Source organism: Staurois parvus, unplaced genomic scaffold, assembly GCF_062004578.1.
Source record: "Staurois parvus isolate SC_StPar_1 unplaced genomic scaffold, SC_StPar_1.0 ptg002269l, whole genome shotgun sequence".
Lineage (NCBI taxonomy): Eukaryota > Metazoa > Chordata > Amphibia > Anura > Ranidae > Staurois > Staurois parvus.
Genome location: NW_028320065.1, coordinates 134,540 through 204,676, shown reverse-complemented (window position 1 = coordinate 204,676; position 70,137 = coordinate 134,540). Strand labels below are relative to the sequence as shown.

At 47.2% G+C, this 70,137-nt stretch overlaps 1 protein-coding gene and 1 long non-coding RNA gene across 2 annotated transcripts; both read left to right on the top strand.

Annotated features, from left to right (window-relative positions):
* The first annotated feature begins 15,772 nt into the window (after positions 1-15,772).
* LOC149431423 (uncharacterized) lies at positions 15,773-17,130 on the top strand. The gene has a single exon (XM_089665618.1). The coding sequence runs from the start codon at positions 15,773-15,775 to the stop codon at positions 17,096-17,098; it is 1,326 nt and encodes a 441-aa protein (XP_089521744.1). The 3' UTR covers positions 17,099-17,130.
* A 7,340-nt stretch (positions 17,131-24,470) lies between these two features.
* Positions 24,471-34,877, top strand: LOC149431422 (uncharacterized). Its single transcript, XR_016309272.1, has 2 exons — positions 24,471-24,563; positions 34,658-34,877. It is a non-coding gene; the product is annotated as an uncharacterized LOC149431422 (long non-coding RNA).
* The last annotated feature ends 35,260 nt before the right edge of the window (positions 34,878-70,137 follow it).

The window sequence follows — 70,137 nt, the reverse complement described above, 5'->3', positions numbered from 1 at the left end:
TTGCTATACCAGGGGTCTCAGGGATCTCCTTCTCCATAGAGTCTCTGATGTTAAGTCCGCAAAAATTTTGAATAGTCAAATCTCCATACTTAATTAATGATCTTCCCTTGATCTTCTTCCATATCTCATTTTTGACCCCAAAATTCTGGAACTGGACAACTATATCTCTCGATCTTTCCCTCTCAGTAGCTTGTTTGAACTTTCCTATTCTGAACACTCCATCCAGTTCAATCATGTCTATTTCAGGTCTGTCTCTTATGGAGTTTAAGATTTTAATAACTAGTTCATGTAATGTTTCCCCTTTTGTTTTTTTCCTTAGATTATCTATGGTTTGGGCCTGGGTTTTAAATTTCTCCTCTGTTTCTTCCATTCTCGGTAGCAAATGCCCTAAATCGTTTCGAATAACTGTTATTTCATGTTTTATCGTTTTCCCCAAACTTTGAAACATTTCTATCATCTCCTTCTTATTCGGTACTTGTAGTTCACCATCAAGTTCTTTTTTTCCCAAGCCATCCGCTATTTGTTGACTACAACTGCTGTTCATACCCAGTGATAATCTAGGACTATTTCCTGAGCTAGTGTCCATTTCCCCTTTAGCACTTGCGCCTTGGGCCCTTTCTGGTGTAATATTTCCATATGATGTAAATTTCTTTATCGTGCCTGATTGAGACCCTTTGAGCCCTGCTCCCTTAGGACCTTTATTCTTCATATCCTCTATATGTCTTTTGTCTTCTATATTCTCTAGATGGGGTTGTATCTCTCCTTTATGGTTTGTGATCCAGACAGGTTTGCTGATTTTCCTTATATTTTGCTCTCCTAGGGCACCTGGGACTCTTCTCTTCTAAACCCAGGGAATCCTCCCTCTCCTCCTTGACCCCTTGGTCCCCAATGTCACTCAGGAGTCCACTATACAATAGTCCCCCAACAGCTCTCACGCACCCTTCTTCTCTTCCCAGGACGGTGGCTCCGAGCTTGGGTGGAGGGCCTTCACAGCAGCTCTGTCCTGGGGGGGATTCCTCTGGGCTTCCGACGCTGTGCCTCGTTTTTTTTCTCTCTGGGCTTCGTCCCAGGGATGCAGGGTGGGTCTCCTAGCCCTCTCGGGTCTCCCTGACTCAGGATCGAACAGTCAACTGGCCGGGGGCCACAGGCAGCAGCAAACCAGGGGCTACAGACAATAGCAAGCCGGGGGTTGTAGGCAGCAATAAGCCGGGGGTTCTGGGCAACAGAGAGCCGGTAATAATAAGCCGGCGTCTCCCTGTCTCATCAGGCGGCCGGCCGGCTTCCTCTTCCCCCAGAGATCCTCCGCGGCTGGTCACATGCCCCCGCTACGTCACCTCGCCTCCCAGCCGTCCGGATCCCTCACTCACGAAGCGCCGGAGGGGCCGGCGCGTCACTGCAGCCTACGTCCAGCTCCCATCTCCGGCTCTCCGGGCTCCATTCCACGGCCCTCCAGACTCCGGTGAGTCGGTTCCTGAGGGTCACTAGGGAGGTTGGGAAGCGGGACCTAGCCGAAAGCTAGTGCCGCTTGCTCCCCACAGCCGCCATGTTCAGGCTCCTCCCGCTCCCAGCATCTCTCGACCGCCCCTGTTCATTCCTAATCGCCCCTTGGAAATGATTGCAATGGACTTTATTGTGGACTTGCTGCCCTCTGAGGGGTTTACTACCATCCTGGTGGTGATCGATCAGCTATCAAAAATGGCCCACTTTTTGCCAATGATAGGTACTTCATCTGCGCCTGAGACAGCACATGCCTTTATCAAGGAAATTGTTAGGCTACACGGACTGCCCAGCAATATTGTTTCAGACTAAGGGGTGCAGTTTACCTCCTGGTTTTGGAGAGCCCTATACAAAACCCTGAAAGTGGAACTCTGTCTATCATCTGCTTACCACCCTCAAAGTAATGGCCAAACTGAACGAACGAACCAAACGTTAGTGCAATATCTACGATGTTTCTCCACCTTTTCCCAGGATGACTGGACATCTCTATTCCCAATAGCAGAATTTGCTTACAACAATTCTGTCCATTCAGCTATAAATCAGTCACCATTTTGGGCTAATTACGGATTCCACCCTTCCTGCCTGCCAGGTACTATACTCGAAACCTCGGTACCCACAGTACAGGACAGACTTATCAAAATACAGGACAACTATTGGGCTCTCCAAGAGTCCGTACAAAGATCGCAAACAGACTATAAAAAAATACTGTGACAAGAAACGGAGGGAAATCCTTTTCTGAAGGCCGGAGACAAAGTTTGGTTGTCTACAGCCAACCTGAAACTTCCTTGCCCATCACGGAAGCTGGCACCAAGATACATTGACCCCTTAAAATGAGAAATCAATCCAGTAGCATATGAGCTATCTCTTCCCGAATCATATAGGATTCATCCAGTCTTCCATGTCTCTCTGTTCAAGCCAGTGGTTCATGACCCGAGTCCAGGAAGAGTGGAACCACCTCCGCCGCCAGTAACAGTTGGGGAGGAGGCAGAATACGAGGTAGAATCAATCCTGGACTGCAGGAAATGGAGAAGGCAAATCCAATTCTTGATCAAATGGAAAGGGTATCCTCCTGAAGAATGCTCCTGAGAACCAAAGGACAACGTACATGCCCACAGACTTCTCCAAGAGTTTTACTCCAAATATCCAGACAAGATGGCCCAAGTAGGCATTTGGAGGATGCCCTTTAGGGGGGGGATTGTCAGGGCTCCATCCTCGGCAGAGGTGTTAGGAGACCTGGACCCCTGCCAGTACCTTGCATGGCCGCAGAAGTTCACATCGGCTCAAATTTGGCTTCAAACGGCCTTTATAAGGAAGCCCTGCCCTACTCTCAGGTGCTGGTTGATCTCTTACTTCCCAGTACCTTTGTCATGTACCTGATGAGAGACTGAATTGACGAGATCGGCCTCACTTGTGTCACTAGCTCTGACCCCGCTGAAGTTGGAACAGAGGGAGTCTAGGGACCAGGGGGACAAGAGCGCCAGTGGTTGTTGCTTGCGGCTCTTGTAGGTGATGACCTTGGTAGGCAGAGTATCCTCTGATTTGGGCACCGTAGAAATTGACCAGGTACGTAGGTTCTGTGGATTGCCAGATGTGCAGCAGAGCAAGGTAGGTAGCTAGGACACAGGACTGGAGCAGGGTCAAGGATAGCCGGGGTCATAAACAGTTGGGCAGCGCGGTACAGAATCAGAAGGAGAAGCCAAAGTCAGGAGCAGAGCCGAAGTCAGGAACCAGGAGCAGGAGAGTAATCGGAGTCGGGTCAGGAACAAGCCAAGTCAGCAAGAAAGGAATCGTACGGAACTAGTAGGACACGGGGGGAGCTGAAGACCAGTCAGCACTGAACCTGAGCAGAGGCACTCCTTAAATGGGCCGTCTGGCGCCAATCTTCGCCGTGCGTGTGCACATGCGCGCAACCGGCAATTCTCTTGCGGGAATGCCTGTGCGCATGCGCGTTCCCGATCGTGACTCTCCTTGCAGGAAATCTTACAACCTTGTTCCTGTGCTATTGTGATCTGTGATTAACTGATACCAACTCGGCTTGCTCCTGGACCTTTCTTCTCTGCTTAACCCCTGATCTGACCTCGGCTTGGCTAACGGATATTCCTTCTTCACTCCTCTGTGTATGACCTCGGCTATCCCATCTGACTACGTCTGCTCTGATTCCCACCTGGCACCTGACCTCGGCTTTGAACTGGCTATCCTGTGATCCTCTGTTTCCCGGAAGGGCTTGCATACCTTGCACAGGCACCACCTGTCTGCAGATCCCATCTCAGTGCATCAGCTGTGCTCCTGGGTGGACCACCAAGGAGCACTCCTACAGGTGACCTGTGCCACTTTGGGCCTGTCTCCTGCTGTCCCACTCTCAGGGGAGTCTGGAACTTAGCCGCAAGGGAAGCCCTCTCTCCATTGGCCTCTAACACAGGTACATGATAACTGGTATGGTGGTGATACGGACACTGGTGTAGTGGTGATCAGGACACTGGTGTGGTGTTAATCAGGACACTTGTATGGTGGTGATCAGGACACTGGTGTGATGTTAATCAGGACACTGGTATGGTGGTGATCAGGACACTGGTGTGTTTTTAATCAGGACACTGGTGTGGTGGTGATCAGGACACTGGCGTGGTGGTGGATCAGGACACTGGCGTGGTGGTGGATCAGGACACTGGCGTGGTGGTGGATCAGGACACTGGCGTGGTGGTGGATCAGGACACTGGCGTGGTGGTGGATCAGGACACTGGCGTGGTGGTGGATCAGGACACTGGCGTGGTGGTGGATCAGGACACTGGCGTGGTGGTGATCAGGACCAATCAGGACATTGTTTTTTTTTCAAAATTTTTGGTCTTTTTTCATTTATATAATAAAAAAAATCTAGTCAAATATCATGCAAACCAATTAATATACACTTAGTGCATTTTTTTTACCAAAGACATGTAGCAAAATACATTTTGGCCAACATTTATGAAGAAATTAGATTTTTAATTTTAATTAGATATGTTTTATAGCAAAAAGTTAAAAAAAATGTTTTTTTTTTCAGAATTTTTGGACTTTTTTAATTTATATAATAAAAAAAAATCTAGTGGTGATCAAATACCACGCAAACCAATTAATATACACTTATTGGGTTTTTATTTACCAGACTTGTACTTAAATATATTTTGGCCAACACTTATGACGAAATTGATTTTTTTTTAATTGCATATATTTTGTAGCAGAAAGTAAAAAATATTTTTTTTTCTGAATTTTTGGTATTTTTTCATTTATATAATAAAAAAATCTAATGGTGATCAAGTACCAAGCAAACCAAATAATATACGCTTATTGTGTTTTTATTTACCAAAGAGATGTAGCAAAATACATTTTGGCCAACATTTATGAAGGAATTCAATTTTTTTTTTTTATTGGATATGTTTTATAGCAAAAAGTAAAAAATATTCTTTTTTTCCAAATTTTTGGTCTATTTCCATTTACAGTATAAAATAAAAAATCTACTAGTGGTCAAATACCACGCAAACCAATTAATATACACTTATTGCGTTTTTATTTACCAAAGACATGTAGCAAAATACATTTTGGCCAACACTTATGACGAAATTAGATTTTTTTTTAATTGCAGATATTTTGTAGCAAAAAAGTAAAAAATATTGTTTTTTTTTTTAATGTTTGTATTTTTTATTACATAAAAGAAAAAAGACTAAATTCCAGTGGTGATCAAATACCAACAAAAGAAAGCTGTATTTGTGTGAAAATTTGGGTACAGCATTAGCATGACCACACAAATGTCAATTAAAGTAGTGCAGTGCTGAATAGCAAAAAAATGGCCCGGACTTGAAGGGGGTAAATCTTCTGGAGGGCAAGGGGTTAACAGCAGTTCTCATGAAAGTTTCACATCCTTCTCAATATCACATAGTTCTCATCTCATGTATTTGCTGAAATATTTACCTGACAAATATCCCCACATGAGGAGTCTGATTATATTCTGATCTGCAGACTGAATCATTTCAATCTAAATGTTTGTGGGAATTTAAACCAACACTTTTATTCTGGTTTTGTTTTTTCACTGTCCGGGTCAGTGAGGGCCATGTCCACTGTGGTCTCTGTGTCCAGGTATTGTTAGACTTTTTAATTTTTTTAATTACATTTTTTTTAATGTTCTCTGGAGGGACCAATCACGTTTGTCTGTCTGGCAATCCGATGGACGTGTCTGGGTTTGGCAGTTGCCAGGAGAACGATACTTGCCTGACTGCATTTTGCCAAGTGTAAAGTTTGGTGGAGGGGGGATTATGGTGTGGGTTTTTTTTTGGTTTTGTTTTTTTTTTTAATTGTGTTCCTGTTGAGGAGATTCCCTTATAATTCCTGTTCCATTAATATAAACATGTATTTAGAAAATCAGACCCACCATAGAGATGGGTGTCAGTGCAAATTTTTACGTTTCACTGGAATACACCTTAAAAACCTGAAAAAAAATCTTACAAATACTTATTTGTCCTCACGCAGAGACCATGAGAACCTCCCAAAAAAAAAAAATACAGGCGTTCCTCGGTTTACGAATTTAATTTGTTCTGCGGGACTTTTTGTATTGCAAACAATTCATAAACTGAAACGAGGTTTCCCATAGGAATGCATTGAAAACCAATTAATCCGTTCCGGAGGTCAGAAAAAATAAAAAAAAGTCTTTTATCTGTTCAAAACTCTTTATAAAGTGCACTTTAAAGGTATAAAGGGACATGATTAAAAAATAAAAATTGTAAATGCATTGAAGACCAATTAATCCATTCCGAGGGTCAGAAAAAAGTAAAAAAAAGAAAAGTCTTTTATACTCTATATATACTCTTTATAAAGTGCACTTTAAACAATTAATCCATTCTGGAGGTCAGAAAAAAGTAAAAAAAAAAGTTATATCTGTTCAAAACTCTTTATAAGGTGCACTTTAAAGGCATAAATACTGTACAGGGACACGATTGAAAAAAAATTTGTAAATGCAATGAAAACCAATTAATCCTTTCCGAAGGTCAGAAAAAAAAATTAGTAAACTGAGGCATTATTTTCATTCGTAAACCGAAAATAATGTTAACCGAGGCATTTGTACACCGAGGTACGCCTGGATTAACCGGGATTTCTTCAGGGATCCTTGGGCTCTGAGAATATTTTGAAGAAAGATAAAATGACTAATTTGACTCGTAGATGTGGTCCTAAGAAGATTATCAGAAATAAAAAAACCTCAACAAAATCCAATAGTGGAGGAGCCCAAATGTTAGGCACACATGAAATGGTTGTTCCGGAACAATGAAACATCTAGCATTTGGATGCTCACCAGAACCATCACTGAAGATCATGTAGACACTGAACCCTAGTACAGGCAAATTATGATTTTTTTATTACATGTATTTGCTAGATGAATTTTAGATATTGATACATATATATATATACTAACATTTATAGGTAAAGTTGATCCAGGTAATATACGATTGCCTCTCGGGGGATCAGGAAGGAATTTTTTCCCCTGCAGGAGCAAATTGGATCATGCTTTGCTGGGTTTTTTTGCCTTCCTCTGGATCAACTGTGGGTATAGGATTATAACTTTTTTTATTATGGTTGAACTGGATGGATTTTTGTCTTTTTTTTCAGCCAGACTAACTATGTAACTATATGTAACTATGTATGTAACAAGATATAATAAATCTCATTTCACAAGAACCATATTAATGCAGAATTGGCTCCAACCACTGGGCGGAGTTACCTGACTGTCCTTATTGCTGCTGTCCTGCCACTGGCCAGTTTATTTCAAAATTAGGAACTAAGACCATAAATGATACACACACACTGCATGTTGAAATGCGCTTTTATTACAAAATATATGAAAAGTCTTTTAAAAAATAAATTTCAAATATACTATATGTCTAAAAATACAAATCTACATTTTTGGAATGCATTTACAAATATATGTAAAAATTTATGTGAAAATTACTTTTTTATATGTTAAAAAAAATCTGAAGAATATATTTAAGAAAATATATATTTTTAAAAATATATCTATTTTAAATATATTCTTAAGATTTTTGTTTAAGGCATACAGTATATTTGAAATGTATTATTAAAAATATTTTTCATATATTTTGTAATAACGCATTTCAACATGCAGTATATATATAATATGCTATATATATATATATATATATATATATATATATATATATATATATAATTGAAATATATTGAATATAGTCAAAATTGTAGCATTTCAAATATATGTCAATATATTTGGGAAGAATATTTTTAAAATATATTTCAAATATTTTTTTCTTCCATATAGGTAGGCTTGCTTCACCAGCAGACCAAACAGAAAAGAGACACAAGGCCGCTGGAGCCCAAGGGAGAAAGGGCTCAGGGCAGCCATGGTGGTGTTTTTGAGAGCCTGGGGAGAGGGGACTCAAGACTGATGAAACAAGATTTTTCCCAACACACACACAAAATTTCCCTTAAAAACAAAAGTTTCAGGTAGCCTGCTTGGGAAAAGAGTGGGTAAGGATCAAGGATCAAGATTTTATGAATGTCCTTCTGGATGTGGACCATCTTGTTGTCTTCTCTTGGGTGAGGAGGAAAGCCTGTTCCAGCCCACATGGAAGAAAAATATATTTAAAATACATTTTAAAAATACACTCTTTGAAATATATGTCAATATATTTGGGAAAAATACTCTAATACTACAATTTTAGCCATATTCAATATATTTCAAAAATATATTTCAACATATTTGTGAATATATTATTAAAAATATATTCAGAACACAAGTATATTTCTAAATCTATGTTTAAATGCATTTTTTTAGATGTTCAAAAATATCTGGAAAATATATTTTGAAAAATATATTTTTAAATATATGCCTTTGGAAAATATATTTTAATTTATGTTTTTGGAATACATGTTCAAATATATTCATGTAGGCCAATATATTGTAAAATATATGTCGCATGTATAATTTTATTTTCTAAATATATTGAAAATTTCTCTTCCATATGGGAATGAAAACCTTTACATATATTTATGCTGGGGAGATCTTGCTTTCCATGGAGGACATCCACCACTTTGAGTTCTTACTCAATTCTGTAAGCTCTCAGTTGGGGCCCCCCATTTTGGGAATCTTGGGTCTGGAACTATAAGTTAGTGGTGAGGGCCACAATTTTACGAAGCCACTGAAGACCAATATAACATCATCGTAGATCTGAGAGGTAAGGCTGGGTCTCAAACTCTGGGTAACCATGATTAACATGTCCTCCAAATGTATGGTGGACATAGCAACATGCCCTCCATGTGGATTTATTACAGAACAATATAGGTGATAGAGGTGAATCTGTTGTCTTTCAAGACTACAGTCACCCCTGGATGGTTGGGTTCACAAATATAGGAAGAGGCACCAATAAAATTTTAATGTGGCTGGCCTAAATTTCACTTTGAGTTGCAAATGTTTCTACTCCTTCTACTCTTCTGAGGAAGTGTCTGTATGTCCAGGAAAAGCATACCCATACGGAAGAAAAATATATTTTCAATATATTTAGAAAAAAAAATTATACATGTGACATATATTTACAATATATTGGCCTACGCAAATATATTTTAACATGTATTTCAAAAATGTAAATTAAAATATATTTTCCAAAGGCATATATTTAAAAAAAATATATTTTTTAAATATATTTTCCAGATATTTTTGAACATCTAAAAAAAATGCATTTAAACATATATTTTTAAATATACTTGTAAATGCATTCCAAAATACACTTTGATATATTGAAATATATTGAATATGGCCAGAATTGTAGTATTTAAAATATATTAAGAATGTATTTTTTAAATATATTTAAAATATATTTTTCTTCCATGTGGGTAGGGATGTCCAGTTATTTATTTATTTCAGGTAATTATATAGTGCTGTCAATTTACACAGCGCTTTACATTTATATTGTGCATTCACATCAGTCCCCAACCCTCCAGGGGTGTACAATCTATGGTCTCTAACTCACATTCATACTAGGGCAAATTTAGACAGGAGCCAATTAACCTAGCAGCATGTCTTTGGAGTGTGGGAGGAAACTGGAGTACCTGGAGGAAACCCACGCAGGCCCAGGGAGAACATGCAAACTCCAGGCAGGTGGTGCTGTGGTTGGGATTCGAACCAACAACCCCTAGGCAGAAGGGCTAACCATTTAGCCACTGTGCTGCCCACTTGGTGTCACCCTTCCCATATATAGTTAGTCTGGCTGAAAAGAGACAAAAGTCCATACAGTTCAACCATAGGAAAAAAAAAAAGTTATAATCCTACACCCACAGTTGATCCAGAGGAAGGCAAAAAAAAACCCAGCAAACCATGATCCAATTTGCTCCTGCAGGGAAAAAATTCCTTCCTGATCCCCCGAGAGGCAATCGGATATTCCCTGGATCAACTTTATCTATAAATGTTATATCCAGTTATATTCTGTGAATCCGAGAAAGAATCCAAGACTTTCCTACAGCAATCCACTGAGCTGGCTAGAACCAACTCTTGAGGGAGTCTATTCCACATTTTCACAGCTCTTACTGTGAAAAAACCTTTCCGTGTTTGGAGATTACATTTCTTTTCCTCCAGACGTAAAGAGCGCCCCCTTGTCCTCTCTCTTGACCTCAGGGTGAATAGCTCTACACCGAGTTCACTATATGAACCACTGATGTATTTATACATGGAGATCACATCCCCCTTATGTATTATACATGGAGACCATATCCCCCCTTATGTATTTATACATGGAGACCATATCCCCCCTTATGTATTCATACATGGAGATCATATCCCCCCCCTTATGTATTATACATGGAGATCATATCCTCCCCTTATGTATTATACATGGAAATCATATCCCCCCGTATGTATTATACATGGAGATCAATCCTCCCCTTATGTATTATACATGTAAATCATATCCCCCCTTATGTATTATACATGGAGATCAATCCTCCCCTTATGTATTATACATGGAGATCATATCCCCCCTTATGTATTATACATGGAGATCATATCCCCCCTTATGTATTATACATGGAAATCATATCCCCCCCTTATGTATTATACATGGAGATCATATCCCCCCTTATGTATTATACATGGAGATCATATCCTCTCTTATGTATTTATACATGGAGATCATATCCCCCCCTTATGTATTATACATGGAGATCATATCCCCCCTTAATCTCCTCTTCGGAAGAGAGAATAAATTCAGTTCCTCTAATCTTTCCTCATAGCTGAGTTCCTCCATGCCTCGTATCAGCTTGGTTGCCCTTCCCTGAACTTTCTCCAGTCCCCCAACGTTTTGTTTGTGAATTGGTGCCCAAAACTTAGCTGCATATTCCAGATGAGGCATTGCTAATGATTTGTACCGGGGGGGGGGTCTCTGGAGTCTATACCTCTCCTAATACAAGAGAGGATTTTGCTCGCTTTAGAACCCACAGCTTGGCATTGCATGCCATTTATTAAGCTTGTGATCTTCCAGAACCCCCAGATCCTTCTCCACCATTGACCCCCCCCCAGATCCTTCTACACCATTGACCCCCCCCAGATCCTTCTACACCATTGACCCCCCCCAGATCCTTCTCCACCATTGATTCCCCCAGTTGTACCCCCCTAGTATGTATGATGCATGCATATTCTTAGCCCCCAAGTGCAGAACCTTACATTTATCAACATTAAACCTCATTTGCCACATAGTTGCCCAATTACACAGAGCATTGAGGTTGGCTTGTAAGTTGGAGACATCCTGTAAGGGAGTTATTCCACTGCACAGCTTGGTGTCATCTGCAAAGACTGAAATGGGATTTTTAATCCCAGACCCTATATCGTTTATAAATATATTAAAAAGTAAGGGTCCCAACACTGAACCCTGGGGTACACCACTGACAACACTGAACCTTGGGGTACACCACTGACAACACTGAACCCTGGGGTACACCACTAACGCCACTGAACCTTGGGGTACACCACTGACAACACTGAACCTTGGGGTACACCACTAACACCACTGAACCTTGGGGTACCCCACTAATAACACTGAACCTTAGGGTACCCCACGAACACCACTGAACCTTGGGGTACACCACTGACAACACTGAACCTTGGGGTCTCCCATTGATAACACTGAACCTTGGGGTACACCACTGATGACCCTAGACCATTCAGAGTATGAATCATTAACCACTACTCTCTGAATACCATCTTTAAGCCAGTTTGCTATCCATTTACATACAGATTTTTCCAGCCTGTAGACTTTACCTTACACATTAGCCATGTGTGGGGAACTGTGTCAAACGCTTTTGCAAAATCCAAGTATACCACGTCCACAGCCACCCCCCTGTACAAGTATACCACATCCACCGCCACCCCTCTGTCCAAGTATACCACGTCCACCGCCACCCCTCTGTCCAAGTATACCACGTCCACAGCCACCCCTCTGTCCAAGTATACCACGTCCACAGCCACCCCTCTGTCCAAGTATACCACGTCCACAGCCACCCCTCTGTCCAAGTATACCACGTCCACAGCCACCCCTCTGTCCAAGTATACCACGTCCACAGCCACCCCTCTGTCCAAGTATACCACGTCCACAGCCACCCCTCTGTCCAAGGTTTTGCTCACCTCCTCATAAAAAGAAATCAGATTTGTTTGACAACTTCTGTCTATCATGAATCCATGCTGTCTGTTGCTTAAACTCATCTATGTGGTCTTTTATTAAACTCTCCAGTATCTTCCTAACTATAGAAGTTAAACTAACAGGTCTTTAATTACTTGGTAAAGATTTTGACCCCTTTATAAATATTGGCACCACATTGGTCTTACACCAATCCAGTGGTACTATGCCAGTCATTAAAGAGTCCCTAAAAATAAGAAACAATGGCTTTGAAATGACAGAGCTCAATTCTTTAAAGACCCGTGGGTGTATGCCATCCGGTCCAGGTGCTTTATTCACCTTTATTCTGTCTAAATATTTCTGGATCATATCAATTGTGAGCCAATGTGGATCATCTGGAGCTGTGTCAATACCATGCCCCTTATGGACAAGAGTTCCCCCATGCTCCTTTGTATACACACAGCTGAAGAAGGGATTTCATACATTGGCCTTCTCTTTGTCCCCAGTCACCCCTTCTAGATTATTTTGCAAAGGGCCTACATCCTCGGACCAAACCTTTTTACTATTAATATATTTGAAGAATATTTGGGGGTTGGTCCTGTTATCTTTTGCAATCTCTCGTTCGTTTTTAATTTTTGTGACCTTTATTTCCTTTTTGCATATTCCATATATAAAAAAGAAATATATTTCCAACATATTTAGAAAAAAAAAATTATACATGAGACATACATTTCCAATATATTGGCCTATGCGAATATATTTAACGTATTCCAAAAATGTAAATTAAAATATATTTTCCAAAGGCATATATTTAAAAATATATTTTTTTAAAATATATTTTCCAGATATTTTTGAACATCTAAAAAATGCATTTGAACATAGATTTTTAAATATACTTGTAAATGCATTCCAAATTACACTTTGAAATATATTTCAGCATGTGTTCTGAATATATTTTTAATAATATATTCACAAATATATTGAAATATATTTTTGAAATATATTGAATATGGCCAAAATTGTAGTATTTGAAATATACAGTGGGGCAAAAAAGTATTTAGTCAGCCACCAATTGTGCAAGTTCTCCCATTTAAAAAGATGATAGAGGCCTGAAATTGGCATCATAGGTAGACCTCAACTATGAGAGACAAAATGAGAAAAAAAATCCAGACAATCACATTGGCTGATTTGGAAAGAATTTATTTGCAAATTATGGTGGAAAATAAGTATTTGGTCACCTACAAACAAGCAACATTTCTGTCTCTTACAGACCTGTACCTTCTTCTTTAAGAGGCTCCTCTGTCCTGCACTCATTACCTGTATCAATGGCACCTGTTTGAACGTGTTATCAGTATAAAAGACACCTGTCCACAACCTCAAACAGTCACACTCCAAACTCCACTATGGTGAAGACCAAAGAGCTGTCGAAGGACACCAGAAACAAAATTGTAGACCTGCACCAGGCTGGGAAGACTGAATCTGCAATAGGCAAGCAGCTTGGTGTGAACAAATCAACTGTGGGAGCAATAATTAGAAAATGGAAGACATACAAGACCATTGATAATCTCCCTCGATCTGGAGCTCCACGCAAGATCTCACCCCGTGGGGACAAAATGATCACAAGAACGGTGAGCAAAAGTCCCAGGACCACATGGGGGGACCTGTGAATGACCTGCAGAGAGCTGGGACCAACGTAACAAAGGCTACCATCAGTAATACACTACGCCGCCAGGGACTCAGATCCTGCAGTGCCAGACGTGTCCTCCTGCTTAAGCCAGTACATGTCCGGGCCCGTCTGAAGTTTGCTAGAGAGCATTTGGATGATCCAGAAGAGGATTGGGAGAATGTCATATGGTCAGATGAAACCAAAATAGAACTGTTTGGTAGAAACACAACTCGTCGTGTTTGGAGGAGAGAGAATGCTGAGTTGCATCCAAAGAACACCATACCTACTGTGAAGCATGGGGGTGGCAAGATCATGATTTGGGGCTGTTTCTCCGCAATGGGACCAGGACGACTGATCCATGTACAGGAGAGAATGAATGATGCCATGTATCGTGAGATTTTGAGTGCAAACCTCCTTCCATCAGCAAGGGCATTGAAGATGAAATGTGGCTGGGTTTTCCAACATGACAATGATCCCAAACATACCGCCCGGGCAACGAAGGAGTGGCTTCATAAGAAGCATTTCAAGGTCCTGGAGTGGCCTAGCCAGTCTCCAGATCTCAACCCCATAGAAACCTTTGGAGGGAGTTGAAAGTCCGTGCTGCCCAGCAACAGCCCCAAAACATCACTGCTCTAGAGGAGATCTGCATGGAGGAATGGGCCAACATACCAGCAACAGTGTGTGCCAACCTTGTGAAGACTTACAGGAAACATTTGACCTCTGTCATTGCCAACAAAGGATATATAACAAAGTATTGAGATGAACTTTTCATATTGACCAAATACTTGTTTTCCACCATAATTTGCAAATACATTCTTTCCAAATCAGCCAATGTGATTGTCTGGATTTTTTTTCTCATTTTGTCTCTCATAGTTGAGGTCTACCTTTGATGCCAATTACAGGCCTCTCTCATCTTTTTAAGTGGGAGAACTTGCACAATTGGTGGCTGACTAAATACTTTTTTGCCCCACTGTATGTTAATATATTTGGGAACAATATATTAAGAATGTACTTTCCCGAGTCATCTTCTAGGACAGCTCACTTGAGAGATAGGGCTCCTCCCAGGAAACACCCGCTCCACCTTTTTTTTCCCCTTTATAGGCGTCCTCTCTCCCATTGGCCCCCAGTTTTAGTGTTTCCTCCGGCCAGGAAGGAGCTACGCCTGTTTTTTATTTTTTATCTGGGCTCTCTGGCGGAGTACAGAGGGTCCCTGGCTGGGGCCCCCCCCTTCCTCCAAGCAAGGCAGGGGCCTTGTGAGGGGGGGGACCTTTCAGCCAGTTTCACCAGGGATGCCCGTTGTGGGGTGGGGGCGTCGGCCCCAGATGGTCCCAGCGGGGCTCTCCAGGGGGGTAGAGCCCGCTCCGCCGACTGAGGCATTGGTGCCTTTCCCTGGGGGTTCAGGTAAGTCTTACCTGCTCCTGGATCCCGGCAGCATGGCCAGGAGGCTCGGCTGCGGTGGGTCTGGACGCTGCGATCGCGTCACTTCCGGGCGCCGGGTGTCGTCACTTCCGGGTGTCGTCACTTCCGGCGCAGGAGCAGGGAACGGCCGCCGCCATCTTGGAAATGGGCGGCGGGCCGTGGAAGGAACCCGTGCCACGGCCGCTTCTCCACCGGCGGCCGTGAGAGGGGGGTCGGCGAGGGGGGATCGCAGGGGGGGGGCGGAGCCCACCAGCCCCTGAAAAACCATCGCACCGAGGCAGAGTCTGCGGCGGCATGGAGGCAGATCTGTCAGGAGCGGGGGAGGCCTGCAGTAAGGTAAGGGCCTTGTTTGGCAAACTTCCTTTTGTTTTTACCCCCCTCCTCCCCCCCCCCCCTCCCCGGGATGATTGGGTACCCCCCACGCACACACAGCCCCCCTCTCCCCCCCCCCCAGGCCCACAGCTGGAGCTTGCACAGTGGCACAGGGGGGGAGGCATTGCTGTTAGACGCATGAACGCGTGTATCTCCTTGTCCCCAGATGGGCCCACAGGAGGAGGATAGAGGGGAGAAAGAAGCTCCTTGTGAGCAGAAAAAGAAGTGTGCCACTTGTAGGAAGAAACTGGCGAGCTCCTGGAGGAAGCAGCTCTGCCAGGGGTGCATAGACAAGCTCATCAAGAAGGAGTCTGGATCTCTTTTTAAAGACTTCCTACAGAATATGACACAAGAGATGTCCAAGACATTTCAAAGCTTCAGAGAACAGAAGCCGGGACCGGCCCAGGATGAGCCCCAACCGGGCACTTCTGGCACCCAAGGGGGGAAAAAGAGGAAGCTGGTAGCGCCGGTAAGGGACTGGGAGGACGAACAGTCGGACACCTCGGAGGAGGGTGAGATTGAGGCTCAGGGCCCAAAGGCAGACAGGTTCCTTTTTCAGGTGGAAGACACGGAGGACCTGTTAAAGGTGATCTATGAGACCCTGGATCTGGAGGAAGAACAGCAGGACCTCTCCCTCCACGACCAACTGTACGCAGGGCTACAGGCAAAAAGCAGCCGTACATTCCCAGTACACCCTGCCCTATGGTCCACGATCAGGAGAGAATGGGAAGAGCCAGAGAAGAAGGCTTTCCTTCCCAAGAACCTCAAGAGACGTTTCCCCTTTAAGGAGGAAGATGCCTCGGTTTGGGAGACTTGCCCAAAGCCAGACGCCCCTCTCTCGAGGATCTCGAAGGACACGGATCTGTCCTTTGAAGACGGTGGGTCCCTAAAAGACCCGATGGATCGGAAAGCGGACGCCTTCCTGAAGAGGGCATGGGAAGCGTCCGCAGTGAATTTTAAACCTGCAGTGGCAACGACCTGTGTGTCCAGAACCCTGGATGTGTGGTTGGGGCAGCTCCGTTCGCACCTGGAACAAGGCACTCCGGGGGAAGAGATTCTGAAGTCCCTTCCGGTGCTGGAGAAAGCGGTAGCCTTCATCGCGGACGCATCAGCAGAGACCATCAGACTCTCTGCTAGATCTACAGCGCTCATAAACACGGCAAGGAGGGCTATCTGGCTGAAATCGTGGCAGGGGGATCTGGCCTCCAAATCTAAACTCTGTGGCCTGCCGTTTGAAGGTAAACTCCTTTTCGGCCCGGAGCTGAATTCAGTCCTGGAAAGGTCGGCCGACAGGAAAAAGAGCTTCCCGGTCCCCAGCAGGCAGGTTGGACGGAAGGGGTTTCGCCCATCCAGGCGATACGCGTCAAGGGAAGCTAGGTTCCAAACCCAGCGCCCAGGCTGGGGCGCAAGAAGAGGCAGGAACGAGCCGAGAGGCAGGGGAGGTTTCCTTTTCAACCCCGGCCAGAATAGACCCAAAACCCAGCCGAAGTGACTGGAGAGGCCAGGTGGGAGCGAGATTGGGGCGCTTCCACGCACAATGGCTAAGGATAACCCAGAACACCTACATTCTGGAGGCCATCCACAGGGGGTACAGAATAGAGTTCACAAGGGCCCCCCCTCAGAGATTCTTTGCAACACCCCTGCCAAAGGACAGGGCTATGGCGGATGCGCTGGTGGACCTCCTACAAAATATGCTCAGTCAGAACGTTATCTGCCAGTTGAGAGAAGAGGAAAGGGGAAGTGGATTCTTCTCCCATTTCTTTCTAAGGAAAAAACCGTCAGGTACTTACAGGATGATATTGAATCTGCGGAAGGTGAACGAGTTCGTGAGGCCCAGCAAATTCCGTATGGAATCCATATACACGGTGAAGGAACTCCTTTCACCTGGGGTGTTCATGGCCTCGATAGATCTGCAAGACGCATACCTACATGTCCCGATAAGAGAAGATTCCAGGAGATTCCTGAGGTTTGCGCTGGAAGGAGAAAAGGGTCCGGTGCTATTTCAGTTCAACACACTCCCCTTCGGCCTGTCGTCGGCCCCGAGGATATTCACCAAGATTTTAGCGGAGCCTTTAAGAGTTTTGAGACTGGAAGGGATAAACATTATCCCCTATTTGGACGACCTGCTTGTATTTGCGGACACAGAGGGAGGCCTGAGATCGCACATCGAACGTACGATATCTTTTCTGGAAAGTCTGGGGTGGCTTATCAACAAGGAGAAGTCACAGCTAACCCCCTCCAAGAGGATTACGTACTTGGGGTACGTCCTGGACTCCGCACAGGCCCGATCGTACCTAACATCAGAAAAAGCCCTCAACCTGCGGCAGGACACAAGGGCCCTCCGGAGGATGTCGACCTGCACGGTCAGGACCGCGATGAGAATAATCGGGCGGATGACAGCGGCAATTCCAGGGGTGCAATGGGCGCAACTTCACTCCAGGGTGCTGCAAAATCACACCCTTTCCCACTGGGACGGCAGCCGAGCAGGTCTGAGTTCCAGGATCCGCATCACGCACGAAGTGAAGGAATCGCTAAGGTGGTGGGGAAGCAGCCTCACCTTGGAACGAGGAAGAAGTTGGAGGCTGGCCAACCCACTGCGGATCACCACGGATGCAAGCATGACTGGTTGGGGCGCCCATATGGAAGACGGCCTGGCCCAGGGCACGTGGAGTGCAGTAGACTCCAGCAGGTCGTCAAATTACAGGGAGCTGCTGGCAGTTTTCAAGGCACTTACGACCTTTCAGGAAAAGATAAGGGGGAGAGGTGTCCAGATTCTCTCCGACAATACCACTGCAGTGGCGTATTTGAACAGGCAGGGAGGCACAAGGTCCCCAAGGCTGATGGAGTTGGCCGGATCCCTCCTGAGCTGGGCGGAGGAAAACCTGGAGTTCATCACGGCAGTACATCTGAATGGGGACCTGAACCAGTTGGCGGATCAACTGAGCCGAAGAGAGGTCATCCAGACAGAATGGTGCCTCAGCCAGTCAGCGTTCGATCAGATTTGCGCCAGGTGGGGCTCCCCCTCTATCGATCTATTTGCCAACGGCCAGAACACAAAGCGGGAAAGGTACTTCTGCCTGCAGAAAGACCCCAAAAGCGAGGGGATAGATGCGCTAGCCCAGCAGTGGGAAGGAGACCTCCTTTATGCCTTCCCTCCATTCAGACTACTGCCGAAGGTGATTCAGAAGATCCGGGTGTCTCAAGCCAAAGTTATTCTGATCGCGCCATTCTGGCCCAAGAGATCTTGGTTCTCCCGGTTGAAGGAGCTCAGTTTAGCAGACCCTTGGATGATACCACCCACGCGCGATTTACTCAACCAAGGGAGGGTGATGCATCCTCATTCAGAAAGGCTGTCCTTAGCGGCGTGGCTTCTGAGCGGGACAGGCTAGCGGAAAAGGGGCTCTCGGCAAGAGTGGTCACCACCCTTTTGGATGGCCGGAAGAGGTCGACGAACGCCTTGTACGACAAGGTCTGGAAGAAGTTTTCCGCCTGGAAGGTCAGAAACGAAGCACCGGGCACGCCCATTTTGCATACAGTTCTTGAATTCCTTCAAGCCGGGGCGGATAAGAGTCTGGCCGCCAATACCCTCAAAGTACAGGTAGCGGCTCTGTCGAACTTTCTCGAGCTGAGGTTGGCGGCAGACCCATTAGTAATCAGATTCCTGAGGGCTATCTCCAGGCGCCGTGCCCCGTCCTTGCCAAAACTTCCATCATGGGACCTGGGCACAGTCCTGAAGAGCTTTCAGCGGGGGCCTTTCGAACCGCTGGATGAATGTTCGCTCAGATCTTTGACTCTTAAAACCATCCTCCTCACGGCACTAGTTTCTGCCCGCAGGGTCAGCGAGTTGCATGCCCTTTCAGTGATCGAGCCGTACTGCACCATCTTATTGGATAGAATCATCCTCCGCACGGACGCGGCCTTCCTACCTAAGGTCGCGTCACACTTCCATAGATCTCAGGAAATAGTAATACCTTCCCTGGAGGCCGATCCGGGCAGCGCGGAGGACTGTAGCAGGTTAGACGTAAGACGGTGTTTGATCACGTACATTGAACGCACAAAGACATGGAGACGCTCGTCCCGGCTTTTCGTCCTATTCCAGGGACCAAGGAAGGGGGACGGTGCCTCCAAGGGCACCATCGCCAGATGGATCAGAGAGGCAGTTTCGGAAGGTTACAAGTCGGCAGGCCTGTCACCACCGCCCGGCCTAAAAGCCCACTCCACAAGGGCCACTGCGGCCTCCTGGGCGGAAAAAGGGGGGCCTCCCCCGGACAGATCTGCAGAGCCGCGACCTGGTCCAGTTTCGCCACCTTCACTAAACATTACAGGCTGGATCTGATCGGCAGCAAGGACCAGGCATTTGGCAGGAAGGTCCTACAAGCAGGGTGCCCGCCCTAATGTACGTATTTCTATTCTACTCCTCTCAAGTGAGCTGTCCTAGAAGATGACTCGGGAAAACGCAGTTATTTACCTGTTAACTGTATTTCCAGGAATCTTCTAGGACAGCGTAACTCCCCCCCGATTACTGTTTGATCACACGATTATGTGCAGGTATGTTGCGAACCTATGGGGGATATCTTTATTACTGGTTTTCTTCTTTGTTTTTCTCCTAGGCCTTCGGTCATATTCTTATACTGGGGGCCAATGGGAGAGAGGACGCCTATAAAGGGGAAAAAAAAAGGTGGAGCGGGTGTTTCCTGGGAGGAGCCCTATCTCTCAAGTGAGCTGTCCTAGAAGATTCCTGGAAATACAGTTAACAGGTAAATAACTGCGTTTTTAAAAATATATTTAAAATATATTTTTCTTCCATGTGGGTTAAAGCCTCCAAGCACAGAATGGCTATGCTGAAAGCAGGCATACAGTGACGGCCAAAAATATTGTCCTCCCTGCATTTCCTTCAGATAATGCACCACTTCACCCAGAAAATTGTTACAAATACAAATGTTTCGGGATATTCACATTTTATTTCTTTTGTATGTATTGGTATGTCGCAAAAAAGTGGAAAATCAAAAAGCCAAATCTGACCCATTTCACACATAATTCCAAAAATGGACTGGACAAAATTATTGCCACCTTCTCAAAATTGTAAGAAATATTTGCGTTCTAGGTTTGTGATGCTCCTGTAATTTGTAAACTCACCTGTATTAATTGATAGTTTTTAATGCTCCTGTGTCCACTGTGCACAACATTGTCAAGATCTTTGCAGCCCATGGCACTGTAGCTGATCTCCCTGGACGAGGACGAAAGAGAAAAATTGATCAAAGATTGCAACAGAGGAATGGTGGCTAAAGAACCTCAAATTTCACACAAATTCAAGTCGACCTTTAGGCGCAGGGTACAACGGTGTCGGCTTGCACTATAAGTCGCCATCTGAATGAAAAGGGGCGCTATGGTAGGAGATAAAGGAAGACCCCACTAATGACATAGAAATATGGGAGATGACCTGGGACGACCCCATTGCTGACACAGAAATATGGTAGGAGACCCAGGAGGACCACACTGCTGACACAGAAATATGGTAGGAGACCCAGGAGGACCCCACTGCTGACATAGAAATATGGTGGGAGACCCAGGAGGACCCCACTGCTAACATAGAAATATGGTGGGAGACACAGGAGGACCCCACTGCTGACACAGAAACATGGTAGGAGACACAGGAGGACCCCACTGCTGACACAAAGATATGGGAGGAGACCCAGGAGGACCCCACTGCTGACATAGAAATATGCTGGGAGACCCAGGAGGACGCCACTGCTGACAGAAATATGGGAGGAGACCCAGGAGCCCCCACTGCTGATACAGAAATATGGGAGGAGACCCAGGAGGACCCCACTGCTGATACAGAAATATGGCGGGAGACCCAGGAGGACCCCACTGATGACACAGAAATATGGTAGGAGACCCGGGAGGACCCCACTGCTGACACAGAAATATGGTAGGAGACCCAGGAGTACCCCACTGCTGACATAGAAATATGGGAGGAGATTCCGGAGGACCCCACTGCTGACACAGAATAATGGGAGGAGACCTGGGAGGACCCCACTGCTGACATAGAAATATGGTAGGAGATCCAGGAGGACGCCACTGCTGACATAGAAATATGGGAGGAGACCCAAAAGGACCACACTGCTGACACAGAAATATGGGAGGAGACCCAGGAGGATGCCACTGCTGACACAGAAATATGGGAGGAGACCAAGGAGGACCCCACTGCTGACACAGAAATATGGTAGGAGACCCGGGAGGACCCCACTGCTGACATAGAAATATGGTAGGAGACCCAGGAGGACCCCACTGCTGACATAGAAATATGGGAGGAGATCCCGGAGGACCCCACTGCTGACACAGAAATATGGGAGGAGACCCGGGAGGACCCCACTGCTGACACAGACATATGGTAGGAGACCCGGGAGGACCCCACTGCTGACACAGAAATTTGGTAGGAGACCCGGGAGGACCCCATTGCTGACATTGAAATATGGGAGGAGATCCCGGAGGACCCCACTGCTGACACAGAAATATGGTGGGAGACCCAGGAGGACCCCACTGCTGACATAGAAATATGGTAGGAGACCCAGGAGGACCCCACTACTGACATAGAAATATGAGAGGAGACCCAGGAGGACCTCACTGCTGACATAGAAATATGGGAGGAGACCCAGGAGGACCCCACTGCTGACATAGAAATATGGGAGGAGACCCAGGAGGACCCCACTGCTGACACAGAAATATGGTAGGAGACCCAGGAGGACGCCACTGCTGACATAGAAATATGGGAGGAGACCCAGGAGGACCCCACTGCTGACATAGAAATATGGTGGGGTACCCAGAAGGACCCCACTGCTGACATAGAAATATGGGAGGAGACCCAGGAGGACCCCACTGCTGACATAGAAATATGGGAGGAGACCCAGGAGGACCCCACTGCTGACAGAAATATGGTGGGGTACCCAGGAGGACCCCACTGCTGACATAGAAATATGGGAGGAGACCCAGGAGGACCCCACTGCTGACATACAAACATAAAAAAGCCAGATTGGAGTTTGCCAAAACTTACCTCGGGAAGCCAAAATCCTTTTTAGCAGGATGTGCTGTGGAGGGACGAAACAAAATGGCAGGTTTTCGGTAAAGCCCATCATTCTACTGTTTTCACAAAAAGCAATGAGGCCTTTAAAGAAAGGAATCCAGTCCCTCCAGTCACACATGGCTGGGGGTCACTGATGTTTTGAGGTTGCTTTGCTTCTTCAGGCACTGGATGCCTTGACCGTGTGCATGACATTATGAAATCTGAAGACTACCAGAGAAGTCTGGGGTGCAATGTAGGGCACGGTGTCAGAAAGTTGGGTCTCTGTCAGAGGTCATGGGTCTTTCAGCAGGACAATGACGCAAAGCACACGTCAAAAACCCCCCAGAAATGGTTTCAGACAAAGCACTGGAGAGGACTGAACTGGCCAGCAATGAGTCCAGATCTCAATCACATAGAGCTCCTGCGGAGAGATCTCAGACCAGCAGTTGGGAAAAGGAACCCTTCCAATCTGAGAGACCTGGAGCAGTTGGTGAAAGAAGAGCGCTCCAAAATTCCAGCAGAGAGGTGGAAGAAACTCATTGATGGTTACAGGAAGCCATCGATTTCAGTTATTTTTTCCAAGGGGGTGTGCTGCCAAATATTACATTGAGGGTGCCACTAAATTTATCCAGTCCATTTTTGGGATTTTGAGTGTCAAATTTGGCCTTTTGTTTCTCCACTTTTTCGTGTTATACCGATACCAAAAAATAAATAAACATGAGAATGTCGAAACATTTGTAATTGCAACAATTTTCTGGGTGAAGTGGTGCACTATCTGACAGAAATGCTGATGGGAGGGACAATATTTTTGGCATTGACTGATTGCTTACTTCTAGAATGGTTAGACTTCTGAAAGCAGGGCAAAATATAAATCAACATGGAAAGGCAAATAGTTTCTAAAGGCCGCGGCAGGTTGCAGAATCCTAGGACCCGGCTGTGCGGCTGTGCGGCTGTGCGGCTGTTTTCTCAATATTTCCCTTTCCATGTTAATGAATGCTTTGTGAAGCTTTTAGAAGTGAAGGGTGACGGTGTGGCTCTGCAATGTGAGCTTCGGCAACAGATATCACCGGGCTCCTATGTCTTCTTACCTGATTTCTCTATTTCCTCCCTCGGCTGTTTTCCGTGGCGGGAGATGCCTGACCAGCAAGTAGCACTGGGTGCCATTCCTGTTTTTTCTGCTCCCTGGTTGGACTCTGGAGTGGATTCGAATATGGTGGGTTAATGGTAGGCGAATAGATGGGGTGTTGGGGGATAAGTCATAGCAGCCCCCATTGGTTGAAGCAGCAGAACTGAAGGCATCACAGATGCAGTATCTTTGTCGTGATGAGCTAGCCTGGGGTTGGGGGTGCTGGAATATTTGTTTTTGAATTTTAAAGCTGTCCTGATCACCACGACTGTTGGGGACAGCATTGGGGACACTTTTTTATCCAGAGACAGCCTCCTGAAAGTAGGGTCTGCCCCTTGAAACCAGACATGGTTGTGCACTCTATTTTTAAGTAAAACTGACTGAGTTCCTAGACAGGAGTAACTGACTCTCCAAAGTAACTCCATGCTGTATAAAACAAACCAAAAATTGAGGCTTACATTCAATCAAAATTGATTTTTTTTTAAATTAAAACTGCTCAAATAGCAGATCAGGAGATAGTTGGAATGCTTCTATGGTGCTGATATTTGTCCCACCTGGAGGGTTGGAGGTAAATATTTTCAGAAATTCATGTGGTATCGGTTATGCGTTCCTGAGAAAGATGTGACTTCTAAATTAAACTTTAATTAAACCTTCTGTGTACCCAATTTGTTTCTCTTCTATTATATAAGCCGACCCTGTTCTTCATAGAGTAGACCTCCACTGAAGTCTTCCAGCTGTCTACATTCTCAGTACCAGCTGACCTCCCCGGTAAGTATACGCTGGAATATCTTTATTGTATTATTAGTGCTAATATAATTATTTATAAGGAAATCCTCGGTCTTCAGCCAAACCGCTTTCAGGATCACCCTGGATCCTTTATCTTAAAGGCTGGTACCAATCCTCGTGTGGTGGGTCTCACCACCAGGGTGATCCTGAAAGCTGTTTGGCCCCTTGGGGTCACCAGAAGGAGACAGCGTTGCACTATTGTTTGTCACTATAGCCATTGTAGATTGCCAACTTGGGGTTCCCCAGGGCACAGCATCTAAGCCCCAGCCTGCTTCTTCACCAGAGCCCCTGATGGTGAGGATGGACTTTCAGAAAACTGGAACCAATTCACAGCCCCCAGTTTCATTTCAGAAATTTCCCCAGCAGCACTTTTTTCTGTTGCTAGATGTTCTCAGCCTGAAGGCCAGCATCATTCATACTACTTCCTCTGAGCCCAGGTCATACCAGACTGTTCCCAGCCTGTGACTGGACAGTGAAAGGAGAAGCAGCACAATGAGCTCATCTGTCACTCTCTTCTATCAGCATAATTCAGAACTTTAACTCATACAGGGACTACAAGCTGAAACCACTATAGTGTTTCCATCTGAGAGCCCTCATATTCCATTTACAACAGAGGAAAGGAGAGGAAGACCCCCTGGGATGACACATTAATCACTGGCACCCTCTGGGAGATTGCACCAATCTGATATTCATCTGTGTTCTTTGAGCCTTGGATCCTGGATGACATCTAGACCGCTGGCTCCCCCTGGTGGATCTGGATCACATAACCTGGATATATTGGCTGAAATACTACTATTTCTGGTGGCGTTCTTCAACAAATCTGTGTTCTGGATGCCCAACCCCAGATGACCTAATAACATCTATTACATGCGCAATATTAAGCGCTATCTGGTTAGTGCATTCTACAGCTATATTTATCACCGAAGTCACCATACTATGATTTAAATATCTAAGAGACTGTCACAATTCATCACCTACCTGTATTATTGTTGAATATTCATTTATTACTTGAATCATTTTGGCTAAACAGAGACAATATTTAAGCACACTTAGAGGATATTGTTGAATAATTTAAGCGCTGCATGGTATATGATATTTATGTGAACACCTATAGGTTTACTTATTATTATTATTATTATTATTATTATACAGGATTTATATAGCGCCAGCAGTTTGCTCAGCGCTTTACAATATAAAGGGAGAGAATACAGCAACAATACAGTTCAATACAAGAGAGTTAGGAGGGTTAGAAGCTCCTTGGAGCTTACAATCTAAGAGAGAAGGGCTAGTGGTACAAAAGGTAGTAACTTTGGGGGATGAACTGGTAAGAGGAGTAGAAGATTCCATTATTAGCTGAAGGCAGGACAGGCTTCCCCGAAGAGAGAGGTTTTCAGAGATCGCCAAAAGTGAGCAGAGTAGGCGATAGTCTGATAAATTGGGGTAGAGAGTTCCAGAGGATGGGGGAAGCTCTGGAGTCCTGGAGATGAGCATGGGAGGAGGAGAGAAGGGAGCTAGAGAGCAGGAGGTCGTGCAAGGAGAGGAGAGGACGGTTTGGGTGATATTTGGATACAAGATTGGTGATGTAATTTGGGGCGGAGTTATAAGTGGCTTTATATGTGATTGTTAATGTTTTGAATTTTATCTGTTGGGAAATGGGAAGCCAGGGATAGGCAGAGAGGGATGGAGGACACTGAGTGGAGGCCAGTGGAGGGATTGGCAGAGAGGGGTGGAGGACACTGAGTGGAGGCCAGTGGAGGGATTGGCAGAGAGGGATGGAGGACACTGAGTGGAGGCCAGTGGAGGGATTGGCAGAGAGGGATGGCAGATATGTACCGGTAAGTAAGGTGGATAAGTCTGGCAGCAGCATTCGTGATAGACTGAAGAGGGGATAGGCTTAATAGTCAATGCAAGAGATAACCAGGGAGTGAATAAGTTGCTTAGTGGTTTCAGAGGTTAGGAACGGGCATATCTTGGAGATGTTGTGGAGGTGAAGTCTACAAGATTTGGACAGTGATTGGATTTGGGGCTGAAAGGACAGATGGGAGTCTAGGATTACACCTAGCACCCTGGCATGAGGGGAGGAACTGATGGTTGTGTTATTGATCTTGATGGAGAAGTCAGGGGAGGTGGCACGGGCTGGAGGGAATACTAAGAGCTCAGTTTTGGAAAGATTGAGTTTGAGGAAGTGGAGTGACATCTATGCCATATGTCACTTAGTAGGTCAGTAATGTGAGAGGAGACTGAAGGGGTGAGATGAGGAGTAGAAAGATAGATTTGTGTGTCTTCAGCATATAGATGGTACTTAAAGCCATGCGAGTTTATCTAGTGACCAAGGGAGGAGGTGTAGATGGAGAAGAGTAGGGGTCCAAGGACAGAACCTTGAGGGACCCCTATAAAAAGAGGGAGTGGAGAGGAGGAGCCAGAGTTATAGGTAACAATGAAGGAGCACTGCGATAGGTAGGAGGAGAACCAGGAGAGAGCAGAGTCTCGGAGGCCAAGAGAGTGGAGGTTTTTTTTTGAGGAGGGGATGGTCAATAGTATCAAAGACCGCAGAGAGGTCAAGTAGTAAGAGTATGTAGTAGTGGCCATTGGTTTTAGCAGTTTGTAAATTATTAGTGAGTTTTAGTAGGTCAGTTTCAGTGGAGTAGAGTGAGCGAAAGCCAGATTGTAAAGGGTCAACAAGGTTGTTGTTAATGAGGTAGGAGCTAAGGTGATTGAAGACTAAGCGTTTTAAGAGTTTAGGGGTAAACGGGAGCAGGGAGATGGGTTTTAAGTTGTTCAGGTTAGTGGGGTCCAGGGAGGGCTTTTTAAGTATGGGAGTGATGTGTGCATGCTTTAGAGGGGTGGGGAAGGTACTGTTAGAGAGGGAGAGATTGAAGATGCGAGTGAGGGAGAATAGGATAGAAGAAGAGGGTGACCGTAGTAGTTGGAAGGGGACAGGATCCAGGGGGAAGGTAGTGAGACGTGCTTCTGAGAAAACCTTAGTGAACTCCTCAGTAGTAGCAAGGTCAAAAGAGGAAAGTGTTTAGGGAGGTTTAGTATAAGGTATGCTAAGTGGGATAGATGTCTGTGAGGTGGAGATTTCCCTACGAATTGCATCAATTTGTTTTTGAAATGATTTGCAATCTCGTAAGCAGTGAGTGAGGTACTGGGTGGGGGTGGAGAAAGTAGAGAGTTAAAAGTAGAGAAGAGACGACGAGGACTGGATGAGAAGGTACAGTATTAATAAGAGTGACAAAGTAGGCTTGTTTGGCAGCAGGAAGGGAGGAATTGTATGTTAAGAAAACAGATTTATATAAGGTGAATGCTTAGTGAGATTTGGTTTTACGCCACAATCGCTCCAGCGCACAACTATGTCGCTTAAGATTTCTGGTGTTGCCAGTCTGCCATGGTTGTAATGGTCGGAGTCTGATGCTTCATGTTTATAGAGGAGCAAGTGAGTCTAATATGGATGAAAGTGAACTGTTGTAGACAGCAGTGGCCTGGTCAGGGCAGGACAGGGGAGAGATTCTGTCATAAGGGTGGTCAGTTGCAGAGTAGAAAAGAGAAGGATTTAAGTTGTGAAAATTTCTGTGGGTAATTGTTTGCTACGTGAAGGGAAAAGTGTTTTAAGGTGAGGACACTGTGAAGGTGATGAGATTGTGATCAGAGAGAGGAAAGGGGGTGTTTGTGAGGTTGTAGGGAGTGCAACGCTGGGAGAACACAAGGTCTAATGTACTCCCATCAGAGTGAGTGGAGGACTGTAAGGTAAGGTATCAGAGAAGCAGAATCTGCTGCTTGAAGCCAGGTTTCTGTAATTGCTAGTAGGTTAAGGGAGCGGGAGACAAAAAGGTCATGGACAGAGGTGAGCTTATTACAGACAGAGGGCATTCCAGAGTGCACATGAAAAAGGGAGGGTGGTTTTTAGGAGCACGGGGATTGATATTAAATTGAGGGGATTGTGGCTATTCCCGGATGAAAGAGGGTGCCTGGTGTGGGGGTGAGATAGTGGAGGACCAGGGTTTGGGGAAATATCCCCAGAGGTTAGGAGAAGAAGGAAGATGAGGAAAGTAAGATGGGAGCGGGATATACTGTATATGAGTGCAAATGCCTTCCAGTCCTGGTGTTTGGGTCAGCAGGAGAGTGAAGTATCAGCAGGAGGTGACGAGAGCACTAGTAGGGAGATGGTAGCAGTGAGGGTGAGGTGTATAAGCTTTGGGGTGGAGCAGAGGGGTAAAGAAATGAGATTTTTGGGAACACAGGATAGTGATATGAAAAGGCGGAGTAGAGGTGGCATATTAAAAGGTAGATGGAGTGGGAATCAAACTTGTAGGAGATGTTTCCCAGGGTGTTTGCTTGCAGTTCATCCAGCGTGCAGTAGAGTTCCTTCTTGTATCTTCCTGCTGCTTGAGTTGCTGCTTGATGGCTTTCCATTCATGACAGCTTGATTACTGTTGTGATGCTGTGATTGACCCACAGCTATCACATGGTACCATGTGATAGCTGTAGCCAATCACAGCATCACAACAGTAATCATCACAAACAGATAAATCTACTGCTAATAACAGTGATCAATAATCAAAGCAATAACAGTGTTAAACAAAATCCTTGATCACCCCCACAAAATAATACAGTGTCACTATGATGAAAGTATGTAATAAAAAACAGTAGAAGAAAGTTTTAAAAAATTATTTTTTTTTTTACATGCTGTCATCAATCATCACCGCCACAATGGCAAAGTTCAAAAAACTTGCCATGCCTCTTACTAAATACCTTGGACTGTCTACTTTCCAAAAAGCGGTCATTTGGGGGTATTTGAACTGTCCTAGCATTTTTGGGCCTCAAGAAATGATATCGGTCGTCAGTACATCAGGATTGATCAATTGTCAGATATATACCATAGTTTGTGGCCTCGATTACATGCCTACAGACTAAATATTAAACACTGATTTGGGTTATTTTCACCAAAGAAATGCATTAGTATACATTTTTAGCTACATTTTTGAAAAAAGATGATTTATTTGCAAACTCTTAAAACGGATCCGAAGAAAGATTTTTTTTTTCCATAATTTTCTGCCTTTTTTTGTTTAATTAGCAAAAAATAAAAAACCCAGTGGTGGTTAAATATCACCGAAAGAAATGATCAAAAATTTAATTTGGGTACAGTGTTGCATGACCACGCAATTGTCATTCAAAGGGTGAGAGTGCTGTAAGCTGCAAATTGGCCTGGACAGGAAGGGGGTGAAAGTGCCCGGTATTGAAGAAGTTAAAGTGTCGATAAACCCACATCATTATAAATGATCAATAAATGTGGTGTTACATGCTGTTCATACTCACCCAATCACTATGGGATTCATTTTCTGTATTCTACAAAAAACCTGGTTGATTCTCTATCTTCCCCTTCTGTCCATGTCCCCAGTGTAGTTGAGGATTTTGCAGAGCAGTGTTGGCAGCTACTGCACAAGCTCAGTTTTCAGTGTATTTCTAGCCTGAACATTTCCTCCCCATCTGAACAGCCCATGTGACTATAGAGTCACACATGTGTGCGTATACACAGTGATAAACGACAGCCCACTCCCTTCCTCCACCTCTATGCTCACTAACCAGCTAAACACTAAATGGGAGTGGGATATTACATCTTGATTGATAGAGGCTTCACCTCCTTCTTGTTCTAAGACACAGCTGGAGGGGAGTGACACAGATTGTGACTGGCAGAAATCTGCCCACACCATGTTATTCAAATGAAATAAAATAAAGATTTAAAATAATAAAAGTTTCATCTCAAATATATATTTCTATGACAATTCTAAACAATTTATTTATATTAATTATTTATTTTTACTCAGTATCCCAAAGGCTTTTTTTTGGGGGGGGGGGTTTCACTTTAAACATGTGACCAGTAACATGTGAGGACTAGAAGCTCCTCCTGCCTCTGTTTCCCTGCAGACAGGCTGGGAGATATACTGGGTCATGTGACAGCTGTATATCGATTAGGGAAAAAGGTACTTAGATGTTTTTATTAAAATAATTACATCCACATACAGATAGAGAAGGGATAAAGTAAATTAAACAGTGGTGTGTTTCGTATCAATTTAAGATTCAAGATAGAAAATCCTGGAAACCATAAACAATGGAAATTGTAACTTCAGTTCTTGTGAAGCATCTCCAATGGAATCTAAGAACCTGCTGTGCTCTTTCCTTTCGGGAGTGAGGAACAAGATACACTATATTGCCAAAAGTATTGGGGCGCCTGCCTTTCCACGCACATGAACTTTAATGGCATCCCAGTCTTAGTACATAGGGATCAATATTGAGTTGGCCCGCCCTTTGCAGCTATAACAGCTTCAACTCTTCTGGGAAGGCTGTCCACAAGGTTTAGGAGGGTGTCTATGGAAAGGTTTAACCATTCTTCCAAAAGCACATTTGTCAGGTCAGGCACAGATGTCGAACGAGAAGGCCTGGCTCACAGTCTCCACTCTAGCTCATCCCAAAGGTGTTCTATGGGGTTGAGGTCAGGACTCTGTGCAGGCCAGTCAAGTTCCTCCACCCCAAACTTGCTCATCCATGTCTTTATGGGCCTTGCTTTGTGCACTGGTGTGCAGTCATGTTGGAACAGGAAGGGGCCATCACCAAACTCTTCGCACAAAGTTGGGAGCATAAAACTGTCCAAAATGTCTTGGTATGCTGATGCCTTAAGAGTTCCCTTCACTGGAACTAGGGGGCCAAGAGCAACCCCTGAAAAACAACCCCACACCATAATCCCACCTCCACCAAACTCCACCAAACACCTGCCTATAATGGGCTCCAGGTGTACAGGATCTTTTGTGATGGTTTACAGCCAACAAACATCGGACCTTTTATTGTATTGGAACAACCATTTTATGTGTGCCTAACATTAGAGGGCCACATGTTATTTGTGGATGTTATTTTTTGTATAAAAATACATTCTTAACATATTCTTCCCAAATATATTGACATATATATTTTGTCTTCTTTTTCTTTCCATGAATCCAAAATATTCAGAGTCCAAAGATGTTCACCTTTAATAAATCCCTGTTACTCCTTTTCTTTCTTGGGATCATCTCCTTGTCTGTCTGTAAGCAAGAATAAGTATGTAGAAGACTTTTAAAAAATAAAAATATAGACTTTTAAATCTTAACTCTGGGCACAGTGCTGCATCGATGTGGGACTCAAGCAAGTGTTGGGGAGGGGTAGGGGGACACACAGCGAAAGTTTTTTTTTTTTACCTTGACACAGACAAAGTTTCTAATTTTAGAAAAACAAAGGAACGCCAGACCAAAACTGGATACAAAAGTCAAAGGAAATTTTAATTGTTGGTAAATATGTCATAGAAAGAAAGCCAATATGTTTCAGGATAAGACAATGACCTCAGAGATCTATATTAGAAACAGTATTGCTCTTTCTACGACAATGTGACAGCAGTTGCTGAATAGAAGAGCTTCTAACCCTTGTGGTGGACTGGGTGCCCCCTTTTAAGGAGACCATGTCACCAACTTAAATAATTCCAGATGGAGCTGGGTGTGATGATGTGATGAGGAGTGGAGTTTGGTGAGCTGTACAGGTGTGGGGGTGGGAGTGGTGGGTGCAGGAATAGTGTTCAGAGTAGAAGGGTGTTCAGGTGCAGTAGTGGGGGGCAGTGTTGGTAAAGAGGGGTGACCCATGATATCTTCCCATACACAGAGAGCAGCATGTGGCTGGACTACTGACCTGCCTGTCTTGGCTTAACCCTCCATCCTAGCTCAGTACTCTTCCACCAGTTTCTGCAGACAATGCTTCCACATTACAGGTGCATTGATGAACTTTCCATTATGTGTGTTAGTAGGATGTGGTATCATTCATTTCAATGTCACCATAACCCACCTTGTCAATGGACTGCATTGCATAATAGCATGTACTATCTAAAAACGATGCATGCAAGTTAGACCTTCTTTGTTCATTGTGGTTCAAAGAATATCTATTAAAAGGTGTGTTGAGGTGCCTTTCACAATGAATGACACCACATCTCCCCAACACATCTCACCCATGACAGGGTATGAAAAAGAGAAAAAAACTTTCCTGTTTGGCAAACAAAAAAACAAACAAAAAAACCCAGTTGTGATTAAATACCACCAAAAGAATGCTCCAATTTTGTAAAAAAAAAAAAAAAAAAAAAGATACAAAATTCATTTGGGTGCAGTGTTGCATGACCGCACAATTGTCATTCAAAGTGCAACAGCACTAAAAGCTGAACATTGGCCAGGCAGGAAGGGGGTGAAAGTACCTGGTAGGCAAGTGGTTATATGTCACCATGACACCTCTTGTCAATGGACTTGCACAATGTAGTGTGTACTGTCTGAAAATAGTACATGCAAGTCCATCGATCATTGTGCTGCAAAGCCTATCCATTGGAAGGTCCATTGGAAGGTGCATTGGGGTGCATTTCACAATGAATGCCACCACATTTCACCAATCACAAGGTATGATCAGGCCCTTAAGAAGAAGAGCCATGGCAGCACCCACATGAAAGAAAAATATATTTTAAATATACATTCTTAACATATTCTTCCCAAATATATTGACATATATATTTTTACCAAAAACATGTAGCAGAATACATTTTGGCCTTCCTTTATGAAGAAATTTGATTTTTTTCACATTTTTCATTGGATATGTTTTATAACAGAAAATAAAAAATATCTATATTTTTTTTGAATTGCCTTTGCAAAAAATAAAAAAAACCGCAAATACCACCAAAAGAAAGCTCTACTTGTGGGCAAAAAAATTATAAAAATGTTATTTATGTGCAGCATTGTATGACTGCTCAATTGCCAGTTAAAGTAACGCTGTGCTGTATAGAAAAAAATGGCCTGGTCAGGTAGGGGGAAGGGGGGGTAAATCTTCTGGAGGTCAGGTGGTTAAGGGCAGTGCAGGAGCTAAGTAGTTAGCAGCATTAGGGTCATTGGCTCGAAACCTAAAAAAAAAATTCTTGACACAACAGTGGGAGATGGATTGTTCTGCTGAATGATTTTTCAGAATTTCCACATGAATGAAATTCTCCTGGTGTATGGCCGGCTTTAGCTGTCTCCACTTACTGATGAGAAAGCTCTGTGCCATCGCATGGAACACATCAGAATGATCCTGCTGATTATTCAGTTGGTCAAACAAGTCTGCCCGTTTTTTTTGTTTTTTTTGGGGTTTTTTTTAATTGTTAACAAGTATAGATCTATGCTTGTCCCACATGTTTGAAGCTGTTTACTGTTGACTGGCTCACTACCTCATCAACTACTCTTTCAGTAAAATAGTACTTTTTGAGATTTGTTTTGAACTTTCCTCCAGTTAGTTCAAGGTCATGTCCCCGTGTTCTTGATTTTGGTTTCATGTTGACAATCCTGCCCTCCTGAACCTTATTCACCCCCTTGATGTATTTAGCGGTTTCACTCATGTCTCTCCTTTCCCTTCTTTCATCCAGACTGGGCATGTTACGTTCCTGAGGTCTCTCCTGATATGTTTCATCCCCCAGACCTTCCACCATTTTTGTTACCCATCTCTGGACTTGTTCTATCTTATCAATATCTTTTTGTAAGTGAGATCTCCAGAACTGGACACAGTATTCTGAATGAGGTCTAACTAAAGATCTAATATAGAAGAATCAGGACCTCCTTCCTCCTGCCGGTGATCTCTCTAGTGATATAAAATTTTATAAAGAGGAATCAGGACCTCCTTCCTCCTGCCGGAGATCCCTCTAGTGATATAAAGATCTATATAGAGGAATCGGGACCTCCTTTCTCCCGCTGGCGGTCCCTCTAGTGATTTAAAGATCTATATGGAGGATTCGGGACCTTCTTCCTCTTGTCGGTGACCCCTCCAGCAATGCATCCTAGAATTCTATTTGCTTTTCCTACTGCCTGGCCACTAATTATTCATTTACAGCTGCACGTTTGTGGCATCCCCCTGTGTGGTGATACTTAACATGTTAATGAGGTCATAGAATAGTAGTCAATGTGACCTAAATATACACTTTTTTGGTCCCAGTAAAATACAGTTGTTGTATAAAATTCAGCGCTGTTTTATTTAACAATACCTGTGTCTTCTACCAGGAGAGATGCCGATGAAGAAGAAAATGAAGAAAACGGAGAGGAAACTAAAGTGGAAGAAGTAAAAAGAGGTCTCCCACCCTGGGTGGATTTCCTTCCAGGAAAACTTCAACTTGAGTAGTTTGAAAAAATGTTGCAACTTGAATTGGAAATCATCTGATGTGGAATATAGTTTAGCTAAATGCACAACAGATGTCTAATAAAAAATACATAAATACTCATACACGGTGTTTTCTTCTTTTTTTTGTTTTTACAAAGTACGTGTAGCGCTAACCTCATGAGGGCAACTGTGTTGTGGGTACCCATAAAGTGTTACTAAACCCCAGACCCTGCATTCACTATATCCGCTCTCCCTGGACCCTGCATTCACTATATCTGCTCTCCTCCGACCCTGCATTCACTATATCCGCTCTCCCCGGTCCCTGCATTCACTATATCTGCTCTCCTCCAACCCTGCATTCACTATATCCGCTCTCCCCGGTCCCTGCATTCACTATATCCGCTCTCCCCGGACTCTGCATTCACTATATCTGCTCGCCCCGGACTCTGCATTCACTATATCCAGTCTCCCTGGACCCTGCATTCACTCTATCCGCTCTCCCCAGACCCTGCATTCACTCTATCCGCTCTCCCCAGACCCTGCATTCACTATATCCGCTCTCCCCAGACCCTGCATTCACTATATCCGCTCTCCCCGGACCCTGCATTCACTGTATCTGGACTCCCCGAACCCTGCATTCACTATATCTGGACTCCCCGGACCCTGCATTCACTATATCCGGACTCCCCGAACCCTGCATTCACTATATCTGGACTCCCCGGACCCTGCATTCACTATATCCGGACTCCCCAAACCCTGCATTCACTATATCTGGACTCCCCGGACCCTGCATTCACTATATCTGGTCTCCCACAGTACACAGAACATGGAAATGCAATTATTTTAGTAAATATAAACTGCTAAATCCCTTTTCTTATCAGCAGTATAGAGCAGTCTTGTGACTTCAACAGAACACTGGTTAAAGCTTGTAGGAGGAATTTTCTTTGTGCTCTAGGAGGATGTGAAACCCATGACCCTCTGTCTGGACACTTCTGATTGGCCCTGTGCTGATCACATGCACTCTCCCAAGAAAAAAATTAAAAAAAACCTCTTTAGCAATACACACCAAACTGAGCATGTGAATGTGACTATGGATTCAGTCTGTATCAGGTGGTCATTTCAAAAAGAGGAGGATCAGAGAAGACAGGATCAAACAGCCTTTTTACACAATGCGAAGGATTAACCCCTTAGGTTCCACAGTGAGTATAACAATCATGCTTTACTGCATATACAGACTGATTGTACTGTTGTGGGTTTAGTATCACTTTAACCGCTAGCCTACCGGGCACTTATACCCCCTTCCTGCCCAGGCCAATTTCCAGCTTTCAGCACTGTCACACTTTGAGTTACAACTGCGTGGTCATGCAACACTGGACCCATATGAAATTTTTATCATTTTTTTTGTGACAGATAGAGCTGTATTTTGGTGGTATTTATTCCCCTCTGGGTTTTTTATTTTTTCTTAAACAAACCAAGAACCACTGAAAATTTTGAAAAAAAAAACGTTTGTTAGTTTTTGTTATAAAATTTTGTAAATAAGTGATTTTTTTCCTTCACTGATATGCGCTAATGAGGCTGCAGTGATGGACACTGATATGTGGCACTGATGGGCACTGATATGTGGCACTGATGGGCACTGATGAGGAGGCACTGGTAGGTGGCACTGATGGGTATTGACAGGCATCACTGATGGGCACTGAAAGGCAGCACTGATACATGGCACTGATAGGCAGCACTGTTAGGCAGCACTGACTGGCACTGTTAGGCAGCACTGACTGGCACTGTTAGGCAGCACTAACTGGCACTGATAGGCAGCACTGACAGGCACTGATAGGCAGCACTGATGCGCACTGATAGGCGGTACTGACTGGCACTGATAAGCGGCACTAATTGGCAGCACTGATAGGTGACACTGATTGGCATTGATAGGTGGCACTGACTGGCACTGATGGGTGACACTGAAAGGCAGCTCAGATGGGCACTGATATGTGGCATTGATGTGCACTGGTAGGCACTGATATGTGGCACTGATGGGCACTGGCACAAGACACTGATGAGCACTGACACAAGGCACTAATGGACACTGACGGGTGGCGCTGCTGGGGCTACACTGATCATCAGGGCACACTGATCATCAGTGCCCTGATGATCAGTGTACATGTCCCCTCCGTGGAATGCTGATTACCGGTTCTCCTCACCTCTGTCAGCGTGACAGCTCGAGAGGAGAGAAATGCCGATCACTGGCATTTCCCTATTTACATGTGATCAGCTGTGATTGGACACAGCTGATCACATGACCGAGCCGACATCTTCGGCTCTTTCCATGATCGGTGATCCGCTGTGTCCGAGGGACACAGCGCACCGCCGATCGCCATGCTGCGCGCTCCCTGAGCCTCACATGCGCGGTGAGAATGGGAGGACGTCATATGACGTCCTCCCAGAACGAGAGAACCACCTTGCATCCGTCATACTATATGGCAGGCGGGAGGTGGTTAAGCTTTCCTCCGCACAGTCAGGCAACAGATATTTTTTACACAGACTTGCATCCAAAGACAGTGACCAGTCCATGGGCTTGGTTTTGTTGTTTTATTAAGGGAATTCAACTTGGAAAGGGAATAGGGTGATGGGTTGCCCAGTTTGGCTTGAAACAATGGAAGGGGGGCACTTCCTTCATATGTACTAAAGCAGATCCTGGACTATTCTTTTCCTGAAAGCCATCTGTCGTTGTGGATCAGTGGCAGCTGCCCTTTATGGACGAGGAACTAGCAGCCTCTCAAGAATCAACTTAACTTATTGTAGCTACATGCAGAGACATCTTCTCTCCCTCCCTGTAGAACTGCTGCCAGCTCCACAGCCTGCAAGCACTACCAGCGCTCCTGGCTTCTCAGAAGTTCTTTGAGGACAAGGATAATGGATTGAACCCAGTGCTGACCTTAGAAAGCTTGCTACATGTGGTAGTCTTTCCCCTCGTAGATTCTAAAGAGTTCTACTATACTCACCATCCTCTTTGCTCCCTGCTTTTCCAGGCCTCGATCCCATTCAAGCCTCACTGCTGAATGTAGCCTCCTAAGCAGGCCCAAGCCCAGCCTGGAGGCTGCACCCCCCCCCCCCCCCCCAAACCTAGGGGATCCCTCCCAGGCACCAACAGTCTTCTCAGCACTCCTTCTGTCATCCTGACTCTCCCATATTTATAGGCCAGTCCACCACTCTACCAGGGCCTGGGATTGGCTGGGCCCACGTGAATATGCAGATTAGATCTCCACCCCTTCCTGCTCACTGACTTCTGGAAGGTTGTATGGCCCTCCAGAGTCAGGAGGAGGCGATAGAGCCACAACCTGTTGAGTCATCCAGCTTACCTGCAATAACCCGACCTCAATCACAGACTCACACAAATACCATGAGTCTTACACAATGATTTTACCTACAGTACACTACACTATTCTAGTAACAGACTAGAGGGTGCTACACTCACGTCCCCCTAAAAACAGCCTTGTCCCCATTGGCTGGAAAAATAGCTACAAAAATGCAGGAGCAAGGGCATCCCATAAGAAAAATGGAGGGGAGAAGGGTACAAACTTGAAAGGGGATGTGTACAAATATTCAATATCAAATATAAAGATATACATAAGAATACATATTTTGTTCCCAGGATTTAAATAAGACATTTGTACATTTTTGACTACAGAACCCTGTAGCCAGCAAGTTATCAAACCAGAACGTACACTATATTGACAAAAGTATTGGGCCGCCTGCCTTTCCACACACATGAACTTTAATGGCCTCCCAGTCTTAGTCCGTAGGGTTCAATATTGAGTTGGCTCCGCCCTTTGCAGCTATAACAGTTTCAACTCTTCTGGGAAGCCTGTCCACAAGGTTTAGGAGTGTGTCTATGGGAAGGTTTGACCATTCTTCCAGAAGCACATTTGTCAGGTCAGGCACTAATGTTGGGGGAGGAGGCCTGGCTCACAGTCTCCTCTCTAATTCATCCCAAAGGTGTTCTATGGGGTTGAGGTCAGGACTCTGTGCAGGCCAGTCAAGTTCCTCCACCCTAAACTGGCTCCTCCATGTCTTTATGGACCTTGCTTTGTGTACTGGTGCGCAGTCATGTTGGAACAGGAAGGGGCCATCCCCAAACTCTTCCCACAAAGTTGGGAGCATGAAATTGTCCAAAATGTCGCCTTAAGAGTTCCCTTCACTGGAACTAGGGGGCCAAGCCAAACCCCTGAAAAACAACCCCCCTCCACCAAACTTTGCACTTGCCACAATGCAGTCAGGCAAGTACCACTCTCTTGGCAACCGCCAAACCCAGACACGGCCATCAGATTGCCAGACAGAGAAGCGTGATTGGTCACTTCAGAGAACACGTCTCCACTGCTCTAGAGTCCAGTGGTGGTGTGCTTTACACCACAGCATGCGACGCTTTGCATTGCACTTGTTGATGTAAGGCTTGGATGCAGCTGCTCGGCCATGGACCCCGCTCTGTCATGTTACGTGGCCAACCACTTGGTTGCTGAGTTGCTGTTGTTTCCAGTTGCTTCCACTTTGTTATAATCCCACTAACAGTTGAGCGTGGAATATTTAGTAGCCAGGAAATGTCACGGATGGACTTATTGCACAGGTGGCAACCTATCACGGGACCACGCTTGGAGTCACTGAGCTCCTGAGAGTGACCCATTCTTTCACCAATGTTTGTAGAAGCCGTCTGCATGCCTAGGGGCTTGATTGTATACACCTGTGGCCATGGAGGTAATTGGAACACCTTAATCACATGCTTTGGAGGGCTGGCCCAATTTACTCACCTACCCTCAAGAATTAAAGTATGTATAGTTGATAGAATCAAACCTACATTTATTAGTACTGTCAGTAAAATAGATTTTAAACCATAAGAAACCATGCCATAAACCAAACACTGATCAACACAAAGGGCACGGTACAGGGGGAGACAGGAGAGCACAATACTGGGATCAGGAAGACACAATACTGGGATCAAGAGGGCACAGTACAGGGAGAGTCAGAGGGCACAATACTGGGATCAGGAAGACACAATACTGGGATCAGGAGGGCACAGTACAGGGGGAGTCAGGAGGGCACAATACTGAGATCAGGAGGGAACAGTAAAGGGGGAGTCAGGATGGCACAGTACTGGGATCAGCAGGGCACAGTACAGGGGGAGTCAGGAGGGCACAATACTGAGATGAGGAGGGCGCAGTACAGGGGAAGTCAGGATGGCACAGTACAGGGGGAGTCAGGAGGGCACAATACTGAGATCAGGAGGGCGCAGTACAGGGGGAGTCAGGATGGCACCGTACTGGGATCAGGAGGGCGCAGTACATGGGGAGTCAGGAAGGCACAGTACTGGGATCAGGAATGCACAGTACAGGGGTAGTCAGGAGGGCACAGTATTGGGATCAGCAGGGCGCAGTACAGGGGGAGTCAGGAGGGCACAGTACAGGGGGAGCCAGGAGGGCACGGTACAGGGGGAGTCAGGAGGGCATAGTACAGGGGGAATCAGGAGGGCACAATACTGGGATCAAGAGAGCAATGTACAGGGGGAGTCAGGAGGGTACAATACTGGGATCAGGAGGGCACAGTACAGGGGGAGTCAGAAGGGCACAGTACAGGGGAAGTCATTAGGGCACAATACTGGGATCAGGAGGGCACAGTACAGGGGGAGTCAGGAGGGCACAGTACTGTGATCAGGAGGGCCCAGTACAGGGGGAGTCAGGAGGGCACAAAACTGGGATCAGGAAGGCATAGCACAGGGGGTGTCAGTAGGGAGCAGTACAGGGAGAGTCAGGGAGGCACAATACTGGGATCAGGAGGGCACAGTACAGGGGGAGTCAGGAGGGCACAGTACTGGGATCAGGAAGGCACAGTACAGGGGGAGTCAGGAAGGCACAATACTGGGATCAGGATGGCACAGTACAGGGGGAGTCAGGAGGGCACAGTACTGGGATCAGGAGGGCGTAGCACAGGGGGAGTCAGGAGGGTACAATACTGGGATCAGGAGGGCACAATACTGGGATCAGGAAGGCACAGTACAGGCCGATGTTTGGGTCAAACGTATGTTCAACTGTAATATCAAGCCCAACTCATAGTTACATAGTAAGTCTTGCTGAAAAAAAACAAAAGTCCATCCAATTCATCCAAAAAAAAAAAGTTATACTCTACTGTGAAACAGTAAAAACAAACCAACAACTTTGAGTAAAAGACGTTTCCCATCAGTATTGTCACCAGGACTAAGCTCTTCATGTGTGTTTATTGGTAGAAGTTCAGTTTTATCAAAATGGTTTTAGGCTTTGATTACCTGTCAACACACACTGCTTGAAGCAAATAAAATCAAGTTATTATGTGTCAGACTGAAATCACACGCGGTCTTAAGAAAAGCATGACTTCAGATACAAATAATAGGTAAGAATAATAAACATCAATGGCGTAACATTAAACAAGACCTGTGCTAAGAAATATGGCGGATGTTGTTGACCTCTTTCTGAAATAGTTGGAATTCTGGCTGCTTCGTATTTCAGTACTTTGAGGTGAGAACCTGAAACAGCCAGGCAGCCAGTATTTGCTTTAGGAACGTTTGGCCTACACACTGATCTCATTCCATGTTTTCTATAATCACACTATCTGGATGACTCCGTTTTGATTTGCCCACATCAATCCCTTTGATCTTATCCTTGCTGCTCTTAGGATTTATTAGTCCCAGGACCATTTAGCATTCCAATAGGAACCACAAATTCCACAGCTCTGGTCTACTTCTTCTGGCTTTCTGGGCCTTCATATTGGACACGTGTACTGGCTTTACTGGCCAAGTGGAGACGTGCCAAAGCCTAACCATGAAAATTGTGGTCATGCCAAACCCTAACCATGAAAATTGTGGTCATGTCAAAGCCTAACCGTGAAAATTGTGGTCATGCCAAAACCTAACCGTGAAAATTGTCATGCCAAAGCCTAACCGTGAAAATTGTGGTCATGCCAAAGCCTCAGCATGAAAATTGTGGTCATGCCAAAGCCTAACCATGAAAATTGTGGTCATGATTTGCTCCCCTCAGAATAAATACGAATGATATAAAGTATATTCAGTAAAGGAAAAGTCTTTCTTTAATCACTTTTCTCACTCATCACAACCAGTACACCTTGAATGGACCTCCACACCAAGGATACAAGTTGACCAAGTGACCACCCTTTAGAAAAAGTACCGCTATATGGTGGTCACTCAAAATCACATATACACCATATTGCCCCAAGTATTGGGCCGCCGGTCTTTCCACGCACATGAACGTTAATGGTCTCCCAGTCTTAGTGCGTAGGGTTCAATATTGAGCTGTAGTAAAATGGGGGCCAGGTGAACATCTCGTCCCTCTGGTAGGGTGTCACATGACGTCCTTCTGTCAAGATCTGTCACCAGCCGCGTACCTCGGTGTTAGATAATGAGTTTGTGTGAAATCTCCATTAAACACTGTAAATATTATTGTAATTATGAATATATTTCAGTTAGAGCTGTATCAGTCTGGTGGTGCAATATGTCTTCCCATAAATTCCTCTTCTATAGACACCATAGTTGCCAAAGGGAATATTCTATTAATCACACCTTCTTTACTGTATAACAGAAGTCTTTGCTGAGAATCCTCTTTCAGACAGTTCGGTGCCAGAATTCGTTTATCTAACAATGGGACAAAAGCTGTTGGCTTCCCAAATATGCAGGTCAAAGGATTCCTCATTTAGATATGCAATGAAGGTGGCCAGCCGTTCATGAAGCTTAGTTTCCCAGAAAAGGGTCATGAAGTGGCTTGCTTAAATTCCATAAAGGGTGGGCCAAGATTTGCCTTGGTGTATGCTAAATACAGGGGATTTGAAGCTAGCCAATTATGAAAGAAAATAGATTGGCCAACCAATCAGAGATACTCCATGAAAATTAATTGAGGAGAGGCCTATAACTATGGACATGAGAGAGAGAGAGAGAGAGAGAGAGAGAGGGGGGTCTCTTTTTGGAACACTAGGGGAAGGGAATGGAACTTATACGTCCAGTTCCATGGTAATTACGGAATATATCCCTCACACTTGTATCTTGTCTTGTGTTTTTTCTGTCTCGTTGTTTGTATCTTGTAATATGTTTGAGCTTTCCTAATTATGTTTCTTTTATTTAACTAGATAGATTGTTGGTGTTAGTTTAGACCTCCATCCCATTCACCAATAAATTTTGGTTGTTGTGTTAAACCTTTCACTCCCAGGTAATAACTCTGTCACAAGTTAGCCTGCAGCCTCTTGTTTGTTTATTCTTACCTCCTTGCTGCTCCTGATTCCTTCACATGTGTGTTTGTCTGTGCTCACCTGTGGGCGTCGTCTGCTATCCTCTGGGTTTTATTTTTTTCCCTTCCATCACTTCCTGGCCCGCCTCCTAGTTTGCTTGTCTATATAAGACATGCTCAGTCTAGCTCTTTTTGCCTGAGCAACGTCTTAGTTGTTGGAGCTCCCGTGTGTTTCTACTGTGAATCCTATATTGTCTATCTGTGTACCGACCTGTCAGGGTCCTGTCCACGGCAGAAGTTCTGGAAGATCTGGCATTTCTGCCAGTACTGTACATGGCAGCAGAGGTACACATCAGCCTCAGTCTGGTGCCAGACGGCCTTTATAAGGAGGCTCATCACTTCCTCTAGTTGCTGGATGATCTCTAGCTCCCCGTGCCCTGTTCCTGTTTCCTGCGATTCTGACTTGTGATTTCCTGTTACCGGCTCGACTTGCTCCTGGACCTGTCTACTCTGATTTACCCCTGATCTGACCTCGGCTTGGCTTACGGATACTCTTTTTCTCTCTCGCTCCTTTGTGAATGACCTCGGCTTTCCCATCTGACTACGTTCGCTCTGATTCCCACCTGGTACCTGACCCTGGCTTGAACCGACTACCCAGTAAACATCCAAATCCTGGAAGGGCTTGCATACTACGCACAGGCGCCTCCTGTCTACAGACCTATGTCCGTGCACCAGCTGTGTTTCTGAGTGGACCACCGACCAGGACTCCTACCGGCGACCTGTGCAACCCTTTGGGCCTGACTCCCGCTGTCCCACTCTCAGGGGAGTCCAGAACTTAGCCGCAAGCCCTTTCTCCATTGGCCTCCATCACCAGGTATGTGATAGTATCATCCAACCAGTATGTCCGAGGCTGAGAGAGGCGCTTCCGCACTAGAGGCCCTGTGCCAACAGATGACGGCCCTTACCCAAGCATTGAATGATTTACAGCAAGGATACTTCAAGCTACAAGGGCATCTTCACTCCCTCTCTACTTCCGTGGACCAGGATCCCTCCGCCAGTTCCAAACCAGTAGCCGCACCTGCCAGTCAGTCTCCTGCCACCACTCCTGCTATCGTGTTACCACCTCCGGAAGCCAGAGTTACTACTCCGGAATGTTTTCTCTGGGGTCAACGTAAGTTCAGAGCTTTCAAGAATGCCTGTGAATTATATTTTGTTCTGCAACCTAGGACCTTTTCTCTGGTCGGGTTCATTATCTCCCTCTTGTCTGTGGAACCTCAGTCTTGGGCACATAATCTTATGAAACAAAAGAGCCCAGCACTCAAATCAGTGAGTGAATTCTTTGAAGCCATGGCTGCCCTCTATGACGATCCCCAGAAGATGTCCACTGCTGAGTCCACCCTCCATGCTCTACTACAAGGTCAGCGGCCTGTGGAGGACTACATAGTGGAGTTCCGTAAACAGTCTGCAGACACCGGTTGGAACGATGCAGCATTGAAGTACCAGTTCCGCCTAGGCCTGTCCGAGTCCCTCAAGGAAGAGTTAGCTAGGGTGGAAGCTCCCTCCTCCTTGGAGAACCTTATCCTGCTCGCTACCCGGTTGGATCGGCATCTATGGGAAAGACGCGTTGAGCGTACTCAAACATTTCAGCCCACTTGGGTTCTGCCAAAAGTTTCAGGGCCAACGGCTCCTGCCCTTGCTCCGCAACCCATCAACAATTCGGAGGTAGAACCTATGCAAATCGGCCTTCTCCAACCTTCCCTAACTCCAGAAGACAGGCTACTGTAAGGGATTTCCGGTGAGACGATTTACAAATAGAAATGCGCATGCGTGATCACGCACACAAACGCGCACGTGCACACGCAAAGACTGGCACCAGACAGACTATTTAAAGGGTGCCTCTGCCTGTGCTGAGTACTGACTGGTCTTCAGCTGTTCCCCGTTTCCTGCTCGCTCCTGTGTGATTTCCTTGTTGCTGACCCGGCTTGTTCCTGACCTGACTCTGATTACTCTACTGCTTGATACTGGTTCCTGACTTCGGCTCTGCTCCTGACTTCGGCTTGCTTCTGATTTGGTACCACGCTGTCCGCCTGTTGATGACCCTGGCTATTCCTATGACACTGCTCCTGTCTCTCACCCACCGCTTCCTGCCTTGCTCTGGTGCACACTTGGCGACCTACCATACCAGCTCTGCATATTACTACTGTGCCTGAATCGGAGGTTCATCAGTCTTCCAAGGTCCAACATCCACTGGTGCTCTTGTCCCCCTGCTCCCTAGACACCCTCTGTTCCACCTCCAGTGGGGTTAGGGCTAGTAACACAAGTGAGGCCGACCTCGTCATTTCAGTCTCCTATCAGGTATGTGACAGCTACGCAGACAGCAAGGCAACCTCTGTCTTTACTGTGGGGCCATGGGCCACTTCCTGCGTAACTGCCCAGTAAGCCCAAGTAAGTCCAGCTAGCCTCATCCTTTGTACCTTCAGCTATCTGGGACTTTAACCACCCATGTCATTCTCCCCATGTCATTGCAGGTGGCTGGAAGGGATGACAAGTTGCGGGCAATCGTTGACTCGGGAGCTTGTAGCTGTTTCTTAGACATCCAATTGGCCAAGGACTTACACATCCCTCTTCTGCCTAAGAAACAGAGACTTGATGTCTTACTTGCGGATGGCACTACTCCGAGTTCCGGACCTGTTACCCAGGAAACCATTCCTATTCTTGCAACCACCGAATCTGGCCATCAGGAGTTTATTTGTTTTGACGTGATCAGATCCCCCATGTTTCCAGCCATCCTAGGAATACCCTGGTTGCAAGCCCACAACCCACAGATCAATTGGCCCAAGAAGGAAATCATCTTTTCTTCAGAATATTGTCTACAACACTGTGGTGCCCCTACACCCACCAATTCTTCCATATGTCTCTCAGTCCAACCTTCACCAGTCAACTAGTTCCCTCTACCTCACTGGAACTCCATCGTGATCACTAGAGATGAGCGAAGTATTCAAAAATTCAATTCGGCTGATTCGGCGAATTCGAGGAATAAATTCGATTCGATGCGAATATATTCGCTGCGATTTTAACTTATAAAAGGGTGTTTCTAGGCTTCAGAGAACCTTTATATTAGTGCAGAACACTGTACCTTTAATTTAAATGCCCTTGGAGTCTGCTGGGGAAGAGAAATAATACTGTCAGTCAGTATGACATGCAGATGAGTGCCGTCGATCTTAGAATCACCGCACACTTCACTCATTTGGGCAGTCACGGGGCCAAAACCAGAGTGTGGAGACACAGTGTGGCGGTGGAGGCAGCAGCAATGGGAGGCCATACAGCACCCTATGACAAAAATGGAACCCACGAGCAGTGTGTGGAGACCTGAAAGTGGCACATGGCAGAGTGTGGCGATGGAGACAGCAGCAATAAGAGGCCGTACAGGGACCCATGACACACTCTGGACCTGGCAGCAGCATTAGGAGGCGGTACAGGGGCCCATGGCAGATTACGGGCCTGGCAGCAGCAATGGGAGGCCCGTAATCTGCCAGCACCCTATGACAAAATGGAACACACCAGCAGTGTGAGGAGACCTGAAAGTGGCACATGACAGAGTGTGGCGTTGGAGACAGCAGCAATGGGAGGCCGTACAGGGACCCATGACACACTCTGGACCTGGCAGCAGCATTAGGAGGCGGTACAGGGGCCCATGGCAGATTACGGGCCTGGCAGCAGCAATGGGAGGCCCGTAATCTGCCAGCACCCTATGACAAAATGGAACACACCAGCAGTGTGAGGAGACCTGAAAGTGGCACATGGCAGAGTGTGGCGATGGAGACAGCAGCAATGGGAGGCCGTACAGGGACCCATGACACACTCTGGACCTGGCAGCAGCATGAGGAGGCGGTACAGGGGCCCATGGCAGATTACGGGCCTGGCAGCAGCAATGGGAGGCCCGTAATCTGCCAGCACCCTATGACAAAATGGAACACACCAGCAGTGTGAGGAGACCTGAAAGTGGCACATGGCAGAGTGTGGCGATGGAGACAGCAGCAATGGGAGGCCGTACAGGGACCCATGACACACTCTGGACCTGGCAGCAGCATGAGGAGGCGGTACAGGGGCCCATGGCAGATTACGGGCCTGGCAGCAGCAATGGGAGGCCCGTAATCTGCCAGCACCCTATGACAAAATGGAACACACCAGCAGTGTGAGGAGACCTGAAAGTGGCACATGGCAGAGTGTGGCGATGGAGACAGCAGCAATGGGAGGCCGTACAGGGACCCATGACACACTCTGGACCTGGCAGCAGCATGAGGAGGCGGTACAGGGGCCCATGGCAGATTACGGGCCTGGCAGCAGCAATGGGAGGCCCGTAATCTGCCAGCACCCTATGACAAAATGGAACCCACCACCAGTGTGAGGAGACACATGTTTGGGGCATGATTCATGGCGGATTTAGTCAGTTGTGTCAGGAACTGGTGGTTTGAAATCCAGACTAATCCACGCCTGATTCATTTTCACAAACGTGAGTCTCTCCACACTTTGGGTGGACAGTCGTGTCCTCCGCGGAGTTACAATACCTCCTGCCGCACTAAACACGCGCTCCAATGCCACGCTACTGGCCGGGCATGACAGCCTTTCAAGGGCAAATTCAGCTAGTTGGGGCCAAAGGTCAAGTTTCGTTGCCCAGTAGTCAAGGGGATTGTCTACCTCGGTTGGCAGGGTGCTGTCCAAGTAGGCCCAAGCCTGTTGTTTGAGGTCCTGCTCCAGGTCCACCTGATGCTGCTGCTGCGGCTGGTTAGTAGTTTCCTCACTGCGCTGGTGAAGAAAGCTACTCATCATCGACTGCAGACTGAGGCAGCCGCTGCTGGTGGAGCTGCCACTGCTCCTACCACCCCACCCCTCCCCTGCTGCCATGGCAGCGGAACGCGAGCGCACAGGGCCCACAGTGTCTGAGGATGGACGTTGGCGCACAAAGGCAGAGACCAGCTGACTATATAGGTGGTTTTTATAGTACTTTATTTTGGCCTCCCTCTCAGCAGGTGTGAAAAAGGCCACCATTTTTGAACGGTAGCGAGGGTCCAACAAGGTGGACAGCCAAAAGTCATCCCTCTGTCTGATGGTTATTATTCAGCTGTCGCTACGCAAGCAAGCGAGCATGCTATGGGCCATTTGTGCCAAGGAATGCGAGGGACTCCCTGCCTCCATCTCCACAGCATACTGCCACGGTGCGTCTGGGTCCTCTGTCTCCTCCTCCTCCTCCTCTACCAGATGCTCCTGCTCCTCCACTCCTGTCCGCTGAGTGGAAAAACCACCCATTTCACTCAATAATTCCTGAGCACCAATGTCCTCCTCTACCTCCTCCTCTTCTTCCTGTCCTGCCCCCACAGGGGTAATGTGGCGTTGAGATCTGTGCGCCACGTCTACCGCACCCTGACCAGCCATTGTTAACAGCATTTGTTCCAGGACGTGCAACAGAGGAATGACGTCGTTCATCCCATAGTCCTGCCGACTCACGAATAGCGTGGCCTCCTCAAAGGGCCTGAGCAAGCGGCAGGTGTCACGCATGAGCTGCCAATGGCTGACATCTAAGTTACACAGGGAGTACCTTTATCCGCTTGTAACATCAGGAAATCGGTGATGGCCTTTCGCTGTTCGTAAAGGCGGTCTAACATATGTAGGGTTGAATTCCACCTTGTTGCAACGTCACAGCATGAGGAGTCGGTATGGGGGCCCATGGCAGATTACGGGCCTGGCAGCAGCAATGGGAGGCACGTAATCTGCCAGCACCCTATGACAAAAAATGGAACACACCAGCAGTGTGAGGAGACCTGAAAGTGGCACATGGCAGAGTGTGGCGATGGAGACAGCAGCAATGGGAGGCCGTACAGGGACCCATGAGAGACTGTGGACCTGGCAGCAGCATGAGGAGGCGGTACTGGGGCCCATGGCAGATTACGGGCCTGGCAGCAGCAATGGGAGGCCCGTAATCTGCCAGCACCCTATGACAAAAAATGGAACACACCAGCAGTGTGAGGAGACCTGAAAGTGGCACATGGCAGAGTGTGGCGATGGAGACAGCAGCAATGGGAGGCCGTACAGGGACCCATGAGAGACTGTGGACCTGGCAGCAGCATGAGGAGGCGGTACTGGGGCCCATGGCAGATTACGGGCCTGGCAGCAGCAATGGGAGGCCCGTAATCTGCCAGCACCCTATGACAAAAAATGGAACACACCAGCAGTGTGAGGAGACCTGAAAGTGGCACATGGCAGAGTGTGGCGATAGAGACAGCAGCAATGGGAGGCCGTACAGGGACCCATGAGAGACTCTGGACCTGGCAGCAGCATGAGGAGGCGGTACTGGGGCCCATGGCAGATTAAGGGCCTGGCAGCATCAATGGGAGGCCCGTAATCTGCCAGCACCCTATGACAAAAAATGGAACACACCAGCAGTGTGAGGAGACCTGAAAGTGGCACATGGCAGAGTGTGGCGATGGAGACAGCAGCAATGGGAGGCCGTACAGGGACCCATGAGAGACTGTGGACCTGGCAGCAGCATGAGGAGGCGGTACTGGGGCCCATGGCAGATTACGGGCCAGGCAGCAGCAATGGGAGGCCCGTAATCTGCCAGCACCCTATGACAAAAAATGGAACACACCAGCAGTGTGAGGAGACCTGAAAGTGGCACATGGCAGAGTGTGGCGATGGAGACAGCAGCAATGGGAGGCCGTACAGGGACCCATGAGAGACTCTGGACCTGGCAGCAGCATGAGGAGGCGGTACTGGGGCCCATGGCAGATTACGGGCCTGGCAGCAGCAATGGGAGGCCCGTAATCTGCCAGCACCCTATGACAAAAAATGGAACACACCAGCAGTGTGAGGAGACCTGAAAGTGGCACATGGCAGAGTGTGGCGATGGAGACAGCAGCAATGGGAGGCCGTACAGGGACCCATGAGAGACTCTGGACCTGGCAGCAGCATGAGGAGGCGGTACTGGGGCCCATGGCAGATTACGGGCCTGGCAGCAGCAATGGGAGGCCCGTAATCTGCCAGCACCCTATGACAAAAAATGGAACACACCAGCAGTGTGAGGAGACCTGAAAGTGGCACATGGCAGAGTGTGGCGATGGAGACAGCAGCAATGGGAGGCCGTACAGGGACCCATGAGAGACTCTGGACCTGGCAGCAGCATGAGGAGGCGGTACTGGGGCCCATAGCAGATTACGGGCCTGGCAGCAGCAATGGGAGGCCCGTAATCTGCCAGCACCCTATGACAAAAAATGGAACACACCAGCAGTGTGAGGAGACCTGAAAGTGGCACATGGCAGAGTGTGGCGATGGAGACAGCAGCAATGGGAGGCCGTACAGGGACCCATGAGAGACTGTGGACCTGGCAGCAGCATGAGGAGGCGGTACTGGGGCCCATGGCAGATTACGGGCCTGGCAGCATCAATGGGAGGCCCGTAATCTGCCAGCACCCTATGACAAAAAATGGAACACACCAGCAGTGTGAGGAGACCTGAAAGTGGCACATGGCAGAGTGTGGCGATGGAGACAGCAGCAATGGGAGGCCGTACAGGGACCCATGAGAGACTCTGGACCTGGCAGCAGTATGAGGAGGCGGTACTGGGGCCCATGGCAGATTACGGGCCTGGCAGCAGCAATGGGAGGCCCGTAATCTGCCAGCACCCTATGACAAAAAATGGAACACACCAGCAGTGTGAGGAGACCTGAAAGTGGCACATGGCAGAGTGTGGCGATGGAGAGAGCAGCAATGGGAGGTCGTACAGGGACCCATGAGAGACTCTGGACCTGGCAGCAGCATGAGGAGTCGGTACTGGGGCCCATGGCAGATTACGGGCCTGGCAGCAGCAATGGGAGGCCCGTAATCTGCCAGCACCCTATGACAAAAAATGGAACACACCAGCAGTGTGAGGAGACCTGAAAGTGGCACATGGCAGAGTGTGGCGATGGAGACAGCAGCAATGGGAGGCCGTACAGGGACCCATGAGAGACTGTGGACCTGGCAGCAGCATGAGGAGGCGGTACTGGGGCCCATGGCAGATTACGGGCCTGGCAGCATCAATGGGAGGCCCGTAATCTGCCAGCACCCTATGACAAAAAATGGAACACACCAGCAGTGTGAGGAGACCTGAAAGTGGCACATGGCAGAGTGTGGCGATGGAGACAGCAGCAATGGGAGGCCGTACAGGGACCCATGAGACACTCTGGACCTGGCAGCAGCATGAAGAGGCGGTACAGGGGCCCATGGCAGATGACGGGCCTGGCAGCATCAATGGGAGGCCCGTAATCTGCCAGCACCCTATGACAAAAAATGGAACACACCAGCAGTGTGAGGAGACCTGAAAGTGGCACATGGCAGAGTGTGGCGATGGAGACAGCAGCAATGGGAGGCCGTACAGGGACCCATGAGAGACTGTGGACCTGGCAGCAGCATGAGGAGGCGGTACTGGGGCCCATGGCAGATTACGGGCCTGGCAGCATCAATGGGAGGCCCGTAATCTGCCAGCACCCTATGACAAAAAATGGAACACACCAGCAGTGTGAGGAGACCTGAAAGTGGCACATGGCAGAGTGTGGCGATGGAGACAGCAGCAATGGGAGGCCGTACAGGGACCCATGAGAGACTCTGGACCTGGCAGCAGCATGAGGAGGCGGTACTGGGGCCCGTGGCAGATTACGGGCCTGGCAGCAGCAATGGGATGCCCGTAATCTGCCAGCACCCTATGACAAAAAATGGAACACACCAGCAGTGTGAGGAGACCTGAAAGTGGCACATGGCAGAGTGTGGCGATGGAGACAGCAGCAATGGGAGGCCGTACAGGGACCCATGAGAGACTCTGGACCTGGCAGCAGCATGAGGAGGCGGTACTGGGGCCCATGGCAGATTACGGGCCTGGCAGCAGCAATGGGAGGCCCGTAATCTGCCAGCACCCTATGACAAAAAATGGAACACACCAGCAGTGTGAGGAGACCTGAAAGTGGCACATGGCAGAGTGTGGCGATGGAGACAGCAGCAATGGGAGGCCGTACAGGGACCCATGAGAGACTGTGGACCTGGCAGCAGCATGAGGAGGCGGTACTGGGGCCCATGGCAGATTACGGGCCTGGCAGCAACAATGGGAGGCCCGTAATCTGACAGCACCCTATGACAAAAAATGGAACACACCAGCAGTGTGAGGAGACCTGAAAGTGGCACATGGCAGAGTGTGGCGATGGAGACAGCAGCAATGGGAGGCCGTACAGGGACCCATGAGACACTCTGGACCTGGCAGCAGCATGAAGAGGCGGTACAGGGGCCCATGGCAGATTACGGGCCTGGCAGCAGCAATGGGAGGCCCGTAATCTGCCAGCACCCTATGACAAAAAATGGAACACACCAGCAGTGTGAGGAGACCTGAAAGTGGCACATGGCAGAGTGTGGCGATGGAGACAGCAGCAATGGGAGGCGGTTCAGGGACCCATGAGAGACTGTGGACCTGGCAGCAGCATGAGGAGGCGGTACTGGGACCCATGGCAGATTACGGGCCTGGCAGCAGCAATGGGAGGCCCGTAATCTGCCAGCACCCTATGACAAAAAATGGAACACACCAGCAGTGTGAGGAGACCTGAAAGTGGCACATGGCAGAGTGTGGCGATGGAGACAGCAGCAATGGGAGGCCGTACAGGGACCCATGAGAGACTCTGGACCTGGCAGCAGCATGAGGAGGCGGTACTGGGGCCCATGGCAGATTACGGGCCTGGCAGCAGCAATGGGAGGCCCGTAATCTGCCAGCACCCTATGACAAAAAATGGAACACACCAGCAGTGTGAGGAGACCTGAAAGTGGCACATGGCAGAGTGTGGCGATGGAGACAGCAGCAATGGGAGGCCGTACAGGGACCCATGAGAGACTCTGGACCTGGCAGCAGCATGAGGAGGCGGTACTGGGGCCCATGGCAGATTACGGGCCTGGCAGCAGCAATGGGAGGCCCGTAATCTGCCAGCACCCTATGACAAAAAATGGAACACACCAGCAGTGTGAGGAGACCTGAAAGTGGCACATGGCAGAGTGTGGCGATGGAGACAGCAGCAATGAGAGGCCGTACAGGGACCCATGAGAGACTCTGGACCTGGCAGCAGCATGAGGAGGCGGTACTGGGGCCCATGGCAGATTACGGGCCTGGCAGCATCAATGGGAGGCCCGTAATCTGCCAGCACCCTATGACAAAAAATGGAACACACCAGCAGTGTGAGGAGACCTGAAAGTGGCACATGGCAGAGTGTGGCGATGGAGACAGCAGCAATGGGAGGCCGTACAGGGACCCATGAGACACTCTGGACCTGGCAGCAGCATGAAGAGGCGGTACAGGGGCCCATGGCAGATTACGGGCCTGGCAGCAGCAATGGGAGGCCCGTAATCTGCCAGTACCCTATGACAAAAAATGGAACACACCAGCAGTGTGAGGAGACCTGAAAGTGGCACATGTTTGGGGCATGATTCATGGCGGATTTAGTCAGTTGTGTCAGGAACTGGTGGTTTGAAATCCAGACTAATCCACGCCTGATTCATTTTCACAAACGTGAGTCTCTCCACACTTTGGGTGGACAGTCGTGTCCTCCGCTGAGTTACAATACCTCCTGCCGCACTAAACACGCGCTCCGATGCCACGCTACTGGCCGGGCATGACAGCCTTTCAAGGGCAAATTCAGCTAGTTGGGGCCAAAGGTCAAGTTTCGTTGCCCAGTAGTCAAGGGTATTGTCTACCTCGGTTGGCAGGGTGCTGTCCAAGTAGGCCCAAGCCTGTTGTTTGAGGTCCTGCTCCAGGTCCACCTGATGCTGCTGCTGCTGCGGCTGGTTAGTAGTTTCCTCACTGCGCTGGTGAAGAAAGATACTCATCATCGACTGCAGACTGAGGCAGCCGCTGCTGGTGGAGCTGCCACTGCTCCTACCACCCCACCCCTCCCCTGCTGCCATGGCAGCGGAACGCGAGCGCACAGGGCCCACAGTGTCTGAGGATGGACGTTGGCGCAGAAAGGCAGAGACCAACTGACTACATAGGTGGTTTTTATAGTACGTTATTTTGGCCTCCCTCTCAGCAGGTGTGAAAAAGGCCACCATTTTTGAACGGTAGCGAGGGTCCAACAAGGTGGACAGCCAAAAGTCATCCCTCTGTCTGATGGTTATTATTCGGCTGTCGCTACGCAAGCAACCGAGCATGCTATGGGCCATTTGTGCCAAGGAATGCGAGGGACTCCCTGCCTCCATCTCCACAGCATACTGCCACGGTGCGTCTGGGTCCTCTGTCTCCTCCTCCTCCTCTACCAGATGCTCCTGCTCCTCCACTCCTGTCCGCTGAGTGGAAAAACCACCCATTTCACTCAATAATTCCTGAGCACCAATGTCCTCCTCTACCTCCTCCTCTTCTTCCTGTCCTGCCCCCACAGGGGTCATGTGGCGTTGAGATCTGTGCGCCACGTCTACCGCACCCTGACCAGCCATTGTTAACAGCATTTGTTCCAGGACGTGCAACAGAGGAATGACGTCGTTCATCCCATAGTCCTGCCGACTCACGAATAGCGTGGCCTCCTCAAAGGGCCTGAGCAAGCGGCAGGTGTCACGCATGAGCTGCCAATGGCTGACATCGAAGTTACACAGGGGAGTACCTTTATCCGCTTGTAACATCAGGAATTCGGTGATGGCCTTTCGCTCTTCGTAAAGGTGGTCTAACATATGTAGGGTTGAATTCCACCTTGTTGCAACGTCGCAGATCAGGCGATGCTGTGGAATTCCGTTCTGCCGCTGCAGCTCAAGGAGGGTGTGCTTTGCGGTGTAGGAATGGCTGAAATGCATGCAAAGTTTACGTGACATTTTAAGGATGTCTTGCAGTGGGATGGTGGATTTTAGGAACCGCTTGACAACCAGATTGAACACGTGAGCCATGTAGAGCATGGCACAACCTTCCTTGACGCAGAGCAGACACCATGTTCTTTCCGTTGTCGGTCAACATGGTTGCGATTTTCAGTTTGCGCGGAGACAGCCATCTGTCGATTTCTCTGTTCATTACACTCAGAAGTTCCTCCCCTGTGTGACTACGTTCGCCAAGGCATACCAGGTGCAGCACAGCGTGACACCGTTGCGCCCTGCACATGTGATATGCCGGTCGGGTAATGGGACTTGGCACGGGGGTGGCGGCTGAGGACACGGCGGAAGAAGAGGTGGTAGAGGTGGACATCTTTGCTGGACCAAGGACGTGCAAACGTGGAGGCAAAAGCGGCGTGACCTGTCCAAGCTGCTGGTGCGGCTGTGCCGGCACCACGTTCACCCAGTGGGCCGTAAATGACATGTACTGTCCCTGACCGTAGTTACAGCTCCACACGTCGGCGCTGCCGTGCACTTTGGCAGAGACCGACATGCTCAAAGACTGGCCCACCATCTCTTCTACATGTGAATGCAGGGCTGGCACTGCCTTTGTGGCGAAGAAATGCTGGCTTGGCACTCTCCACCGCGGCGCGGCACAAGCCATCATTTCTCGGAAAGGTGCTGAGTCCACCACTTGGAAAGGGAGGGACTGCAGCACCAGCAACTTGGACAGGAGGACGTTCAGCTTCTGCACCGTCGGGTGCGTGCTCGCAAACTGTTGTCTCTTGGAAACGGATTCCAAGAAAGACTGCTGACGGAATCCGTGAAGAGGAGTAGCAGGAGAAGGAGCATCTGAATGAGCGGAAGATGCCAACGAGTGACAACTCCCCTCAGCAGAGGTGTTGGAGCCTTGACTGGCTGATAGAGGGCGATTGACGTCGGGTGACGGAGCAAGTAACGGAGCGGGTGATGGAGTGGGGGCTGGGGCAGGCAGAACCGCCGTATCTTTATCACGGTTTTCCCAGGCCACCAAATGGCGACGCTGCATATGCTGACGCAACGCTGTAGTCCCAACATGGGCCCCCTGGCCACGCTTGACTTTCTGGCCACATAGTCGACATACGGCTACGTTTACTTCCTCGGGCGGCTTGACGAAAAATTGCCACACCGCCGAGTAGGAAACTTTGCCCCCGCTACTCCTCACTGGCTGACTGCTACTTCCTCCGTGCACACCGGCACCACTACTGGCCGTGGTGGTAGGCTGCAGTGGATCTGGTGCTCTACTCCGTGGCCGTTTGCCTCCACTGACACTGCTGCGACCCTGCTGCCTCCTGGGCAACCCACCAACTGTTTTGCTCGCTGCCAAGCTGGCACCCTCTTCTCCTGATGATGCGGAAGCAATAGCCTGATGACGACGAGGCTGCCAAGTGCGATCAGCCTCATCATCATCAATTAGGGTCTCTGCCTCACTACTAGCCCCCTCGGCTGCGTGTGGGTCAGGAGACAGACCTGTCTCTAGACCGGCTACCGAGCCACTCTCCTCGCCAGTACTTCTTCGTCTGGCTGCTGAAGAGGCGGATGTCTCCCCCCGTTCCTGACCGCCCTCTGTTAGCTCTTCCTCACTGTACAGTGGGGCTGAGCCCACAGCATGCGATACTTCGCTTGGTGAGGGAACACCAAAGGACAGGGGCAGGTAGAGGACACGTGATTTCAGTGGGCTTGCTCCCGGGCCATGCCAAGTAACGGTTGTGTCTGACGTACCCACCGACTGTTGGCTGTAGGTGTCAGAGGTGACCTGGGAAGAGGAAGACGACCGAGCCAACCAATCGATGACGGCAGGGTTGTCGGTGGAGACACGACCGCTGGATGACACCGGGAGCACTGGCCTCTGGCTGCGAATAGTGCTGCCTCGACTCCTTCCTCTGCTGCCACGTCTGCTCACTCCTAAAACATTGCCTCCTCTGCCACTCCTCTGCATGTTGTCTGACATACTCTTTAATTAAACGATTCTGTGTCCCTGAGTAACAATTCTGTGTCTGTCCCGGAGTAACAATTCTGTGTCCCTGAGTAACGTTTCTGTGGCCCTAAGTAACAGTTCTGTGGCCCTCAGTAACAATTCTGTGTCCCTCAGTAACAATTCTGTGTCCCTCAGTAACAATTCTGCCTCGACCCCTTCCTCTGCTGCCACGTCTGCTCGCTCCTGAAACATTGCCTCCTCTGCCACTCCTCTGCGTGTTGTCTGACATACTCTTTAATTCAACGATTCTGTGTCCCTGAGTAACGATTCTGTGTCCCTGAGTAACAATTCTGTGTCGCTGAGTAACAATTCTGTGTCCCTCAGTAACAATTCTGTGTCCCTCAGTAACAATTCTGTGTCCCTGAGTAACAATTCTGTGTCACTGAGTAACAATTCTGTGTCACTGAGTAACAATTCTGTGTCTGTCCCTGAGTAACAATTCTGTGTCCCTGAGTAACAATTCTGTGTCCCTGAGTAACAATTCTGTGTCCCTGAGTAACAATTCTGTGTCCCTCAGTAACAATTCTGTGTCCCTCAGTAACAATTCTGTGTCCCTCAGTAACAATTCTGTGTCTGTCCCTGAGTAACAATTCTGTGTCCCTGAGTAACAGTTCTGTGTCCCTGAGTAACAATTCTGTGTCCCTGAGTAACAGTTCTGTGTCCCTGAGTAACAATTCTGTGTCCCTGAGTAACAATTCTGTGTCCCTGAGTAACAATTCTGCGTCCCTCAGTAACAATTCTGTGTCTGTCCCTGAGTAACAATTCTGTGTCCCTCAGTAACAATTCTGTGTCCCTCAGTAACAATTCTGTGTCCCTGAGTAACAATTCTGTGTCTGTCCCTGAGTAACAATTCTGTGTCCCTGAGTAACAATTCTGTGTCCCTGAGTAACAGTTCTGTGTCCCTGAGTAACAATTCTGTGTCCCTGAGTAACAATTCTGTGTCCCTGAATAACAATTGTGTCCCTCAGTAACAATTCTGTGTCTGTCCCTGAGTAACAATTCTGTGTCCCTCAGTAACAATTCTGTGTCCCTCAGTAACAATTCTGTGTCTGTCCCTGAGTAACAATTCTGTGTCCCTGAGTAACAGTTCTGTGTCCCTGAGTAACAATTCTGTGTCCCTCAGTAACAATTCTGTGTCCCTCAGTAACAATTCTGTGTCCCTCAGTAACAATTCTGTGTCCCTCAGTAACAATTCTGTGTCTGTCCCTGAGTAACAATTCTGTGTCCCTCAGTAACAATTCTGTGTCCCTCAGTAACAATTCTGTGTCCCTCAGTAACAATTCTGTGTCTGTCCCTGAGTAACAATTCTGTGTCCCTCAGTAACAATTCTGTGTCCCTCAGTAACAATTCTGTGTCCCTCAGTAACAATTCTGTGTCTGTCCCTGAGTAACAATTCTGTGTCTCTGAGTAACAGTTCTGTGTCCCTGAGTAACAATTCTGTGTCCCTGAGTAACAGTTCTGTGTCCCTGAGTAACAATTCTGTGTCCCTGAGTAACAATTCTGTGTCCCTGAGTAACAATTCTGTGTCTATCCCTGAGTAACAATTCTGTGTCCCTGAGTAACAATTCTGTGTCCCTCAGTAACAATTCTGTGTCCCTCAGTAACAATTCTGTGTCCCTCAGTAACAATTCTGTGTCTGTCCCTGAGTAACAATTCTGTGTCCCTCAGTAACAATTCTGTGTCTGTCCCTGAGTAACAATTCTGTGTCCCTCAGTAACAATTCTGTGTCCCTCAGTAACAATTCTGTGTCCCTCAGTAACAATTCTGTGTCTGTCCCTGAGTAACAATTCTGTGTCCCTGAGTAACAGTTCTGTGTCCCTGAGTAACAATTCTGTGTCCCTGAGTAACAATTCTGTGTCCCTCAGTAACAATTCTGTGTCCCTCAGTAACAATTCTGTGTCCCTCAGTAACAATTCTGTGTCCCTCAGTAACAATTCTGTGTCTGTCCCTGAGTAACAATTCTGTGTCCCTCAGTAACAATTCTGTGTCCCTCAGTAACAATTCTGTGTCTGTCCCTGAGTAACAATTCTGTGTCCCTGAGTAACAGTTCTGTGTCCCTGAGTAACAATTCTGTGTCCCTGAGTAACAATTCTGTGTCCCTCAGTAACAATTCTGTGTCCCTCAGTAACAATTCTGTGTCTGTCCCTGAGTAACAATTCTGTGTCCCTCAGTAACAGTTCTGTGTCCCTGAGTAACAATTCTGTGTCCCTCAGTAACAATTCTGTGTCCCTCAGTAACAATTCTGTGTCCCTCAGTAACAATTCTGTGTCTGTCCCTGAGTAACAATTCTGTGTCCCTCAGTAACAATTCTGTGTCTGTCCCTGAGTAACAATTCTGTGTCCCTCAGTAACAATTCTGTGTCCCTCAGTAACAATTCTGTGTCCCTCAGTAACAATTCTGTGTCCCTCAGTAACAATTCTGTGTCTGTCCCTGAGTAACAATTCTGTGTCCCTGAGTAACAGTTCTGTGTCCCTGAGTAACAATTCTGTGTCCCTGAGTAACAATTCTGTGTCCCTCAGTAACAATTCTGTGTCCCTGAGTAACAATTCTGTGTCCCTGAGTAACAATTCTGTGTCCCTGAGTAACAATTCTGTGTCCCTCAGTAACAATTCTGTGTCTGTCCCTGAGTAACAATTCTGTGTCCCTCAGTAACAATTCTGTGTCCCTCAGTAACAATTCTGTGTCTGTCCCTGAGTAACAATTCTGTGTCCCTGAGTAACAGTTCTGTGTCCCTGAGTAACAATTCTGTGTCCCTGAGTAACAATTCTGTGTCCCTGAGTAACAATTCTGTGTCCCTGAGTAACAATTCTGTGTCCCTGAGTAACAATTCTGTGTCCCTCAGTAACAATTCTGTGTCCCTCAGTAACAATTCTGTGTCTGTCCCTGAGTAACAATTCTGTGTCCCTCAGTAACAATTCTGTGTCCCTCAGTAACAATTCTGTGCCCCTCAGTAACAATTCTGTGTCTGTCCCTGAGTAACAATTCTGTGTCCCTGAGTAACAGTTCTGTGTCCCTGAGTAACAGTTCTGTGTCCCTGAGTAACAGTTCTGTGTCCCTGAGTAACAATTCTGTGTCCCTGAGTAACAATTCTGTGTCCCTGAGTAACAATTCTGTGTCCCTCAGTAACAATTCTGTGTCTGTCCCTGAGTAACAATTCTGTGTCCCTCAGTAACAATTCTGTGTCCCTCAGTAACAATTCTGTGTCTGTTCCTGAGTTACAATTCTGTGTCCCTGAGTAACAGTTCTGTGTCCCTGAGTAACAATTCTGTGTCCCTGAGTAACGATTCTGTGTCCCTGAGTAACAATTCTGTGTCCCTCAGTAACAATTCTGTGTCTGTCCCTGAGTAACAATTCTGTGTCCCTGAGTAACAGTTCTGTGTCCCTGAGTAACAATTCTGTGTCCCTGAGTAACAATTCTGTGTCCCTAAGTAACGATTCTGTGTCCCTAAAGTCTCTGTGGCCCTAACTCTGTCCCAATACAGAGAGGTCTGTCTCTCTTGAATGACCGTTGGCTAATGGAGAATTGTAAGATGGCCGCGATTTATAGCTCCACCATTACACAGTGCTGGCTGGCTGGCTGCTGATTGGCTAATGCGATCACATGTCATTAAGGAATGCATTATGGGTCAGCGCGCCTTGTCTGCGCGCCTTCCCAGAGATCCCCGCTCCGTCGCCACACATGTCGCCGCCATTTTTGGAAAAATTCGATTCGTGCATCCGAAGTCTGCTAATTTTCGGATTCGGCGCGAATCGAATTTTTCCTAATCTTCAAAACGAATTCCACTTCGCCATGTTCGATTCGCTCATCTCTAATACTGAATGATACCGATCGTGTTACTGCAGTATTGAGTTTCTTATGGAAATAACCCAGACTCCATTATAGTGGAGTCCACTCAATTAAAGATTAAAAGGGTCCCCCAGGCCAAATACCACTAATAATGAAGGTGCAATAAATATGTCATTCTAAGACTATACACAGTAAATGCAATCTAAATAATGGTTAATAGCGAGTAAAAATGATAATTATAAATAGTGGAATCATGACCACAACTAGCAAGTGAGCCGGATAACTTACATTCCAGATAATGTTGCTAATACACCAGCGTTTTTAAGAGATACCAAACAGATGCTTGCAGATATTAAAACTATTAAGCTGCATTTACCCACATATTTGGTCACAGCAGACGTGTCAGCTCTTTATAGCAATATTAAGCATGACGATGGTATGGCGGCAGTAGAATTTTACTTAAATATGACTATAGATATTCCTCCAATACAAAGAACGTTTATTTTAGACCTTCTTAAGTTTGCCATGACACATAAGTATTTCTGGTTTGGTAATGAATTTTATCTACAGACCACAGATGTCGCTATGGGCGCCAAGTTTGCCCCCAGTCTGGCAAATTTATTTATGGCCAGATGGGAGGAAGATCTTATTTACTCCAGGGAATGGCCAAGTCTTTTGTTTTATCGGAGGTATATTGATGACGTGTTCCTATTGTGGCAGGGGGATGAATTTACTCTTAAAAACTTTTTTACTACATTAAATTTTAATGATTTAAATATCAAACTCTCTTATCAGTATGATCTTAAGCAAATTAACTTTTTAGATCTTACCCTTTTTGTGTCCGGAATAGATATTTTAATGAAAACATTTTTTAAAGAGACGGACCGCAACAGTTTCATTCCACTTGACAGTTGTCACCACCCTAAATGGTTAATGAATATTCCTAAAGGCCAATTTCTTCGGATTAAAAGAAACTGTGATAACACTGAGGATTTTTATAGACAATTTACAATTTTAAAAGAGAGGTTCTTGGAAAAAGGGTACAATGAACCTTTTTTTGACTAAAGCAATAGAGGAAGTACAATGTATAGATAGAAATGAGTTACTTAAACCGACTATAACTGCCAACAGCAATAAAATTTGTCCTTTTATTACAAATTTTAATACCCAATATAAAGATGTCTCAAAGATCATTAAGTAGAACTGGTCCATCCTTCTAAACGACCCATTATTGGGAAAAATACTACCCAATCGTCCGGAGATCATCTTTCGTAGAGCCCCCCCTCTCAGGTTGTCTTTAGCCCCCAACATAGTGAATCCCCCAAAAGCCTTAACATTTAATTTTGGTCACAAAGGTTTTTATCCTTGCAACAGATGTATGATTTGTGTTGAAAATGGTATACACAAGAGACCGGTTAAAACCTTTGTGTCTAATACTACTAAGAGGACTTATGAAATCAAAAGTACCATTACTTGCAATAGTACACACGTTGTTTACCTTTTAGAGTGTGGCTGTGGTAAGCAATATGTTGGGAGGACGATAAGGAGGTTACGGGACAGATTGTGAGCACCTCAAAAATATTAAAAAAGGTTTTAAGGATCACTCATTATCATTACATTATCGGCTATGCCATAATAACAACCCCAAATGAAATTTGCTGCTATAGACATTATTAAGCCTCATTGGAGGGGTATTTATAAAAATAGATCTGTCTCAAGGTTAGAAACCAAGTGGATATATGAGCTCCAGTCTTTTTCCCCTCAAGGTCTGAATATAGATCTAGATATTAACTGTTTTTTTGACACAAGTTAATATATTTATTTAATTTTAATGATCTGTATGGTTTTTAATCTTGGAGAATTTCTCCCCCCCCCCTCCTTCTTTTACATATTTTTTATCTTTTATTTTTATTATATACTGCCCTTTGGTCTTTATCATGCGCATATTATAATGATTATGATTATAACTCTAATTTTATCTCTAGATAAATGGAACTATTATGGGTCTAATTTATGTGTTTTGTATTTTAATCGCAACTTACATTATGGATTTTTGTGGCATCAACCGATTGATTTATTTATTTGTGTACTTTGTGGGATATATTTGTTTTATATATATTATGCTTTTATACATTATCTGGAATGTAAGTTATCCGGCTCACTTGCTAGATGTGGTCATGATTCCACTATTTATAATTATCTATCATTTTTGCTCGCTATTAACCATTATTTAGATTGCATTTACTGTGTATAGTCTTAGAATGACATATTTATTGCACCTTCATTATTAGTGGTATTTGGCCTGGGGGACCCTTTTAATCTTTAATTGAGTGGACTCCACTATAATGGAGTCTGGGTTATTTCCATAAGAAACTCAATACTGCAGTAACACGATCGGTATCATTCAGTATCTTTACTGCCATTATCCATCGAATTATGGAATACCCTTTAGCCTCCTGTGGTCTGGATATTGGTTTAGCCAAGGAGGAGACGCGAGATTATTTATCTTATAAATAGGCATGACATTGTCTATCATGAGCCGCGATAACCGATAAAATGGCCACTGCCGTATGCACTACGCATGCGCGAGCGGGCCAAGATGGCGTCACCGGCTTGTATTGTTTACCGCGCATGCGCGGAATTTACTATATATATCTTTGTCCGGCTAGTGCTTGCTCCCTTTGATAACGTGTTCGTCCGCACGAAACGTGTCAGGGTGGAGCCTAGCCGGTGACATCACACGGCGCCCTGCACCTCGTGGAGGCCGGCGGCCATCTTTGTTTCTGGGCTACCCTATGTGAGTTGATTACACTATGTCCTAATAAAAGTTTCTGAACTTACCACACTATCAGTGCTTTTTTGGGTGGGCTGTGTGGTCGAGCCCCCCCCCTTTTCAAGGTGGATATCATTTTTGAGTGTCCTGGTCTGAGGAGTCTGGATTAGCTTTATGCCAACTGTTGCTGGATGTCTGGTGTCCCCCTGCATGTTAGAGGAAGGAGCATCCCTACCAGAGTGACAGCCTGCTAGATGACCCACATTGCCTCAGCCTTCTAGTACCAGGAGTGGTCTGACAACTCAAATGCACATATTAAGCGCTTTCTGGTGAGTGCATAAAGTTTACCCACCTTTGAGCACGGAGTCGATAGCTTTTGCACCTTTTACTGGGACAATTGAAATATCACCTGAGGACGTTGTTTTCACTTTAAGCACTTTAGCCACCATTTATTTTATTTTATTCATATTCATATCATATTTTATCACACTTATGATTTATGTGTCATCTCTTTTTTTAGCGCTGCATATGTTATTATTATTTATAGTGTGAAGGTTTGGGTTTGTACCTTTTAAGCTGCTTACCATTTATTTCCAAGCACTCGTTAATTTTTTACTGTTCAGTCATCTTTACCTGCTAGCATCCAGGACACCAGTTCCACCAGTTTCCTATCTGCCAGGTCAGTCACAGGTCCAGCTGAGCTGTGATAGTTGCACCCAGGCGTCTTAACGTAGCCAGCTGCACCCCAGACTAATGTAACCTGCTTTTTGGCCTTGGGAGTTGGCCAGGCCATAACTGCCTCAGTCTCCCCATTCCCAGACCTTGGGGGTCTCTTCCTACCGGTGGTTCCCAAAGCTGAACCACTGACATGCCACTTTGACAGTTACCATTCTCGACTGTCAGACTAGGCATGGGCAGTTTGTTCCTGACTAGTGACAGGGTCCCAAGTTGTTCTTCCCAAACAGGGCCAAACTCCGCAAGGCCCCTAAAGTGGGCAACTGCACACAGTTCCACTCCACATTGTAGGTCATTCCTGACCCCTGGGGACGTGGTTGGTGCGTCCTCAACCCCAACTAGCTTTCCCATGAATTCAGGAAAGCCACAGGGGGTGGTGAAGGCTGACTCATCCTGAGCCTCCTGGGTTAGAGATGGTGGCCCATACCCTCTGCTCAGGTCCATGACGGTTAGACAGCGGGCACCTTCCGGTTGCTTCATTACCTCATGGCTCCAGGGCATGGGGTGGGCCACACCCACAGGGCTGGAGCTCAGTTGCCCAAGGTCCTCAAAAAGCCTGGTCATCTGATCCTGTTTGGGGATCGAGACTACAGGGGATGCCCAGACTCTAGCTGACCCCTGGATTCCTGACTGTGCTATTCCCTCTGTCTCTTTGGCCCATTCAGTCTGCACCTTCTGTGAGATGAGGTTGGCTGAAGGCATGAGGGAGGGATACACTCTGCTGTCCAACTCCTGAACAGCACAGTGAGCTCTCCCCGGGTTTCCTGAACTCTGACACCATCTCCCATAGGCCTTGCCAGCAGCTTCTGTACCTAAATGGAAAGGAGAGGTGATTGGAGCTGAAGGCCGCAGCCCCCCCTCCGAGATCCGATGATCCACTCCAAGGAGGCCCCTCGCACTTCCAATCCAGGTGTGCTGTCACTGCCTAGGACACATGTTTTTCTGCCTGGTGACACACCAGGACAGGTCAGATTGGATGATATGCTTTCAGTCTCCAAGCCCCCTGCTGGTAGACCATTCATTCCATCCTCCCTGTCAGGCCTTTTTTTACCCTTTTCAGCAGGGAAGCTCACAGCTATCTGGCTGCTGAAGTCCATGTGTGGATTGCTTTTCAGTGCCGCCTTACACATGGAACTACAAGTACTAGCCAGCGGTGGTTTACCTTTCTCAGCAGGGAAGCTCACAGCTAGCTGGCTGCTGAAGTCCATGTGTGGATTGCTTTTCAGTGCTGCCTTACTCGTGGAACTACAAGCCCCAGCCGGCTGTCCAGTACCATGCAAGGACAACTGCTGGGCGCTTATCAAGGTAGAATCCTCTGGGCCTGGGCAAGGAACAGGCCTATCCAGACCATCCCTTTGCTCAGCCCCCAGAGATTGTACCTCTGCCCCCTTCACAGCACTGTGGTTGACCCCGAACAATGAAAATGCATCATTTTTATCATCATGACCATCATCATCAACAACTTTATCATCGTTATTGACATTATTGTAAGCCGTGTACCGGGGTGGGCTCCCCAGGATACAGTGAAGTCACAAACGAGGAAAGCAACCCCAACACCAGCTTTTGCCACAACAGAATTTTACTTAGATGTGGCAAATAAACACAACCACAAATGCTGGAAACATACAATAAATTTACATACACCCAGCCCGAAGGCTGAGACCCTTGTGCTGCACAGCACGGTGCCTTCTGATGGATGAAGGTAGAAAGTGAAGTAATTTACCTACTGGCGGGCACAAATAAGCCGCCACACCTTACCTCTTATTACCCTAAAAGAGCAGGAATCAGTGTATGGGTGTACGGTTTGGGCTAGCCTGCGGTGCAGCACAACAGCTTGCAATCTTACACAAATCTACAGTATTCCCTCTCCCATAACTGGTCCTGTAGCACGTGCCTGAGTATTCCTTCTGAGCAAAATGCCAGTCTAGCTTGAGTTTGTAGGATTTTATCAGCTCTCCAATGTGAAATGTCACTTTAAGTTGTGGAGTCCTTCCAATAATCAGTAACAACACTTGTGGCCTGACACAAACAGAGACCCTAACTAACTAACTATAGGCCTGGACTCAGTCTCAAGGCGCCAACACTGAAATGAGGTGCGTGCACGATCTTACCGACCCGAGTCTGCTCTGCATCCGCTGGTGACTCTGAACAGAACAAATGTCTCTCCAAAAAGCATGCGGTCTTGCTGTATATGTTACTTAGTTCCTCTGCTCTCATCAGCCTTCCTGGCAGCAATCTCATCAGCATTCCTGGCAGCAATCTCATCAGCTTCCTGGCAGCAATCTCTTCAGCATTCCTGGCAGCAATCTCATCAGCTTTCTGGCAGCAATCTCATCAGCTCCCACGGCCCCTTCTGTCAGGAATGGACTCGCCAATAGTGGTGGGACTCATCTGCCTTGTGGGTTGCAGTACCAGGACTGGCCAGGACTGGTGCTCTCAGCAACCAGAGGCTCACTCCTGCAGTCAGCCAAAACACCTGAGGCTGATTTCAGGAGGTGCATATAAGGAATGGCCAGACTTGCAATCAGGGCCTTGGTGTATGTTTCCCAAGAGCCCCTGTACCTGCATCCTGTCTGCTTCCTGTCTGATCCTGCTTGATCCCTGACTCTGATTGAACTCCGCCTGTCCTGACCTCTGCTATTCCTGACCACTCTCCAGTCTGCTCCTTTGGTACCTTGTCTGCCTGATTGTTCCTGACCCGGCCCGTCTGACTATGCTCTGCCTGCTCCTTTGTACCTTGCCTGCCCGTTTGCTACCGACCCGGCCTGCCCGACTACGCTTAGTATTGTTCTTTTGTTATCTGTTGGGGGTTTTGGTTTGGTTTGTTTGCACTGTGTTTATGTTTAGTCTTGCACTGCGTTTATGTATTGTTTAGTCTTAAATAAATTATATTGTTTATACTATATCCGAAGCCTGTGTTTCCCTGTGTCAGTCCACACACCACTGGTCATACCCGGAGCCCTGACACCTTCATTCAGCATCGTCCAAAACATGGCTGCAGTCTCCTCTTCCTGTTCACTAAACTCCAACTCTGAGTGCAAAACCCCACCTCTTCATGAATAAACAAATATCTATGCAGTCTGAGCCTGTGTTAGAAAAACAGTGACATCTTGTGGCTAAACTGCAGAATGTCAGTCAAAACAGTAATTTAATTCCACACAAACAGTGTTCAAACAATGAGAGCTGTTTCCCCATCTCACATGCCACCCCACTAGAGGTTATCATCCTCGGCAACCCTCCCCATACAAACTCATTCTGGGCATAACGCTGTGGGAGCACACCAGCATTGGACCTTGTTGACCTTCATAGAGTGATAGGCTCAGAAGCACTGGGCACGTCAGGCACATTTAATGGGAGAGGAGCTGCCGACCGCTCAACACTTTCCCTTGGTGGCAAACTTGCTATGGTTGGAGCCTCTGTGGGTACCGGGGCAGGGACAACCCACCATTCCTCCCCCTCCTCTAAGGGGTTTTCCTCAGTACTCTGAGCAGGAGGAGCCATCCCCTCCACGCACACTGGTTCATCAAAATTACAACGCCTCAACATGTTACGGTGCAAGTTTCGTGAGGGTCCCCCAGTCCCTATTGGCTCTACCTCATAGACCGGGATGGCAGGGTATACCCTCCTCTTCACCGTGTATGGGACCGCCTCCCACCGCCCATCCAACTTTCCAGACAGCCACTTGGCTTTGACTATCACTCAATCACCCGGTGCATACCTCTCCTTCTTCACTGGTCTTGGATTGGGGTATACCACTTGTCTAAGGCGCTCCCCCACAACCTTGTGGATCGTTCTCAGCCAGCAGCGGTGCTCTTGCGCCCATGCGGTAGTATTTCTTGGTGGTGGCTCCATCAGATCAGGCATGTGGAGATCTTCAATCTCCCGTCCGGCTCTCCCAAACATGAGCATATGTGGGGAGTATCTGGTGGTACTGTGTACCCTGTTATTATAGGCCCACATCAGTTCAGGTAGGTATTCGGGCCACTGAGCTTTTTGGTGGTCCTCCAGAGCCCGCAGCATCTGGAGCAAGGTGCAGTTGAACCGCTCGCACGCCCCATTTCCCTGGGGGTGATACGGGGTGGTGCGGGAACATTCGATCCCATACAGTTGGTACAACTCATTCATTAGAGTACCCTGAAAACATGCCCCCTGGTCTGAATGTATTCTCTGTGGACACCCAAACACCTGTATAAAGTGTTTGCAGACCGCTTCATCGGCCGACTCTGCTGTCTGGTCTCTGGTGGGTACATCCACCGCATACTTTGTGAAATGATCTGTCATGACTAGACAGTACGAGTGTCCAGAGGTAGAGTACCCAATCTGTACATAATCGATCATAAGGAGCTCTAAGAGTGCTGATGTCCGGATGGCCTGGACAGGAGCCCACTATTCAGTACTCTTACTCAGCCCGCAGGGCCGACACTTAAGACATGCCTCGGCCACCAGGTCTGCCAAATCGGGACAGTACACGAGCCGTTGGAGCCACTCGAACGTTTTATCGCTCCTAAAATGGGCACCCCTCTCATGGGCCTCCCGGGCAGCCTCCGATCCCAATGACATGGGGATGACAATCCGTCACCAGTACTGCAACTCTGACTGCAAGTATATGGTCCGACACAGGAGGCCCTGGGTAACAGTTAGCTTATCCCACTGCATCAACAACTTTTGGCCCTTGGGAGTCAGACGAGCCCACAAGGTACAATAGCTGACCGAGGCCAGATCTTGGTCCGGACCCATTCTTTCACTTTTCACAGATCCGGGCAGCTATCCTGGACCCTCTCCCAATCAGCCCATGTCTTTCCCAGCACCATTGGCATCCTGGACGCCACCCCACTTGAATGTGCCACGTCCTGGAACATGGGTCGACCAAGGTCAGGAGTTTCAGTGTCCTCTAGCTCCTCATCGGCACTCTGAGCCGACAACCCTACAGGGACTTGGGAGAGTGCGCCAGCGTTGCCGTTCTCCCTACCTGACCGGAACTTGATGCGGTATTGGTACTTAGAAAGGCGAGCCAACCACCTCTGCTCAAGCGCACCGAGTTTGGCATCTTCCAGATGTGCTAACAGGTTGTTGTTCCTCATCACGGTCACCTCTGCACCGGTCAGGTACTCTGCAAACTTTTCAGTCATAGCCCACACCAGTGCCAGTAGTTCCAATTTAAAGGAGCTGTAGTTGTCAGGGTTGCGCTCTGACTCCCTCAGAGCCCGGCTGCCATAGGCAATGACTCTCTCACGTCCATCCTGGACTTGGGATAACACAGCCCCCAGACCATGTAGACTTCCGTCAGTGTACAGCAGGAATGGGGTGTCGAACCGCGCGTAAGCCAGAATCTGGGCACTGATCAGCGCCCCCTTCACTGCTTCAAAGGCCCCTTGTTGCCGGGGTCCCCACTTGATGGGACGATTCTTCGGGCCTCCTGCAGTGCTCCTTAATAACTCGTTTAACGGGCCCACCTAATGAGCAAACTTGGGAATAAACCTCCTGTAGTAGCCAGCCTGTTAGTAACCGCCTATCGGGGCCTCTAGCAGTCCACAGGACAGGATTCCCCAGGGCGCGGAGTCTAAGCCCCAGTCTGCTTGTTAACCAGGGCCCCTGATGGTGGGGATGGGCTTGGAGCAGACAGGGACCAGGTCGCGGCCCCTGAGTACACCCGTCCATGGTAGAGAGATCCGCCAGGGGTATGTGCAGGTAGAGAGCCTGACGTGAAGAGGTGGAAGACGGGATCCGAGCGGGATGGATGGATAGCGGAGTAGTAAGCGTGGTCAAACGGGCCGGGTCGGTAACAGTGGGATCAGGTCACTCGCTGGGGTCGGTAACAGAAGTTCAGTTCAGGTATGGGGATTATCCAGAAGAGAGGTCAGACTAGCCAGGGGGTCAGAGCAAGAGAAGTCAGCGGAGCTCAGGTTCAGGCAAGGTCAGCAACGAATCTCAAATAGCAGGAACACAGGAACACAGGAGCAAAGATCAG

What these genes read in the sequence shown, in the direction of transcription:
- LOC149431423 (XM_089665618.1), top strand. Translation starts at nt 15,773, where the DNA reads ATGGGCCCACAGGAGGAGGATAGAGGGGAGAAAGAAGCTCCTTGTGAG.